The sequence below is a fragment of the Fulvia fulva genome, chromosome 4, assembly GCF_020509005.1.
Source record: "Fulvia fulva chromosome 4, complete sequence".
NCBI classification, from domain to species: Eukaryota; Fungi; Ascomycota; class Dothideomycetes; order Mycosphaerellales; family Mycosphaerellaceae; genus Fulvia; species Fulvia fulva.
In genome coordinates this window covers 1940037-2010659 of record NC_063015.1, presented here as the reverse complement: position 1 = coordinate 2010659, position 70623 = coordinate 1940037, and the positions used below count along the sequence as shown (strand labels likewise).

The following is a 70623-nucleotide window of genomic DNA, read 5'->3' as shown; positions in this document are numbered from 1 at the left end:
CTATACTATTAATAAACTAGGAAGCTCTATTATGCGCTATACGAAGGCATTTACTAATTCCGCGTCTAGATAGTATAATTGCTATATAAATCGTTATACGACGACGAAGTCGCCTATTCTACTACCGAAGGTACCTATCTTCGAGGCTATATCCTACTATTAGGGTGGACAGCTTAAAGTTTTCTTTACCCTGTTTCTTTAGCTCTAAACGCCGCGGAGGTGCCTAGCTATATTAGGTAGCTCCTAGGTAATAGTGGCCTAGGCTACGGTACGGACGGCGCCTACGGCTCTATAGGCAAAGCTCCCCTAAGACAACTAGTAGCAACTTATAGAGGACGTAAAAAGTATAGAAACTAACGATTAGCTCCTATACCGGTCTCTATAGGTAATGATTACTTAGCTACGTACGGCGCTTATACTATCGTATTACCGAGGGCAATAAGAAATAAGGACGACGTCCTAGGAGATTAGTAAGGCCACCCGGAATCAACACCCCTATAGCTAGGTATCGGTCGCGGCATCGGTACTAGGCCCCCGCCTAACGTACGATATAGTTACGATCCGTATTATAGTAAAGGAAGACTAGGCCGAAGTTACGAAGCTATCGAATAAGGAGCTCGCCTAACGAATTAACTAACTAGGGGTAGTCGTAGTGAACTAATAGTCTAACGGCACTCTATAGATCTATACTAGCTCTACTACTACTAGGAGGCACCTAGAGGCATAGCTATAGTAGGCATCTAAGGTTACGGTATTAGCGAAGGTCTTAACGAAGCAATTTACGATCCTAGTCTACGACATACCTAAGGAGTTCGACCTAACTAACTAAGGTCACCTACGTGCTCTCTAAGAGGACAACCCGGTCACTCTTAACTCTCTAATCTAGAAGGCGACTTGGCTCTATAGGAAACAGCTAGAAGGTAAGAAGGCCTCGGCGCTAATAGTATAGCTATAAGACGCGAAAGCGGCGGATCTAGCGATAGAACAAGGCCTAATCTAGTAATATAGCCTCAAGATAGTAGAAAAGTACTCCTTACTCTTTCGTGTCCTCTAATGCTTTAAATGCTAACAGTATAGACAAATAAACAAGTAGGCCTACTCGAACTATATAGGAGACTATATATCTAGGGACTATATATCGGCTACGAGACGGTACGCGAACTGTCCGGGGCACTACCTATCGTATAGCGCGGAATACCTATAGCGGAAACTAGCAAAAAACAAGGCAATTATAAACAGAACCGTCGCCCTAAGATTCTACGGCGACCGTAAGGCTAGCCTATACTAGAACTAGCTAGCAGCGGTCGGGTATAAGCGCCCTAGGGCCGAGAACGATATAAAGGATACGTAACCTAGGGCGTACGGGAGGCCACGTACTCTACTAGCTACGGCGAGGGAATCTAACTAGGCCCGGCTCCCCTTTAGTATATAGCCGATAGGCGTAGACTAGGACGTATAAGGCAGTAGGACATAGGACGCTATAGAGGAAATGATTGTCGATGCCGATAACTAGCCTCGATACGCTTAGTATTATCTAGTATAACGTTAACTATAGTAAGGATATAGTCTAGAACCATTTCCTATACGAGGCGGACCCGTACGTCTACTACGTCCTAGTATTCTAGGAGCTATAGATTAACCCGTACTATAAGAGACTAACGACCTATAAGTTCCTAGGCTATATAATATGCCTACGAAGCGACGGTAGACCCCGTACATACTTCTATATTAGTAAGGAGGGGACTCTAAGGCACGATCGACCTCTCCTAGATCTTATATAGCTACTACTATATAGTAACCTACTATAGGATCGAACATAAACTCGAGGCGTCGTTAGACTATATACTAGTTAGGACCTCTATTACGATATAGATATAACGTATACTAGCGAGAACCCCTAAGTTAAACTAGGAAAAGGCCTACTAGGCTAATATCTAGGCGTACCTCGATAACTCCGAGAGGCTAGTCTAGATCGCGTAGTAGTAATATAATAGTAAAGACGAGATAGACGAGGTAGTCTAAGGTTTAATAGACGAAATAAAAAAAGCGACCTTACTTTACGTTCCGCTTACCTAACTAACGATATAGTCTAAACTATACTAGACGCCGAAGTACACTACGGTAGTAAGAGAAGTAAGGAGAGCCCGCCGGGTGTAGACGAGTAGCTATAGCGAGGAGGCCTAGAACGTATATAGGGAGGCATACTAATAGAAGAAAGCTATAATACGGAGGGAGAAAGTAGTTAGCTAGAGGGCTATAGTAGAAGAAATCGCCGGCAAGCTAGCGAGGATATAGAAGCTAGTAAAATAGGCCCGATAGGACCCTAGATAGGGCCCCTCCTTCTCTATCCTAACGCTATAATCGCCTAGTAGCCCGATTAGCGACCCCGAGGCTAAGGCGCGTCTACTAGCTAGTAAGTTCTTCCCGCCCCTAGTCGAGGCTAATCTAAGCGACATAAAGAGCTCTACTCCCCTAGCCCCTAGTATCGCGGTCCGATAGAAGGTGTCCGAGGGAGAAGTTGCCGCTATACTTAGGAAGTTACCGGCGAAGAAAGCCCCGGGGCCGGATAGGATCCTAAACGAGCTACTAAAGAAGTGTAGAGATCAACTAGCCCTAGTAGTTATAGCGATCTTTAACGCCCGCCTATAGACCGGATACTACCCGATAGCATTTAACCAATCGACGATAGTGGTCCTACGTAAGCCCTAAAAGGAAGACTATACGTAGGTGAAGTCGTACCGCCTAATTGCGCTCCTTAATACTCTTAGGAAGGCGCTTAAGAAGCTGGTTATAACGAGACTCTCCGAGGCGGTAGAGGAACACTCCCTACTCCCGGACACCTAGATAGGTACGCGCCTATAGCGATCGACGCTATCCGCGATAGAACTTATCACCTCTTAGGTAAAGGCTATCTAGTATAAGAATAGGGATAAGGTGGCTTCCTTACTTAGCCTAGATATATCGGGAGCCTTCGACTACGTGTTATACCCGCGGCTACTCTATATCCTAAGGTCGAAAGGACTCCCTAAGTAGCTTATCAACTTCGTACGGTCCTACCTCTAAAACCGTAGTACGTCGATCCTAGTCGGCTAGTATAGAAGCCTATTTTAAGTAGTCTATACTAGAATCCTATAAGGCTTAACACTAGTACCTATTCTATTCCTCTTCTTTATAGCGACGCTACTCCTAGCCCTAGAATCCTAGAACACCGCTACGAGCGGCTTCGTAGACGACACGAACATCCTAGCGTAGTCTTCCTCGACTAAGGAGAACTATAGGCTACTAGAAGAGAAGTACAAGATCTACGAGGACTAGGCTAGGAGGTACGGGGCTCGGTTTGCCCTAGAAAAGTACAATCTAATACACTTTACGCGCCGGCCACGGTTCTATAATATATAAGCTTCTATCTAGATATAGAGGTATACGACTAACCCGGTAGATTAGCTTAGGATCCTCGGACTATAGGTAGACCCGGCGCTACGGTAGAGGAAGTACGTATAGGTAATATTACGGAAAGCTAAACAGAATATAGCATTATACTAGAGGCTCACTACATCTATATAGGGCGCGGACTTCCGGTAGTTACGACTCCTATATACGGCTATTATACGGCCAGTCCTTACCTATAGTAGCCAAGTGTAGTCCTTAGGCGAGAGGGCCTACTAATCGAAGGGACTCGTCGCGCCGCTAGTAAAGATCTAAAACCAATGCCTAAGGAAGGTTACCGGGGTATATAAGTCGATACTAATAAGAATACTTAAGTACGAGACCGCTATACCGCCGATCGACCTATATATCTAGGGACTACGGACCTCCTACTTAGGCAAGTCGGCATAGTACCTAGTATAGAAGGTCATCGCTAGTATAGTCGTAAGGGCCCGCGAATTAGTACTAGCGTATAAGGGCATTCGACCCGGAAACGAGCCGAACTACCGGGTAAGGGACGAATAGCTAGTAATACGGTAGGAAGGTAAGAAGTTGTTTATAGAGCAACTATAGCAAGAGAGGTAGAACAACTAGGGTGTAGGGTATAGTAGACGCCCTTAGCTAGCGGGACAACCTAAGGAATAGTTAGCTATAAAATCCGCGGTCAAGTACCCCCCGAAGCTTATCTACTACCGCCTTACGAGGGTATAGAGTAGTATAGTAACCTAACTACGAAGCGAACATATCGGCCTCTAGGGGTACCTATTATAGAGGAAGGTTCTAGGATACACGAATACTAGCTGCCCCTACGGCTATCGCTCCTAGAACGTACGGTACGTACTCCTCGTCTGTCCGAGGTAGTCGCTAGGAAGGGGGGAGTAGATAGTAAAGGCGAGGAACCGGACGATTAGGGCACTTCTTAACAACGTTAAGGACCTACGGCGTATTACGAACTAGATACTAGAGAAGGGCTAGCTAGAATAGTACCGCCTAGTAGGAGTAGTATAGGAAGAGAGGGTACGACGTAGCGCGAGAAGACCGGCTAGGAGCGGGGGCTAACGGGGTAGTGATATAGACTACGTACGTTTAAGGGGAAAGCTAATCTAGATAAGGAGTAGTCGGGGGCGGGAAGGGTTTTCACCTATTCGGGTTTCCCTTTATATATAATAATAGATATATACCTATATAGGCCGGATAGGGTCCTAGAATAGGGGAATGACAAATCTATTAATAAACTATATAAAGTCGATACCTTTACTATTATCCTTATAAGACGAGAGACGAGTATCTTCGATATCTAGTCGTACTAGCTTCTTACCCTCTACCCTACTACCCTCGTGTCGTGTTAAAGACTAAGCCGTATTATTAGTTATAAGAATTTATAAATCGGGTATATAAAGATAAGAGAGAGTAGACCTGTCTATTCTATTTCCTTACTTATACTATATCCTACTTACGCGGTCCGGATATATACTATCGCTAAGGATCGAGTTAAGCTAGTTCTAAAGTTCTAGGTTCTAAGGGTCTCCGGTTAGTAACTCGGCTAAGATAGAGGGCGTACGATATAGGTTTTACTATCGCTAAGTAGCGGCGGTAGGTCGTATACTTAAAGGTCGTAGGGGAGGGCGTCAAGAGGCCTCGTCGGCGTTCTCTATTATCGTAAATTGATCGTACGGTCTAGTACTATCGTACTATCTCGGGCGGTCTCGGTATCGTACGTAGAGGTTAGCTCTCTACTCGTAAGTAGGCGTAACTAACTATTACGGGCGAGAGTACGACGATACTATATTACGAGGTAGTTCGTAAAAAGGGCTATCTCGTAATACTACTTTAATTACGACGGTATCTTAATACGACGACATCCTATAGAATTGTTACTAGGAGGACAATTCCTCTTTAGATTCTTCGCTATCTAGTAAGTCTACTTAATAGGTACGTACGTTATACCCCGACTCGCTATATCGCTTATAGCGTCGTAGCCTTAGTACTAGCCGAATACTATCTAGCGACTCTCTACTTACTTCCTACCTCCTAGTATCCTCTAGAGGTATTAATTACGACGCCTTATCGAAGGTTAGAGACCCTCTAGACTAAATATACTTACGCTTTCGTGCTTTCCGCTATATAAGGGCCTCGTTAGACTTACGTAGCTTACTAATCTTGCTTTGTATAAGAGCTATCTAATACGCTATCTCTCTACTCCCTCTCTATTACTCTATTAGACGACCTTCCTCTTTCTACTACGCCTTTCTAAACCCGTAACGACGCTCTAAGACGTAATAATATATATTATTAAGAACATATAGGCCGTAGGACAAGTATATAGGTGTGGGTATGTTATATAACTAGATTACGTGACTAGGGTTTACTAGCCTATAGGCTAGTAAACATCCGGACACCTAGTATCTACCTATACTAATACTAGCGATACTATATATAGATACACGCTATCCTATTAGGTCCTTCTTTGTCTTTCGTATAATCCGCCGTCTTCTACTACTACGTAACTCGTACCTATTTAATAGATTATAAGCCCGGGTTAGTAACTCGGTATTTCACGCTCGACAAAGTCGGATTAGAGTTATTCCTCTTTAGAACAAAAGGAAGGTAGACTAGAGGCCGCACCCGCCTTATATAGGAAGCTATAGCCGTGCTATAGGTATATATAAGACGTAAAAGAGCCTAGTAAGGCACTCTTAGACTCCGAGTTAGGGAGCCTATACTAATACCTTAGACAAGTAGGCGAGCTTACTAAGAAGAGTCGCTCTCCGGACATCGCGTTCGTATCGACTAACTACTTATTCTAAGAGAGCCGTAGTGTCTTAGAAACCCCCTCTACTAAGAGAGTTACGCTATAGTGTCTTAGTACTAATACGATCCTTACCGACCGACTTTCCTCCTCTTCCCGGCGGATAGCTATCCTCTCCGCTATTAACCTCGCGTTCGGTTTATCCTATTTCGATCCGATCGCGTACGACCGAATACATCCTTTTACCTAAGGGTAGCTAACCTATCCCTTAACTTATAAAAATAGAGAACGAGACTAGCTTTATAAGAAAGAGAGCAGCACCTGTTCTAATAAGAGAGAACTACGAAATATAGTTCAAGCTAATAAGAATATACCTAGTATTGAAGCAGGTTGACTAGGTCCTCGAAGACATTATTACGGACATTCCCGCTACAACCCTATCTATAGCGACACCCTCTACATTATCGGAGTCATCCCTTCCTTTAGATCAAGCGATAAGGAAGGCATCGTACAGACGGCACAATACAACGGCCCTGTATAAGATGTATATCTATCTGTCGATAGATAACTAAGAGATAATATACGAGATCTGGTATATTAAGGACTTATAGGAATAGGCTGAAGCTAAATATAAGAGAAGACTTCTCGCTACTAGAAGAAGTTTGCTTTAGCAATACACTAATTTCGTGATAATAGAGGACTAGTCAATAGATGACGCCTAGTAGGAGCTTAGCTTAATTGTAAGGAGGGCTGTTTTAATCTCGCCTTAGTTCTAAGACATTAAGACTAAGGACAGAAAGATCTAGCAACTCTTAGTAGCTCTACTAGACTCATTTGGCTCAATTCGCGATACAATTGATACCTAGGTGAATCTCTTACTATAAGACATTCTTACAATTCTTAGGGAGAAGCAGGAATCAATGATTTATTAATAGCTATGTTCGCTAAGAAGGGTTTCTAGGGCAAGCTTACGTACTATCTCTACGGTAGTAACCATTTTATAAGCAAGTGCCTATACCTTTCTACAGCTTAGTAGGCTGTTAGGAATAAGGATAAACTAGCTAGGGTTACCTACCCTACTAAGAGACAACCGTTACTACCTCGTAGGAGGTCATTATTACTAAACCTTCGTAATGTCCTTAAGGTAATAACGGACCTTATAAAGTAGATAAAGGAGAGCCGCAAGCCAAAGGCCTCCTCTAGTAAGCCTATAAGGGCCTATACGACCTAGGAAGACGTATTAGACTCTAAGATACTATTAGAAGATAATAATGTTAATAAGGTTGCCTATTCTACTATAGAAGCTAAAGGTAAGTACCCCTCGTCCAAGTAGTTACTTAACTCTTATATATCATTACATATGACTGACTAAGATTCACTATTTAGGACACTAAAGCCTCTTTAAAAGAGGAAGTGGATCAAGGTTAGGGGTGGCTATCTATAAGCTATATATATAGGAAGTGTAGTAATAGGTAGTCCTTCTAGAAAGCAAATTGTCTTAGAAAATGTCCTGTTTATTCCTAGCCTTAGAGTTAGTCTTGTTTCGTGGAATTAGTTTAGCTAACAGTTTGCTATCTAACTACCTAGTTTCACCCTAAAATCCTTGTCTAGTAAGCCCGTTATCTAGACTAAACTTCGAGGAGGAGTACTATTTATCTACTCGATCTCGGAAATTCTTAAGCTATAGTATACTAGTATACTCTCTTAAGAACGTGACGGCACCGCTATAGCTAATACTAAGTCCGAAGATTAGTAGGAGCTATAGTATAGAAGATGTATACACCTTAGTAAGGGACTACTAAGAAACCTATATAGAGTTACTAATAAGAAAGATCCTATTCCTGTTCCTTCTAAACACTAGAATTGTAAGGTCTGCTCCCTTATAAACATAAGGAAGTTCAAAGGACCTGCTATAGAGAGGAAAAGGGGAGAGGCTGGCCCTCATCTCTATTGACATCTATAGGCCTTTTCAGGGCGTAGTCTCTAGGCTAGGATATAAATATTAGCTTGAGATTGTAGACAACTTCTCTAGGAAGAAGTGGGTAATCCCTTTGAAGGCTAGGAGCGACGCTCCTACAGCCCTACGGGATTAGAAGGTCTAGGCAGAACGGTAGTCAAGGTACTTTCTATCTACGATCCGTAGTAATAGTACAAAGGAAATTCTCGTCTTACTAAAAGAGTAGGAGAAGGAGTTTGGCACTTAGATAGACACAACTAATACCTACAACTCTCTTTAAAATGGACCTATAGAAAGGTCAATTTAAGCCTCTAAGAACATAGTCCGGGCTATACTTAAAGACTCTAGCATACTAGTCAAGTTCTAGCTAGAAGCTTTATAAGTATAGACTATAATTAGAAACAGACTGCCTCATAGTCCGATTATTAATAGTATTGCTCTTTTACTAGAAGAAGCCTTTACTAGCTAAGTACCGTTAGTCGACCATTTCCGCGTCTAGGGATACAAAGCTATAGTCTATATAGACCTAAGAGCCTAACCTTAAGGCTTAAGGAGAGACAAGTTGATGAACCGAGGAAAAGAAGCCGTGTTTATAGGCTACTTAGAAAACACTACAAAACAATAGCTATTCTAGGATCCCGACATAAAAGCTATAAAAGCGTATAGTCACGTCGACTAGTTTAAGAATAAGAAGGGGGGAGATATAGATCTTAGTATCACCTTTACTAACTAGCCGAGTCGAGCGCTATAGCGCAATCCTATTAGGAGGAAGCCCTTTAGGGCGAAATTTTCCGATAGGGGATTATTAGAGACACCGTTACGAAGGCTAGGAGAATATATTAAGGCGGTTTTAACACTGTCGAAGGCCGATAACGGTGGATCTATACAGAAGCTACCTAAGTTATTAACACTATAGCAACCGCTGTTTATATAACTTCCCCCTCCCCTAAAGGACATTAGGGAATACCAGAAGTTTAGAGATTAGGGTACTCTAATAAAAGAAAAAGAAGATATCGTTCAGTTCGACCTATCCGAACACCTAGCGCCACCTTAGATTATAGGCAACAAGAGGTTAAGGGGGGACGGAGATAATAACTCTAAAGAGTATAAGGCTAAACACTATAAGGCTCTTATCGCCTAGATATTCTATCTAGACCCTATAATATACTAGGTAGAGGAGACTCTAAACGACGTAGAAGAACATACATTTGCTACTATTAGGTAGGCCATAGCCTATTAGTAGGAAGTGCTAATCCCAAAGTCCTATAAGACAGCCGTAGGAGACCCCAAATAGGGATATATATAGAGAGAGGCAATCGAGAACGAACTTATTGCCTTAGTAAGCAACAACACCTAGGAAGTAGTTATACCGCTAAAGGGTACGAATCTAATTACTTTTAGGTAGGTCTTTAATATGAAAAGAATAATTAGTAGAGCTATTAAGAAGTTCAAGGCAAGACTAGTTATAAGAGGGTTTTTATAGAAATATAGGGTTGACTTCGAAGAGACCTTTATACCTACTATTAGATATAATACTCTCCGAGTATTCATAGCAGTAGTGTGTAAGAGAGATCTCGAGATACACCTAGTAGATGTGAATAATGCTTTTACCTAAAGTAGCCTTCTTAAAGACATCTATATAATCCCACCCCTAGGAGTTAAAGCACCTCTAAACATAGTGTTTAAGGTCCTACGAAGCCTTTATAGGCTTAAGCAAGCAGCTAGAGACTAGAACAAGCTCTATATTACGAAGCTAGAGAAGATTAGATTTACCTAGTCCTAGGTAGATCTATGCCTACTTATCTATACGGATAGAGACCTTATAGTCCTTACCTATATAGATGACATACCTATTATAGCTCCGAAGCTATTAGATGTTTAGTGGTTTAAGGCTGAGCTTAGAAAAGTGTTTAAGATTAAAGATCTTAGTAAACCTATAAAGATCCTTAGAATAAGGATTACAAGAGACAGGTCCTAAGGCACTTTAAAGCTTGATTAAGGACACTATGTCTACGCTAACTTAGCTAAGATAAACATAGCTAGAGAGAAGGCTACGCTAACCTACTTACCTATAGAGAGCTACGAGCATTTAGTACCTACGGCACCTATAGATAAGAGGAGTAACAAACAGGATTACTAGAGCTATAATAGTACCTAGATGTAGCTAATAACAATAAAAAGGCCAGACTTAGCATTCCCCCTTAGAAGAATTAGCTCATTTGTTACTAATCCCTCGTAGTAGTATATAAAGGCTTTAAAGAAGCTCTCCCGATACCTACGGTCGTACCTGAACCTAGGTCTTATATATAGAAAGGGAGGGGGCAATCTCTAGGGATACTCGGACTCTAACTACGCTATAGACAAAGTAGATAGAGTCTCAAATCTAGGATACGTGTAGTTCCTTTATAGATCACCTATGTCCTAGATAAGTAGGAAGTAGAAGTCTGTTATAACATTAATAATAGAAGCTAAGTTTATAGCTATAAACGTAGCCGTAAAGTAGTCACAATTTCTTGCTACTGTCCTTAGGGAAATGGGGTGCCTAGAACTAGTAGGAAAGAGCTCTTTCTAGCCGAGTGTAAGGGCAAGCAAGGGCACTATTAACGAGCTAAGGCTAGTCAAGCTTATAGGTAATAACCAAGCCGCTTTAAAACTTATTAAAGATGCCTATATACATAAAAGGTCAGAGTATATTAATGTTATATATAACTATATTAGACATCTCTAGTAGTAGAAGAAGATTATAGTGGACTACTACTATATAAAGGATATAGCTACTAATAGGTTAATAAAGCCCCTTAATAGCTAGTAGTTCCAAAACTTTATAAGGCAGCTCTAGCCTACGTAAAGGGATTATAGGAGGCCATGTGGCCTAAGTAGGTGTCAGGGCGAGAGCCTAGCCTGTGAGATGCAAGGGTGAAAGCGAGAATGCAGGTGCGAAGTGCAGATGCAAAAGGGTATGGTATGATTGCTACACAAAACAAAAGACGAAGAAAGCAAGAGAGGCCTGGGGAAGGCCAGATATTTATACGCGACCCTCGCGAGTGCGTGTCCCCGCATCAACAGGGCTAACCCGTGCGAAGCCGCGCTCAGCAGCTTTGCTCAAAACCTTATTCCAACCTGCCCTACGTTCCGAGTCTTCCACGTGCTTCAAGGTTTGGTAGAGGGGTGAATTTGGAGGGCTGGGTCCCGTAGTGAATGTTGCGGGGCATGTGATTCTTGGCGCTCACACACCAAGCTGGACTGTCACTTCTTGACGACTTCTGAGCGCTCTGAGGCTCTTCTGTCCCCACCTTCTGTACACTCTGTGGGGAGACCATGACAGTAGCCCCCCCGAACAAAGCTGAGTTCCTACGAAGCCGTAGTAGTTCCACATATCGAGGATGTTCAGCTTCAGTACCAGGCCTAGGCCTGATGTCATGGTCGATACACCATTGGTAAGCCCCGTCGAAGAGCTCAGATTCGAAGAGCCTGCCGATGTTGACTTCTGGGCCGTCTGCGCGGGCGTGGTATTCTTCGATTGCTTGACGATTGAAGATGATATGTTGGATAGGTTCCCATGAGGTATCCCACTCAGGGCAACCTTGCCATTCGACTTCATACTTGATCGGCGGTAGTCCTTCAACGTCGTTAGGCTCTGCGCGGATTCCCCGGATCTTGCGGACGGCATAGTCGTCAGAAGGTAGGTTAATAGGCTCGTCGACTTCTACTTCATCGGGAGGACCTGGCATGTCTTGGTTTTGGTTCGGGAATGGGTCCTTAGCCGACGGCCGAAGGCGTACGGGATAGAAGACGTCGTGGATCTTCATGTTCGCAGGAAGAGCTAGACGGTAGGCGTGTGAACTGATACGCTCGGTGATCTCAAAAGGACCTAGGTTCTTCCAGTTCAGCTTCTTGGAGGGGCGGTCCGTCTTGATGTTCTTAGAGTTGAGGTAGACCATATCGCCTACTTGGTAGTCGGGAGCTGGCTGGCGACGACGATTGGCTTGATCCTCGTAGATTGCTTGTGCGTACACCATCTCGTCGTGAACTTCTTCATGGATCTGTGAGAGCATAGTAGCGAACGCGTCTGCTGCTTGCTCGTTTGCGTCTTCGGTAGGCGGGAGAGGTTCTTCTGGTTCCATGCCTGTACGAGGGTGGTAACCTCTCGTAGTATAGAAGGGGGAGTAGCCAGTAGTCTCCGAGTCCCAGTTACGAGTAGCGAACTCCACCGCAGGGATATGCTGAGGCCAATCCTTCTGGTGGTAGTCGACGAAGCAACGAAGGACCTGCTCGAGGATAGCGTTCGTAATTTCGGTCTGGCCGTCGGTCTGTGGCTGAAAACTGGTCGAGAGGTTATGCTTGATGCCCAGGATAGCACACAGACGCTTCCAGAAGTGCGAGATGAACTGGGTGCCTCTGTCAGAGGTGATGCTATCCGGGAGGCCTTGAAAGCGCCAGACGAATTCGTAGAACAAGCGAGCAGTCTCCTTTGCGGTCATGCTCTAGCACGGGATCATGTACCGGTCCTTGGAGTGACGGTCCACGATCACTAGAAGGGCCTTTGCTTTCACGCCGCTAAAGGTCTTGCCGTGAGGAAGATCGGTGATAAAGTCCATAGTGATGTGCTTCCACGGACGATCAGGAGCCGGGAGAGGGTGCAAGAGACCGTGGGGACGGTGGCGGTTAGCTTTGGCTCTTCGGCAAGTAGCGCAGTTCAGCACGTAGCGGCGGACGTCCTTCCAGGAATGCGGCCACCAGTAACACCTAGCGAGGAGCTTGTGGGTCTTGGCTACGCCTGGGTGACCCCCAGAGGCGGAGTCGTGGATGATTTGAAGAATCTCAGCTCGGATATTAGAGCCTTCGGGCTGCGGTACGTAAAGCTTCTTACGGAAGTAGACGACACCTTCCTGGAGCTCGCACTCGGATAGCGAGAAGCCCGGGAATGTCCTCGCGCCAGATCCAAGGGCCTGAACTAACTCTTGGGCGTCTATGTCGGCATCGTACGCTGTTCGTACTCGTGCCATAATGCCTTCGGGCTGCTCCTCATTATCAAACCCCTCAAAGTCTGATTCGGATGAGCCGTCGGTCGTTACTGAGCCCTCTTTATCGTCGTTCAAGTCCTCAGCGTCCGAGGCGTATTCTTCAGGCTCGGATTCATCGTCACTCTCGTCAAGGTAGGCAGGAGCGAGCACGAGAGTAGCAAAGGAAGCGGCGAGCGTAGGCTGGCCGTTCGATAGGTACTCTCGAAGCTCGGAAGAGAGGTTGTGCTCTTTGATGACTTGTTGCCCTGCGATTTGCCGGCCCCCTCTTCGATCAACTGGAGAGTCACCAGGGCGGCGGGTAAGGGCGTCGGCCATCGAGTTGGCCTTGCCGGGCGTGTACGAGATCACGAAGTTGAACCGGGAGAGGAACTCGCTCCAGCGGGCCTGGCGACGATTGAGCAGCTTGCTCTTCATAAAGTAGACGAGGTTCTTATGGTCGGAGCTTACTTGGACGGGCATAGCAGAGCCTTCGAGCTCGGGGCGCCACTCTTCGAAAGCTTTGACGATGGCGAGAAGCTCCTTGTCGTAGATCTCGTAGTTACACTCCGTAGCGGTCATCTTCTTGGAGAGGAAGGCGACAGGTAACCAGGGGGATTCAGGCGAGCGGCGTTGTAGCAGGACACCGCCCACCACGCCGTCGGATGCGTCGGTCTCTACACGGGTCTCCAGTTCGAAATCGAAGTGCCGTAGAAGCGGGTTCTTAACAAACTTCGCTTTGAGCAAGTCAAAAGCCTCCTGGCATTCGTCGGTCCAGGCGAACTTCTCACCCTTGCGCGTGAGCTTCGTCAAAGGGCGTACCACGCCCGAAAATGCGTGGATGAAGCGGCGGTAGAAGTTGGCAAAGCCTAGGAAACCCTGGACCTCTTTGACGTTCGTAGGAGCATCCCATTCGACGATAGCGTCGATCTTCTCTTGGTCCATCTTGATGCCGTCTGCGGTAATGATCAAACCAAGGAACTTGACTTCGGTCTTCTCAAACTCGCACTTGTCGATGTCGAGCTGCAAGCCGGCGTCTGCGAGCTTCTGAAGGACCTTACAGACGTGCTCGCGGTGCTCCTCCTTGGTCTCGCTATAGACTAGGATGTCGTCGATGTAGGCAGTGCAGAACTGATCGAGGAACTCCTGAAGGATGTCGTTAATGAAGTTCTGGAAGGTACTAGGCCCGTTACAAACGCCGAAGGGCATAACGAGCGACTCGAACAGCCCGTAGCGAGTACGGAAGGCTGTGAGATACTCGTGTCCTTCTGCCATTCGTAACTTGTTGAACGCAGCGATGACATCGAGCTTGGTGAAGTACTTGGCCTTAGAGAGGCGCTCGAGCGTCTCCTGAATCAACGGTATTGGGTAGCGGTTCTTCTTTGTAACAGCGTTCAAGCCTCGGTAGTCTACGCAGAAGCGTAGACCACCGCCGGGCTTCTTGACGAACATGACGGGACTGCCAGCGCTGGAACGGCTCGCTCGAATGAACCCCTTCTTTAGGTTCTCTTCGAGGTATCTCTTGAGGACGATAAGCTCTTCTCGGGACATGGAATATAACGGTCCGAACGGTGTCTCTGCACCTTCTTCTAGCTCAATCTTGTGGTCGTGAGGGCGATGAGGAGGCAGCTCGTCTGCGGCTTTAGCATCGAATACGTGGAGGATGTGGTGTGCCCAAGGAGGGACCTTCGTAGCAGGGTCGGTAGGTGTACGCTTCTTGTCGAGCTTCTCGAGGGCGATGTCGATATCGCGGAGAGAGGCGGCGAAGACTTGAGCTTTGGGCTGCTTAGCAGCAGTGGTGAAGGCAGCGGCGTTCACCTGGAAGATCTTGGTATACTCAGGACCGCGCTGAGGCGGCGGAGAAGGCGGAGGTGCCGGAGGAACTTCTGGAGGGAAGCTGACAGTAAGGGAAGTCCAGTCGATGATAGGTCGGTGTCGTCTGAACCAGGGGAGGCCGAGGATAAACTTCTGATGCGGTAGGGACGTAAGGAAGCTGGTGATCGACATACGCTTGCCTCCGAGGGTGATTGACGTGTGTACAACATGAGTAATCTTACCAGTGGTAGTCTCCGTGCCGTCAAAGAGTTCAAGGGTGCGAGGGTACTTCAGTTCCTGGGGTTCGAGGTTGAGAGAGGTCGCGAGTTTATAGTCCATAAAAGACTCGCCTAGTGCGCCAGTGTCCATGAGAGTGAGATTGGAAGAAGAGAGTTTCTTTGAGCCGATATTTACATTCGTGACGAACGGTTTGCAAGCGTGGTCCTTGCCCGTCTCGTCGTACAGGTCTAGCTGTGCTGTATTGATCCTCAACTTCTTTCCTCTCTTCACTTTCGGTAAACGTTGTTCTTGGTCTTCATCGCGTCGATGAGGAAGACCTAGGCTTTTTCCTGCTCAGCGGGAGCAGCAGGAGCAGGCTCGATAGCGCCGACAGCGCCGCGAACCGGGTTGCGGGCGTTACGGGCAGCGAGCTGCGGACAGTTGGCTGCGATGTGGCCTGGACCGCCGCAGTAGGTGCAGAGTCCGGCCTGGCGACGGCGAAGCTTCTCTTCGGGAGTGAGCTTACCGTTGACGAGGCCCTGGACTCGAGGGACGGCGGCACCAGCGCTGAGATCCATAGCGTCACCTACAGAGACGGGAGGGAGAGCCGTGGGAGCGGCGGCGCCTAGTGGAGCAGCGAAGTGGCTTCCGGGACCACGAGGCTGACGACCTTGAGAACGGGAAGCGAGGAGAGAGGCGGTGTGTTTCATGTTGGAGTCGAGGCGCTGGCAGGTCTCGACGAGCTCACGGAAGCTCATAGCACCGACGTCCTTGTCCTCGAGGGCTCGAAGAAGCTCTGCTGACAAACCACGGCGGAGAGTGCTCTTCTTGGTCTCTTCGTTGTAGCCGGTGAACCCGATGTCGCGGTTGAAGGCCGCGAGGTACTCGGCGAAGCTCTTGTTCTTCTGGAGGAGGTTGTGGATGGCGTTCTGGGCGGTGGCTCTACGGTCTGGATCACCAAAGGCAGCACGGAGGTCCTGCATCAAGGTGAGGACGTCCGGGCAGCCGATAGTCTGCGTAGCGTTGTCGATGTAGTGTTGTACCTGAGCCGCGGCGTCTCCCCGAAGGAGGGAGAAGACGTACGTGACTTTGTCCTTCTCTTGCGGAAAGTGGTCGGCATTAGCCAACAGCTTGATGGTGAGCTGTGTCTCAAATGCCTCAAACTTGCTCTTGTTGCCGTCGAACTCGTCTGGGTCGTTGACCTTCTTGGAGAAGTGCTGGCGGCGGTTGTCGTCGGCGTGCGGGGCGAGGTTCTGGAAGGTGTTCACAATACCTTGAAGGTATGTTGCTTGGTTGTTTGCTTGCTCGACCTGCTGGGCGGTCTCGCGGAAAGAGGAGACGGTGCGGTTGATGAGAGCGTAGGCGGTGTCGGGGTTGGCGTTTGCCCAGGCACCGAAGGCAGCGGCGTTCGAGAAGGGGATGTCAGTCCACTCACTGAAGTGGAATGGAGTGTCTTGGTTGTCGAGGTTGACACCTCTATCGGTGGCGTGGTCACCCATGAGGATGACTCGAGTGGTTGACGGTTTGTTGGTCTTTTGTGATGTCGGGGCGAGAGCCTGGCCTGTGAGATGCAAGGGTGAAAGCGAGAATGCAGGTGCGAAGTGCAGATGCAAAAGGGTATGGTATGATTGCTACACAAAACAAAAGACGAAGAAAGCAAGAGAGGCCTGGGGAAGGCCAGATATTTATACGCGACCCTCGCGAGTGCGTGTCCCCGCATCAACAGGGCTAACCCGTGCGAAGCCGCGCTCAGCAGCTTTGCTCAAAACCTTATTCCAACCTGCCCTACGTTCCGAGTCTTCCACGTGCTTCAAGGTTTGGTAGAGGGGTGAATTTGGAGGGCTGGGTCCCGTAGTGAATGTTGCGGGGCATGTGATTCTTGGCGCTCACACACCAAGCTGGACTGTCACTTCTTGACGACTTCTGAGCGCTCTGAGGCTCTTCTGTCCCCACCTTCTGTACACTCTGTGGGGAGACCATGACAGTAGGAGTGTTAAGAACATATAGGCCGTAGGACAAGTATATAGGTGTAGGTATATTATATAACTAGATCACGTGACTAGGGTTTGCTAGCCTATAGGCTAGTAAACATCCGGACACCTAGCATCTACCTATACTAATACTAGCGATACTATATATAAATATACGCTATCCTATTAGGTCCTTCTTTGTCTTTCGTATAATCCGCCGTCTTCTACTACTACGTAACTCGTACCTATTTAATATATATTATAAACCCTATCCCGTCGAAGTTATAGGTGTCCTAGTTAAGGATACTATACTTCTCCTTTATATTATATATAAGTAAGTACTACTTCTCGATAACGTCTAGATCTTCTATTAGGGCTCGCTAACGATTATATCTACGTATTATACGAACCTTTAGCTTACAATACCGCCTAATAAACCTGTCTATCTAATTAAGACTAGCGGGCTTAAGACCCTTCTCTTATAGTAATAAATCGGCTATTACTCGTATACTAGCCTTTAATAGCGGGAAACTTCTAAGATCTAGCTCGAGTATATACTTAAGTATCTGTTAGGGCAAGAGCCTAGCCTATAAGATATAAGAATAAAAGCGAGAATATAGGTACGAAGTGCAGATATAAAGGGTATAGTATAATTGCTATACAAAACGAAAGACGAAGAAAGCAAGAGAGGCCTAGGGAAGGCTAGATATTTATACGCGACCCTCGCGAGTACGTGTCCCCGTATTAATAGGGCTAACCCGTACAAAGCCGCGCTTAGTAGCTTTGCTCAAAACCTTATTCCAACCTGCCCTACGTTCCGAGTCTTCTACGAGCTTCTTCTAGGGTCCAGCGTAGTCGCGGGTACTCGCGGGAGTGTCGTGAGTCATATAGTTACGAGCCGAAGTGAATCTGTTAAGGTTTAGTAGAGTAGTGAATTTAGAGGGTAGGGTCCCGTAGTGAATGTTACGGGGTATATAATTCTTAGCGCTTACGTACTAAGCTAGACTTTTACTTCTTAACGACTTCTAAGTACTCTAAGGCTCTTCTGTCCCCACCTTCTATACACTCTATAGAGAGACTATAACAGTAGCCCCCCTAAATAAAGCTAAGTTCCTACAAAGCCGTAGTAGTTCTATATATCGAGGATGTTTAGCTTTAGTACTAGGCCTAGGCCTGATGTTATAGTCGATACACTATTAGTAAGCCCCGTCGAAGAGCTTAGTGTTACGGAATGATCCCGGGCCCGCCGTTTATTAGCCCTACGCTCCCGTGACCTAGTCATGTGGAATCCTGCCTAAGCGCTTAGACAACGAGTGCTCAGACTGCTTATGCTCAGACTGATCAGACTGCTTATGCTCAGACTGATCAGACTGCTTAGAGGAGTTCGCGAATCTCCTTTGTATTTAGGAACGACGAGATGCCCTTATAGCTTCGAGGCGTTCAACTTATGTTACTATCTCACTGATTGGAATACGACCTTTATCTCAATCATTCATCTTCGCTCAGCTTGCTTTAGCCTCTCTAAAGAATACCGCCACGTGACTTGACTGATCTCCCTTTTGAGACTAGCCCTGGAACGAGACATAACACTTTGAACGCCCTCAGGATGAGCGCTACTCAAGCAGCTAGTAGGGGAACACCCGCCCCTAGCGAAGCAGGAAGCATCCGCCGTGCGCCACCACGACAGACCACCACGAAGGACGATGAGTCTGATGACGAAGACGATATCCCAAGGAAGAAAGACGTCAAGGCTGCCAAGCCAGATCTCTTCTATAGCGATAGAGCCAAGTACGACGATTGGGTCAATCAGATGGACATGTACCTCATGTTCAACCTAGTCGACTCCGACAAGAGAACTATCTTCGCCATCACGTTCCTTCGCGGAAGTGCGCAGAACTGGATCAAACCCTACCTCAAGGAATACCTCGATGGTATGGGACGACAAGACCCTACCGGGATGTTTAGGAACTACACCCTTTTCAAGAATAAGATGAAGTCTATCTTTAGAACCTCGAACGAAGTACAACAGGCCGTACGCATCATTCAACACCTGAAGTAGAGGACCTCTACTTCAGAGTATGCGGCCAAGTTCGAGGAATACGGACAGATCACCGGATAGGACTAGACGGCGCTGATGACTATGTTCCGGCGTGGCCTCAAGGACTCGGTTAAGGACGAGCTCATAAGACACGGGGGACGGATCGCCAACCTCGAAGAGCTGATAAAGGCATCGATCGACATCGATAACCAGCTCTAGGAACGATACTAGGAAAAACGATACGACTCCAAAGTAGGAGGCATAGTAGGATTCATCCCCGACCGCAAGAATACCGGAGGGTATGTTACGAAGGGAGGTTTCCCACGACAAAGCCAGCCCTACTATAGACCGCAGCCAATGGAACTGGACGCTACCTAACGAGGAAGGAGGATCGACAAAGGAAAGGGCAACGGAAAACCCTTTAAAGGCAAAGGAAAACTAACGTGCTATGTATATAGTAAGGAAGGCCACATGGCAAGGGATTGCCGCGGTAAGAACATAGTACGCCGCGAGCAATTCAACATGATACAACCTACGGTGGGCAAATCTAGGAGCAGCGTTGGACCCCGACAATTCAACTATACCTAGAGAACGGAGAAGAAGGACAGCGACCGGGTCGCGACGCCTCTTCTGGACCCCTCGCTAGGGCGAGGAGGTTACCACGCTCAGGAACAGCGTCCGATACTACCGAATGACCAACAATCCGAGGACGACATCACGTGGAAGGTACTTCAGGTACAACTGGCTCTCGAAGAGGATCTCCGACAGATCAAGACTACCAACGTAAAACAACGGAGGAAGGAAGTCTTGTCCTGTGTGGACGAAGCAATTATATCCCTCGACGAGGTCGCAGAAGAAGCCTATGTATAGGGACTTAAGTCACTATACAAGGGATTCCACGACTAACTGCACGAACGATAGTGGACCCTTACGAGCACTATCGCTACAGAAGAAAAGAAAGAAAGATTGTTTGGCATGATGGCACGAGGAGTCAACTATGAAGTCGAAAGAGAATCTCGACACGGTCACGGAAGCCTTCATTGGCGTTTCTGTTACTAGGACTCGTGCCAGACCCACTACTTTGCCAAGGAAGGCGCAGGATACTGGCCGCAGCAGCCGCGCGGTACCCTAGGAGGAGAACATAGGCAAGACGCCAGACTCCAAGAAGTAGACATAGACGAATCCTGTTTCGACGACGAAGACAAGGAGAACCAGGACCCGGGATAGAACGGAGAGTGGTCTCCACCTCCGTAGGCACAAGAAGACACCACCCTAGGTGCCATCTCCGAGGAACAGGATCCGGATGAGTCGGGCGAGGACTCGTCCGAGGAGGGAGAGAGTGAATCAGACGACGAACAAAAAACCTTCACCTTCACGATAGATGCACCGAGGAAGATATATCAACTTATTATCTACCTGCAACGAAGGCATAAAGAATTCCTACCAAAGATTTCGGGGAAAAGACACCTATACCCTATCGAGTTCGACAAAACACTCGATGCGATAAGAGGCATGGTCTGGGGCTACCCAACCATAACCACGACCGAGAATCTGGCATACGCGGTCACGGAACGACCACCTATAGGAAGCAAGATGACGGGTACCGGATACCTTACGCCATCAGGAACATTCGTCTCAAACGAACTACGACAAGCAGTACAGCACGTACGGGCTCTCTACTCGGAATCGCAGAAGATCCAGGAACGCAACAGACTACAAGTGTGGACACAAGGCAACGGGCTACAGGTTCTAGCCGAAGCCGCTAGGCACGAAGCACAGCGAACCGCATACCATTCGGGAAAAGGATCGACTCCTAAGGAATGAGCAACCAAAGGGAGTTATGCAACACTCAAGCTCAGGCATCAACATCAAACACAGTTTTCCAAACACAAGCAATCGTCAACGGACACAGAACCAGTGTCATGATCGACTCTAGAGCAGCGGGGAATTTCATCTCCGAGTCTTTCACAAGAAGAAACGGGTTAGCTACCCTAAAGAAGAAATGGGGTTACGAGTTAATCGCGGTAGACGGATCATCGTTACCTAGCGTGGAATGGGAGACGACACCATTGCCACTGGCTATCCAACAGCACCACGAGAATATTACCTTGGATGTCACTGATATGGCCAGTTATGACATAGTACTAGGTATGCCTTGGTTGAGAAAGCATAACCTAGTCATCGACTAGAGAAGAGGAGTGCTCACATTCAAGCAATACAACTGCGTTATCGGCATTGAACCTACGCGTCGACAGCGAGAGGCGGTAGATAAGGCAAGGAAACAGCTCAACGCATTCGAGCTTGCGCCGAACAGAAGGAACCAAGAACCACCTTCGACCGGGACAGATACTAGCGTAGGGCCGCCGGATTACGAAGTCACTAGAAATGATGGAAGTAACGCACTATCGAAGGATGCCGGTATATCGGAACCGCGCATTCCCAAGGAGTGCCTCAAGTGGAAGAGGCTCTTTGAAGAGGAAAAAGGTAGAGACGCACTTCCTAAACACCACCTATAGGACCACAAGATAAACATTTAGCCAGGGAAAGAGCCTCTATAGGGACCCCTATACCAAATGTCCGAGAAAGAGCTAGAAACCCTACGACAATGGCTAAAGGAGAAACTCGCCAAAGGATAGATACGACGATCCACCTCGAGCGCGGGAGCTCTATGTATGTTTGTTCCGAAACCGAACGGGAAACTACGACTCGTCCAAGATTACCGAAAGTTGAACGAGATCACTATTAAGAACCGATACCCACTACCGAACATCGAAGAAGCACAAGACAGACTTACCGGATCAGACTGGTACATAAAGATCGACCTACGAGACGCATTCTATACCATCCGCATAGCGGAAGGAGAAGAATGGAAAACCGCATTCAGGACAAGATATAGACTCTACGAATTCTTAGTCATGCCTATGGGATTGACTAACGCACTAGCATCCTGCCAGGACCTCGTCAACGAGACGCTACGAGATCTTCTCGACGTCTGTGTCATCGCTTACATAGATGACATCTTGGTCTACACGAAAGGATCACTTCAGAAACACATCGCCCAAGTCCAAGACGTTTTCGAACGACTTACGAATTCAGGGTTCAAGACGGCACTAGAGAAATGCGAGTTCCACAAGAAACAAGTCAAGTTCCTCGGATTCATTATCAGCATAACAGGAATCCAGATCGATCCAGCAAAGACACAATCTATTAGGGAATGGCCGACGCCGGCAAACGTTAAGGACGTACAATCGTTCCTAGGACTAGCGAACTACAATCGCAAGTTCATTAAGGACTACTCCAAGACCGTAGTAGCCATGACAGCCCTAACAAGGAAGGATACTAGGTGGACCTGGGGCAACAAAGAACAACAGGCATTCGAGCTACTGAAAGAGCAATACGCCTCAGCACTAACGCTTCGACTATTCGACGGTACGAAAGAAGTCCAAATCGAGACAGACGCATCGGATATAGCCATAGGAGCATGCCTTACACAAGAGCATGATGGGAGACGACACCCAGTGGCCTACTATTCAAGAAAAATGACACCCGCGGAACAAAACTACGACATCTATAATAAGGAACTTCTCGCTATTGTCGCTATAATGCAGCACTGGAGAGTATATGCGGAAGGAGCACCCAAGCTGACGATTCTTTCTGATTACAAGAATCTCACTTACTTCACTACGACTAAGATGCTGACAAGAAGACAGTCCCGCTGGTCGGAACTACTCGGTTAGTACAAGTTCGAAATCCGCTATACACCCGGAAAAGACAACGGTAGGGCCGACGTACTGAGCCGAAGAAGCGACTATATAGAAGGAAAGGAACCAGTGTAGCAGAAGGTGTTGAAGACCAACCCCGACGGAAGTCTTAGCGCCAACACACTGGAGTTCAACAATATAGTGCAAGTCCTTCAGGACACGGAAGAACAATTCCTAATAGCACACGGCAAATATCAGGTACCACCTGATCGCGAGCGGGAATGTATACGACAACATCACGACGATCCTGTATACGGACACCCTGGAGCAAACAAGACAATCGACCTTATACAACGAAGCTTCGCATTCCCACAGATGCGACAGAAGGTACTACAATACATTAAGAGATGTGTAGACTGCCAGACCAACAAGGCTTCTCGACACGCCAAGTATAGAGAGATACAGTTCAGGGAGCCACTAACACAGCCTTAGGAGGAAGTCACGATGGACTTTATTACTAAGCTACTAACGTCACAGGACAAGGTCACGTCATAACGATACGACATGATACTAGTGATGGTCGACCGGCTTACTAAATATGCACACTTCATCCCTACCTCCGAGGCATATAGAGCAGAACAGCTCGGATACCTCGTACTAGACCGACTAGTGCGATACCACGGCTTTCCAAAGGTCTTCATTATAGACAGAGACAAGCTATTCACATCAAACTACTAGAAGACACTAGTTGCCACGATCGGAATTAAGCACAAGTTGTCGACCGTATACTACCTACAGACGGATAGGCAGACGGAGAGAGCGAACCAAACGCTAGAACAATACCTCCGACACTACATCAACTATGCGCAGGACAATTAGGTATCACTCCTACCTATAGCGCAAATTGCACTCAACAATCACCAATCCGAGACTACAAGGGAGTCACCATTCTACGCAAACTACGGGAGGCACCCTACCCTATTTGGCGAAGAAGGGACGCACCCACAGGCCGACAAAGCTATTGCTACTACATAGAGCCTAAAGAAGATACATGAAAACATCACAAGAACAATCGGGAGCAATCAAAACAAGCTCTCGGTGTCCCGCAAGAAACGACAAATGGCACCTCAGCTACAGAGGGGGGATAAGGTCTACCTTCTCACAAAAAACCTTAGGACGCGAAGGAAGACCAAAAAGCTGGACCATGTGAAAGTCGGACCATTTCTCGTTAAAGAACCTCGAGGACCAGTTAACTACCGACTACGACTACTAAAGGACGCCAAGATCCACCCAGTATTCTATATATCTATGCTAGAACCAGCGGACCCCCAAACACCGTGCCAAGAAACATTTCACTACTAGGCCGAAGAAGAAAACGAGTTCGAAGTCGAAAGAATACTAGACAGACAAGGTTAGCGATACCTCGTTAGGTAGAAAGGATACGACGATTCGGAAAATACCTAGGAACACAAGAAGAACCTACGCAACTGTTAGCAGAAGCTACAAGAATACTACGAGAACGAAGGGGACGCACCGTCACGAGCCAGATGAGACCTCCATATCTAAGAAGCCCTCCTAGGGAGCAACGTCCGAGATGGCCGCCTAGTCATTTACCGGCATCTCTTAGACGTCGAGAAACGGAACTAACGAGGAAGAAGCCTCCACGCCGGACGACTGTTCTAGGCGCGACATCTCTTCCCGCACCTCCTCTGCCTCTAGGTCGTCCAGTTCTTTAGCTACAGCGTCGTCGGTACGACGCTCGGCCAGCCGCAGTTGTTTTCGGAGACGGATTTTGCGCATCTTTAGCCGCACTTCCTCCTCCTCAATTTGTTCAAGCTCAAGACGAAGCTTGTCGCGAGAATCACGCAGACGCTCCCACTCCGGACGGGACAACCGCACGTCGTAGTCTTTGCAACCTTTGCGGATATACGCCGAACACTTTCCCGACCGCGACCCCACGATACATTTCACCACGGCCCCTAAGGACCTGGCCTTCTGACAGTTCGAACACGGCGCCATCTCAATTCCAGAAGTTTCAGTGTCTAGGGCGAGGCGTTGGCGACGTTTGTAGGAAGAAGAAGTTATCGTTGCCCAACGGGCACGAAAGAGAAGGCCACTGCTTACATAGCTTCGGGACGAAGCTAGACTAGGAGGGGGATAGTGTTACGGAATGATCCCGGGCCCGCCGTTCATTGGCCCTACGCTCCCGTAACCTAGTCATGTGGAATCCTGCCTAAGCGCTTAGACAACGAGTGCTCAGACTGCTCATGCTCAGACTGATTAGACTGCTTACACTTAGACTGATCAGACTGCTCAGAGGAGTTCGCGAATCTCCTTTGTATTTAGGAACGACGAGATACCCTTATAGCTTCGAGGCGTTTAACTTATATTACTATCTTACTGATTAGAATACGACCTTTATCTCAATCATTCATCTTCGCTCAGCTTGCTTCAGCCTCTCTAAAGAATACCGCTACGTGACTTGACTAATCTCCCCTTTAAGACTAGCCCTAGAACGAGACATAACACTTAGATTCGAAGAGCCTACCGATATTAACTTCTAGGCCGTCTACGCGGGCGTAATAATACTTCGATTGCTTAACGATTAAAGATAATATATTGTATAGGTTCCTATAAGGTATCCTACCTAGGGCAACCTTACTATTCGACTTTATACTTAATCGGCGGTAGTCCTTTAACGTCGTTAGGCTCTACGCGGATTCCCGGATCTTACGGACGGTATAGTCGTTAGAAGGTAGGTTAATAGGCTCGTCGACTTCTACTTCATCGGGAGGACCTAGTATATCTTAGTTTAGGTTCGGGAATAGGTCCTTAGCCGACGGCCGAAGGCGTACGGGATAGAAGACGTCGTAGATCTTTATATTCGTAGGAAGAGCTAGACGGTAGGCGTATAAACTAATACGCTCGGTGATCTCAAAAGGACCTAGGTTCTTCTAGCTCGGCTTCTTAGAGGGGCGGTCCGTCTTAATGTTCTTAGAGTTAAGGTAGACTATATCGCCTACTTAGTAGTCGGGAGCTAGCTAGCGACGACGATTGGCTTAATCCTCGTAGATTGCTTATGCGTATACTATCTCGTCGTAGACTTCTTTATAGATCTATAAGAGTATAGTAGCGAACTCGTCTACTACTTACTCGTTTACGTCTTCGGTAGGCGGGAGAGGCTCTTCTAGTTCTATACCTATACGAGGGTAGTAACCTCTCGTAGTATAGAAGGGAGAGTAGCTAGTAGTCTCCGAGTCCTAGTCACGAGTAGCGAACTCTACCGTAGGGATATACTAAGGCCAATCCTTTTAGTAGTAGTCGACGAAGTAACGAAGGACCTGCTCGAGGATAGCGTTCGTAATTTCGGTCTAGCCGTCGGTCTGTAGCTAAAAACTAGTCGAGAGGTTATGCTTAATGCCTAGGATAGTATATAGACGCTTCTAGAAGTACGAGATGAACTAGGAGCCTCTATTAGAGGTGATGCTATCCGGGAGGCCTTGAAAGCGCTAGACGAATTCGTAGAACAAGCGAGTAGTCTCCTTTACGGTTATACTCTAGTACGGGATTATATACCGGTCCTTAGAGTAACGGTCTACGATCACTAGAAGGGCCTTTGCCTTTACGCCGCTAAAGGTCTTACCGTAAGGAAGATCGGTAATAAAGTCTATAGTAATGTGCTTCTACGGACGATTAGGAGCCGGGAGAGGGTATAAGAGACCGTAGGGGCGGTAGCGGTTAGCTTTGGCTCTTCGGTAAGTAGCGTAGTTCAGTACGTAGCGGCGGACGTCCTTCTAGGAATACGGCCACTAGTAATACCTAGCGAGGAGCTTATAGGTCTTAGCTACGCCTAGGTGACCCCTAGAGGCGGAGTCGTAGACGATTTAAAGAATCTTAGCTCGGATATTAGAGCCTTCGGGCTACGGTACGTAAAGCTTCTTACGGAAGTAGACGACACCTTCCTAGAGCTCGTACTTAGATAGCGAGAAGCCCGGGAATGTCCTCGCGCTAGATTTAAGGGCCTAAACTAACTCTTAGGCGTCTAGGTCGGTATCGTACGCTATTCGTACTCGTGCTATAATGCCTTTAGGTTGCTCCTTATTATTAAACCCCTTAAAGTCTAATTCGGATAAGCCGTCGGTCGTTACTAAGCCCTCTTTATTGTCGTTTAAGTCCTTAGCGTCCGAGGCGTATTCTTTAGGCTCGGATTTATTATTACTCTTATTAAGGTAGGTAGGAGCGAGTATAAGAGTAGTAAAGGAAGCGGCGAGCGTAGGCTAGCCGTTCGATAGGTACTCTCGAAGCTCGGAAGAGAGGTTGTGCTCTTTAATGACTTGTTACTCTACGGTTTGCTAGCCCCCTCTTCGATCAACTAGAGAGTTACTAGGGCGGCGGGTAAGGGCGTCGGCTATCGAGTTGGCCTTACCGGACGTGTACGAGATCACAAAGTTAAACCGGGAGAGGAACTCGCTCTAGCGGGCCTAGCGACGATTAAGCAGCTTGCTCTTTATAAAGTAGACGAGGTTCTTATAGTCGGAGCTTACTTAGACGGGTATAGCAGAGCCTTCGAGCTCGGGGCGCTACTCTTTAAAAGCTTTAATAATAGCGAGAAGCTCCTTGTCGTAGATCTTATAGTTATACTCCGTAGCGGTCATCTTCTTAGAGAGGAAGGCGATAGGTAACTAGGGAGATTTAGGCGAGCGGCGTTATAGTAGGACACCGCCTACTACGCCGTCGGATACGTTAGTCTCTATACGGGTCTCTAGTTCGAAATCGAAGTGCTATAGAAGCGGGTTCTTAATAAACTTCGCTTTAAGCAAGTCAAAAGCCTCCTAGCATTCGTCGGTCTAGGCAAACTTCTTACCCTTACGCGTGAGCTTCGTTAAAGGGCGTGCTACGCCCGAGAATACGTAGATAAAGCGGCGGTAGAAGTTAGTAAAGCCTAGGAAACCCTAGACCTCCTTAACGTTCGTAGGAGTATCCTATTCGACGATAGCGTCGATCTTCTCTTAGTCTATCTTAATACCGTCTACGGTGATAATTAAACTAAGGAACTTGACTTCGGTCTTCTTAAACTCGTACTAGTCGATATCGAGCTATAAGCCGGCGTCTACGAGCTTCTAAAGGACCTTATAGACGTGCTCGCGGTGCTCCTCCTTAGTCTCGCTATAGACTAGGATGTCGTCGATATAGGTAGTATAGAACTGATTAAGGAACTCCTAAAGGATGTCGTTAATAAAGTTCTAGAAGGTACTAGGCCCGTTATAAACGCCGAAGGGCATAACGAGCGACTCGAATAGCCCGTAGCGAGTACGGAAGGCTATAAGATACTCGTGTCCTTCTACTATTCGTAACTTGTTAAACGTAGTAATAACATCGAGCTTAGTGAAGTACTTAGCCTTAGAGAGGCGCTCGAGCGTCTCCTAAATCAACGGTATTAGGTAGCGGTTCTTCTTTATAATAGCGTTTAAGCCTCGGTAGTCTACGTAGAAGCGTAGACTACCGCCGGGCTTCTTAACGAACATGACGGGACTGCTAGCGCTAGAACGGCTCGCTCGAATGAACCCCTTCTTTAGGTTCTCTTCGAGGTATCTCTTAAGGACAATAAGCTCTTCCCGGGACATAGAATATAGCGGTCCGAACGGTATCTCTACACCTTCTTCTAGCTTAATCTTATAGTCGTAAGGGCGATAAGGAGGCAGCTCGTCTACGGCCTTAGTATCGAATACGTAGAGGATATAGTGTGCTTAAGAAGGGACCTTCGTAGTAGGGTCGGTAGGTGTACGCCTCTTATCGAGCTTCTCGAGGGCGATGTCGATATCGCGGAGGGAGGCGGCGAAGACTTAAGCTTTAGGCTACTTAGTAGTAGTAGTGAAGGCAGCGGCGTTCACCTAGAAGATCTTAGTATACTTAGGACCGCGCTAAGGCGGCGGAGAAGGCGGAGGTACCGGAGGAGCTTCTAGAGGGAAGCTAATAGTAAGGGAAGTCTAGTCGATAATAGGTTAGTATCGTCTAAACTAGGGAAGGCTAAGGATAAACTTCTAATACGGTAGGGACGTAAGGAAGCTAGTGATCGACATACGCTTGCCTCCGAGGGTGTTTAACTTTTGTATAACATAAGTAATCTTACTAGTAGTAGTCTCCGTGCCGTTAAAGAGTTTAAGGGTACGAGGGTACTTTAGTTCCTAGGGTTCGAGGTTAAGAGAGGTCGCGAGTTCATAGTCTATAAAAGACTCGCCTAGTACGCTAGTGTCTATAAGAGTAAGATTAGAAGAAGAGATTTTCTTTGAGCCGATATTTACATTCGTAACGAACGGTTTATAAGCGTAGTCCTTACCCGTCTCGTCGTATAGGTCTAGCTATACTGTATTGATCCTCAACTTCTTTCCTCTCTTCACTTTCGGTAAACGTTATTCTTAGTCTTTATCGCGTCGATAAGGAAGACCTAGGCTTTTTCCTACTTAGCGGGAGTAGTAGGAGTAGGCTCGATAGCGCCGATAGCGCCGCGAACCGGGTTACGGGCGTTACGGGTAGCGAGCTACGGATAGTTAACTACGATATAGCCTAGACCGCCGTAGTAGGTGTAGAGTCCGGCCTAGCGACGGCGAAGCTTCTCTTCGGGAGTAAGCTTACCGTTAACGAGGCCCTAGACTCGAGGGACGGCGGCACTAGCGCTAAGATCTATAGTGTCACCTATAGAGACGGGAGGGAGAGCCGTAGGAGCGGCGGCGCCTAGTAGAGTAGCGAAGTGGCTTCCGGGACTACGAGGCTAACGACCTTAAGAACGGGAAGCGAGGAGAGAGGCGGTATGTTTTATATTAGAGTCGAGGCGCTAGTAGGTCTCGACGAGCTTACGGAAGCTTATAGTACTAACGTCCTTATCCTCGAGGGCTCGAAGAAGCTCTACTAATAAGCTACGGCGGAGAGTACTCTTCTTAGTCTCTTCGTTATAGCCGGTAAACCCGATATCGCGGTTAAAGGCCGCGAGGTACTCGGCGAAGCTCTTGTTCTTCTAGAGGAGGTTGTAGATAGCGTTCTAGGCGGTAGCTCTACGGTCTAGATTACTAAAGGTAGTACGGAGGTCCTATATTAAGGTAAGGACGTCCGGGCAGCCGATATTCTACGTAGCGTTATTAATATAGTATTATACCTAAGCCGCGGCGTCTCCCCGAAGGAGGGAGAAGACGTACGTGACCTTATCCTTCTCTTACGGAAAGTGGTCGGCATTAGCTAATAGCTTAATAGTAAGCTATGTCTTAAATGCCTTAAACTTGCTCTTATTACCGTCGAACTCGTCTAGGTCGTTGACCTTCTTAGAGAAGTACTAGCGGCGGTTGTCGTCGGCGTACGGGACGAGGTTCTAGAAGGTGTTTATAATACCTTAAAGGTATATTACTTAGTTATTTGCTTGCTCGACCTACTAGGCGGTCTCGCGGAAAGAGGAGACGGTACGGTTAATAAGAGCGTAGGCGGTGTCCGGGTTAGCGTTTGCCTAGGTACCGAAGGTAGCGGCGTTCGAGAAGGGGATATTAGCCTACTTACTAAAGTGGAATAGAGTGTCTTAGTTATCGAGGTTGACACCTCTATCGGTAGCGTAGTCACCTATAAGGATGATTTGAGTAGTTGATAGTTTGTTAGTCTTTCGTGATATTAGGGCGAGAGCCTAGCCTATAAGATATAAGAATAAAAGCGAGAATATAGGTACGAAGTATAGATATAAAGGGTATAGTATAATTGCTATACAAAACGAAAGACGAAGAAAGCAAGAGAGGCCTAGGGAAGGCTAGATATTTATACGCGACCCTCGCGAGTACGTGTCCCCGTATTAATAGGGCTAACCCGTACGAAGCCGCGCTTAGTAGCTTTGCTCAAAACCTTATTCTAACCTACCCTACGTTCCGAGTCTTCTACGAGCTTCTTCTAGGGTCCAGCGTAGTCGCGGGTACTCGCGGGAGTGTCGTGAGTCATATAGTTACGAGCCGAAGTGAATCTATTAAGGTTTAGTAGAGTAGTGAATTTGGAGGGTAGGGTCCCGTAGTGAATGTTACGGGGCATGTGATTCTTGGCGCTCACGCACTAAGCTAGACTTTCACTTCTTAACGACTTCTGAGCACTCTAAGGCTCTTCTGTCCCTACCTTCTATATACTCTATAGGGAGACTATAACAGTATCACCCTCTCTTATAGCTCTATAAGCTTCTTCGAATTGGGCTCGTAGTCACCCCGAGGAGGTCGTCTATTCAATCGATACCCTAGTGTAGTTCGAGACGCGTCGTATACCTTTATAGTAAGTCGATTCGTGATTATCGCGTCGCGTTTCGTGGCCTAGATAGCTAAGGTCAGTTTGGCCTCGTTTAAAGACAATATACGCTATAATAGTAGTTATATAGCTATATCTATAGAAGTAGTACAGTTCTTAGCAAAAGTGGCCCGCTCGGTAGTATAGCCCGCTCGGTAGTAAAGTACGTTATTCTTAATCGGATTTACTAAATTAGGTCCTATTTGATCTTAGGCGCTTCGCCAAGGCTTACTAGGGAGGAACGACCTCTCATTAGTCGGAAGTCACCGGTTCTCGCTTGAAGTCACTAGCGTCGGCACGACGTACTTCCGAGCCTTCGCGAAACGCCTGAGCTCGCTGAGGTAAGGTCATGTCTCGCTCTACCTTGCAAGCTCAACTTTTGGCGAGGGTCATGTCGAACATGGCAACAAAACCCTGTATGCTACAACATTGCCAACGGCACTGTACAATGATCTGCACGGGCTTCTCGGAGCAATCCATCTGCACGGTATGCTTGCTCACTTGCGACGGTCCTGCTCTTGGAACAAGAGCCCATATCGACGTCTAATGCTCACAGGCCATCGCATACCGCGCTACGAGCTCATGAGTTATAATTTCTTGGTCGTTCTCGGCAGATCCCAGATGATTTTCGAGTCCTGAAAGTATGTGGGAGTGAGAGCAAGCGTCCCCAGTTCCTGGTCACATCTGGACGAGGCTCGGTGCAAGAATACTGATGGCCAGCAGTGGGCTCCATGGATGGATCAGTATTGGTATGTGGGTAGAGCCCAAACGAAGCCACCAACTCTCCAGCCTTTATCGCGGTGACCCTTTCCAGCCTGTATCGAGTGCTGCTATCGTGGCTAGGTCACGATGCCAGCACTGGAGCGACTAAAAAGATATCACACTGCACGACCTGATCTACAATCCTCACCTACAATCTTCACTGTCGCTGCCCCCTTGGTCGTAGTGTGTCGTTTAGAAGGCTACATCGGACCGGAACATTCCAGATCACATTGACTGCGCATCAACGTAGAGCCAGAGAAACTCACGTACAGCTCGTCGCAGGACAAACACCTTACTTCGGCAAAAATCATCGATAACTCGGCGAAAATGGTCGATCTTAACTCGGCGAAGGATGTGGTCGATCCCAACGCGCAGAAGATGGTCGACGTAGTAGTAAGCTTGACCAAGACATTGAGAGGACACAAACTAATTCCAAGAAGGGCCCGATGCTTGAGAAACGTTTTGGTTGCATTGTCATTGCACTAGTCAGAGTCATCGGAGGTCAGCTCATATCAGGGGTCGCTAGAGCCGGCATTGATGTCGCCAAAGCCCACCTTGAACCCGAATCAAGCAAGTACAAAGATTTTGACGAAGTGAGTAAAGTGATCATTAGGAAGTTTTCCGTTGCGTAATCATTGACAATCCGCTCTAGGCCCGTAGAGCTTTCACGCCGGAAATGGCAAAAGACTTTTATGAAAAGAGAGAGGGCGGCGTCATAGGAGTCGTCTGCTTCAACGGTGGCTACACTTGGAAGTCCACTTCGCAGGCCCTGCGAGAATCAACTTCAAGTGGGATGTTTACCACACGGAGTAAGCTTGGAATATGTTGAACGGACTGTAAGTATAAGAAGACCACACTAATCATTCGATAGTTATGACTGTTTCGAGATGTGGGCGGGCGCCTTTGTTCACAATGATGGCGACGGGGGGTGCGAGAATGTGAGTTGCTACCACCATTTTGGCGAGATTCCCAGTACTGATCGGTCTAAAGATTGCCTACTACGGCATCTTTCAGGCCATCAATGGCGGTCATCAATGCTAGAAATCTTACTGCGAGGATGCTTTTGGTGGTTGGGCAAGGGCGTTAGGCGGGTGTATCTTTCGTGGAGTCTTGACACTCCAAAGCTCACTAGGATCCAACATCTTAGCTTGACCTTAACACTCTTTCATTCCTACAGAGTACTTAAGGCTATGCCCCCCCCCCCCCCCCACCCCAAGGCCGTAGATCTCAAGCAATCAGTACCAGGAAATCTCTTTGCGCGCTCTGCGGTCACTTCGCTCTGAATCGTGTTTCATGATCACTTTATGGGCGGAATCGATGTTGAACCGTACATTGTCGGCTACTGTCGGGGTTCGTGAGGATGGGTTTTGCGCTTTGGGGTGGAATGATGGTTGGGCTTGTGTGTTGGTGTTGGTAGCCCAAGTGCCTGAGATGGGCGACTCCATCATCGAAATGGGGTAATGTAAATGGTGCTGTGATTCTTCTTCATTTTCTATCATGTTATACATGCCTTGCTTTTCAAGTTCCAGGCTTGGTACAAGGTCGTCAAACATTCCATGCTGCTGTGACCAACGAGAGCCAGCTCGCTTCTTTTTCATTAATCATGCCTGAGCTTATGGCGCAGCTTGATCCGAGAAAGTGACTGGATAGCTGATGCTGATGCCATGAAGGTTGACCCAGAACGCACGGCCAGGCTGCCGAGTCTCGGCTAGTCATTGAGTTGAATTTTACAACGCGGCAGCTATACCTGCGACGATCAAAGCGCCGAGCCCAGGGACCTGTTGAGACGCTGCACCGGTGTACGAGGCTGCAGATTGCGTCGAGGATGCCGTGATTGAAGGCGAAGAGGTAGTGTTGGAGCCAGTCGAGCCAGCCGAGCCCACAGACGAAGGTGCAACAGCACTTGAATTTCCAGATACGCCGCCACCCGAGTTTGTGAGCGTGTATGCAGAGAAAAGGCCATCACCACCGCCTAAGCTTTGGTTAACCTCGTGGCCCTCTTCGCAGCATACGATGGAATGCCAAACTTACATATATCCGCGGGGTATCCAAAACACGTCGTGTCGCATCGCGAGTCCTCGACTTTGCTGCTCGCAGGAGGCAACTCGTTGCCACAAAAGCATTCGTCCCCACCAGTAAGTGCCATAGCAGCACTAGCTTTACATTGATCCGCACAGTATCCCGCTGACTGGTAGATATACGTGCCCTGGCTCTCGAGTGAGCCTGTCGAGCTATAGCATCCTTGCGATTTCCAGGCGGCCGCTGCAGTGACAGCACTCAAGAACGAAACGAGTGTATTGATTGATGGCATTATGTGTCTTCTTGTCAGGCTTTGAGAAGATGTATTGATGATGGTGATGCTAGATGAAGCGTTGAAGTTGCTTGAGTGGCGAAAGCAGAATGTTCATTGTTTTCGGACCCGTCTTGGCAGGTACAATACCTTGCATTGAATCAGGGGCGAACTGCTGCCGTGCGTCATTCTGGAAGCCACATGCCGGAAGGATTGCTGCTGCATGTTTCAACCGTGCCGCCCTGCCGTTCGTGAAGATTCAGGTTGAGGCATCTGTTGTCGTAAGGAACATGTTCGATTAGAAACAAGTTGCGCTGTCGTGATGCTGGTCGCTAGGATGCCTTGTTCTTTTGGACTTAAGAGTCGGGACGGTTTTCGCCAGGCTTTACTAAACTCGAGAAGTTGTCTAAAGTATATCCTCTCGGCGCGCACTCGCTATATATCCTATATAGACGATATATAGCTCGTGTTACAACGTGAAAGCCTACTTCGCATCAAAGCTTCGGTCGATCGCCACGGGAAAGAATCAAATTCGGATCATGGTTGACTCTACACGAAAAATTTTCAAGAACGATGTCCTCGAACCCGGCCTCACGCACACAGACGGGGGTTTGCATGGAGAGGATCTGCCACAAGGTTTTGTCTTGGCCAAGACTGTTTGGAACTTCCTTTTCCAACAACCAACACGTGCAGGCGAAGCACGGCAGACTTTGAACCTGGTCTGGAACTGGGAGATGAGACCTTCTGATCCTAACGTGGCCCCCAAAGCATACTTTTTCCTTGCAGAGGAGTTAGATGAGACAGTGATTGCGGCATTGACCGCTTTGTTCGAAGAGCTGGGCTGGACAGAGCACATCGAGACACAGACGAAAGTTGACAAGATATCGTAGTAAGTTGTGCCTACAACCGCTTGACAATTCCTATTTCTGACACTCGGATTAGTCCTGAACACAATTTTGCTACTAGCTGCGGTCTATATTATTGGATTGCGGCCGCATTCTCCCAAAAGTCTGGGCCTTATGGAACAGTATACAGCAATCCTGCAGCTATTTTGTAGTGTTATCTGCAAGACCTCCGATGCAGATTGAAAAGGGGCAGTCTATATGCATTGTAGAATGATTATTTCGCCTGCATTGTTGAATCGTTTTCGCCCTGCCAGTCTCAAAGCCATCAGTATGATACAATCGCTAAGCACTGTTCCCACTCATGATCGACTACTACACCATGTACTCCGTTCCCACCAAGTTTATCCATCGGGGCTGTTTGTTCTCAACCTTGACATACCACCAAGATTTGCCCAGGGGTCCGAGCGCCAAATTTCCATTCACCTCAGCTCGTGCATTACGATAAGGCCGCACACCACGCTCCACATCCGCACAGACATACCAGCTTTCACACCTTCGACGACACGTAAAGACCTCAATCGACATCGCCGTCGTCGGCCCTACGTCGGCCTAGACCCCACTTAGCGTGCAAACTCGTAGCAAACCTATGTAATGACATTGAAAACATGCCATCCCATCAAGCACATCCGATTGTGGTATCCGATATGGTCTAGTGGCTAGGTAAGCATCCAGTCTCACCTTACCATCCATAGCTGTGTAACTAACAATAGTAGGATACCTGTCTCTCATTGCTCGCTGTCATGGCGTCCAACGATAGCTCACAGGTGGCCGGGGTAGGCATACACTCAATTCTGAGGTGTGCAGAAATCATATGCTAACGTCCTATCAGGTTCAATTCCCCGTGTCGGAATCTCTTTTTGCTTCTGCTAGGGACATCTTTGGACTTTAGACAGATTGTTTTTGTCTTCTTTTTGCTTCGAGCGCGGTTGTGTCCGGTGGGAAGCCATCCGGTCTGGGGCCACTTCCGGATCCTGGTGTGTGTCGACGTAGCCAGTATGAGCGGGCCCATGGTGTTCTGTCTGCTACGGTGTGAAAGGTCCAATAGTATCACAATGAGAACTCCTCCAGATACATCTCTCAAAGTCTCCGGCCCACAACCAGTCACCAGAACTCTACCCTCCTTCTTCTGTCCCACCATCATCTCCCTAACCAGCACCCCAGCATCCGGCCTCCCTGTCTCCGCCGCCTTCAGGTTCTCATCCGAGCTCCTCGCCGAGACCGTCGAGTAGTGCTTCACCTCCCTCACGACCAGCTTCGCCAGATCATTGTGACTCTTACTCGGCTGCGCTATCATGCTCGATGCTTCTAGCACTGCGCTTCGTGATGATGTGACGTGGAGTCGAACAGTAACTCTGGGATTGGCCTTAAGCTCTGACAACTCCCCTTCGAACCAGTCCAGCTCAGCCCGGTTCCTGACCGCCCAGACCCAAACACGCTAGTACATCAATCAAGCTTTGATGAGCGGCCCACTGATTCCCGGCTCGGTGGACGCGTGCATGACATGTCACAGCTTCGCGCTTCCTCATCACCAATGTCGTGGGTGTGCGCTTCCTGTCTTCGTAGCCTCGCTCGGCCTGCAGTACGCCGCCTTCTTGTTCAGCAGCGCGCCCAGAGTACGGGTGTGTTCATTCGGTGCATCAAGGTGCAGAGTATATTGACTGACATTACCACAGCAGCACCAGTCTCCGCTCGTCTATCACCAGCACTACTCTCACGAGCTCGATCGATAGCATCAGAACATGCCGTCCTCGCCCAAAAGCTAGCCTCAGACTACGACGCGGAAGCGGCGAAACGACTAGGCGAACTATCGAGAACGGCAACTGCGATCGGTGCATATGACAAAGCGAAGTCCTCATGGGACGAGCTGCAATCGCTGCTCAAGTCATCCGACCAGGAGCTAAAGGAGCTGGCCGAGGACGATGTCGGACCCACGTATGACAAGGTCACGCAGGCCGAGGCAGCGCTCAAGTCAAGTCTGATCCCAACGCATCCTTTTGCTCATATGCCATGTCTGCTGGAGATCAAGCCCGGCGCTGGCGGAGATGAGGCGGCCTTGTTTGCAGGCGACCTGTTACGCATGTACGAGGCATACTGCGCAAAGAATGCCCTGAGAACTACCATCCTCAAGTACGACGTAGCAGAAGGCGGCGAGCACGTGCAGGAAGCAGTCCTCGAGGTCGAAACACCCGGTGCCTATGGCATACTGCGATGTGAGGCAGGCGTGCATCGAGTACAGCGTGTGCCAGCCACGGAGAGCAAAGGCAGAACGCACACTTCAGCAGCGAGTGTGCTGGTACTGCCTTCAGTGCCAGATGACGGAGCGGCCGATCTTGGCGAGAACAGCTTCAACGATCCGAGAAGCGATTACTACGTCGATCCCAAGGACGTGCGAAGCGAAGTCATGCGCTCGAGTGGTGCAGGAGGGCAACATGTCAACAAGACGGAATCTGCCGTACGCCTGACACACGAACCGACAGGCACCGTGGTGAGATGCGAGGACGGACGCTCACAGGTGAAGAATCGAGAGAAAGCTTGGGGTCTGCTTCGATCTCGAATCGCGCAGATGAAGCGAGAAGAGCGCGAAGAGGAGCTAATCCGCTTGAGAAGAGGTGCTGGTGCTGGAAAGGTGGGGAGAGAGAACAAAGTCCGGACCTACAACTGGGGACAACAGAGAGTCAGCGACCACCGCAGTGGCATTGATTCGAGACATTTGGACGACATCATGGATGGAGGTGATGCGCTGGAACAAGTGATGAACAGTGTCCGCGCCTGGATGGCTGAGCAAGAGGTGCTTGGTCTGATCGCAGAGCATGAGGAAGAGACTAAGCAGGCGAAGGCCAAATGAAGCTGCGGAACGATTCAAGTCTCCATCGTGGGATCAAAGCATCGATGTCTGATGTGTCTGCTGCAGCCGGCATCGTTCGATCTACATCCATGAGCATGTCACCGCTCTCTGCCACCATGTGATCTAGACGACGCTTCTGCGTCGGGGCATGACCTTCTGTCCGCTGCGCTCGGACAACGTCGGAGTCTTCGCGAATCTCCAGGCGGGGATCTTGCGCTCGTAGAGCTCGTCAAGCTCCCAGTACGTACGCCCTTGAGTCTGCAGACAACGTCAGCCATTGCTATGGAAGGTGATGCAGAGCGGCGAGGACGTACCTCGGGATAGTACATCCACAGTAGAATTGTTGTAGGAACCAGGAGGCCAGCCCAGACGTACACAGCTTTGACGCCCAAGTCTGCAGCGTCAGGGCTGATCATGTAGGAGATCGTCCACTGAAACACCACGCTGGACGCAGACATTAGCTTGACATCTCAAGATCCAATCAAAACAAGCTTACAAGCCGGCACCATAACATCCCAAGTTGAAAGAAGTCGTCTGGGCTCGCAATCTCGGAGTCGAAGTCTCGCCAGCAGCGACAAATCCTATCGGACCAGCTGACGCGCCATAGCACAGGACCCAGATCAGCAAACACGCGAGAGCAGCTTTGTTGGCGCCGCTGGTGTGGAAGATTCCCGACGTAGCCAGTCCAATGTTGAAGAGGCACATGAGAAAGCAGCCACCGATAAGAAGAGGACGGCGGCCGATGTATTCGCAGGCGATTAGTGAGCAGAAGATCGATATGATTAGCAGGACGAAGGTGATGATTGTGACCATGAATGGATCGTCCATGCCCGCCACCTTGAAGAAGTACTGCATCCCCGATGTCAGCGACTCCCTTGAACGACGATTCCCATGCATGGACTCACCGTCGAGTAGCTGAAGACAATCGGAGCACCTGCCGACCACTGACTGCAGATACCCACAGCGCCAGCCAAAGTCCGACGCCAATTGGTGCCTTGGAAGATCTCGAGGAACGAAGACTCTTTGGAAGCGCGGCTGAGCTCTTTCTCGGCCTCAATACCATGTTCGATCACACGATACTCATGCTCGATATCGTAGCCCGCAACATTACCATACAGACGCCTCATCGACTGCTTCGCGCGAGTCACATCGCCCTTGCGCGCGTAGTAAAGATGCGATTCCGGAACGATCCAGATCATCATAATCAAGATCTATGTCCCTTTATCAGCTCGCAGCACCTCCCACATCCAGGGTGCAAGGCACTTACACCGGTAAAGACAAACTCCGTCGCAATCAGAGGTCTCCATTCATTCGGCCTATGCACCTGCACGAGCTGAGAAGCCACCGCGCATATGAGCTGGCCCAGTGCAAGCATCAATTGATACGCCCCTATCATGAACCCACGGATTTGGAAGGGTGCTAGCTCAGAAATGTAAGTGATCAAGATAGACTGAGCCAGACCAACACCCAGACGGACGAGCACTGCAGCACCAAGCCAGCTCTGCCAGTCATGGGAGGCAATCTCAGCAATTGAGCCAGCGAGGAGGATCGTAATGGCGCCCATCATTGCTTTCCTACCACAAACGTCAGGCTCAGCTCCGAACAGAACACACATTCCGTGAGCGAACTCACTTCCGCCCAAACCTGTCCGCAAAGTACCCACCAGCAAACATCCCCGCCATCTTCGCCATTTCAGCAAATCCTTGCCAAAACGACACAGTACGCGCACTAACGGCCGGTGCACCGTCCACCATCGTGTCCGCCATCTGCGAGACGAAGGCGGGTAAGGGGATGATGTTGCCGGGGACTTGTTGTTGGAAGCCGTCGTTCATGGCGGCCCAGTTTAGGATCATGCAGAAGAGGAGGACTTTCCAGAAGACGCGTGCGGCTTGCCATCGTCCTAGTGCTGTGGCAGAATTGGGGGGTTAGAGGGTTGGGATTTGGGGGAAGTTGATGGATGATGCGTACAGGCGAACTTCGTTTCTAAGGGTTCAGCAGTACCAACAGGACTGTCGGTTAGGATCTCGACTTGGAGTGCTTCGTGCTTCTTGGAGTCGCTCATGGTTGTGAGGGATGTGAGAGCTGGCTCGCGAGGGAAGGTGTGAAGAAAGATTGGAGTGCTGGGGGTAACTGTCAACATCAATCGTGGTGGTCTGGCCTAATAAAAGTCTGCGCGCACTCCAACGAGTCTCGACCCACCCTCGGTCGACCTGTGTCCGAGAGCTGCCATGGGCAAGCATTCGCCTACCGGGCGTCGCAGTGCAACTACCGCTCCGCGCCAACCAGTTGCTACAAGGTTTCCCCACTTTTGGCACATGGGTTCCACGATGTGATCCTGGTACCAACTGGACATGTCAGTTTTGTCAGACCGTCACTGGACGGATGTTTCGCGGTCCAAATCAACCACCAAGATGATCAGGGACTTCCTACAGCGCGGCATCAGCTACGATATCACAGGACACACACGGGTCGGTTTCGGGGCCTCGCCCTGTGTCGAGGAACGATGGTGTTGTCTGCCCAGAGCAAGTGCTTCAGACGTGGCCATTCTGCGAATTCATCTCGAAGAACAAGCTAACGTTGGCAGCGGAGTAGCTTCCCCTCGCCAGAGGAGCCGGCTATGATCTTGGCGAAGCCGAGTATCACAGCGGTAAAAGAAGCCACAAGCTTCGCCGCACCCCAGCAATCGCCGCACCCCAGTGACTTTTTATCATCAACACCACCAATATTGCTCATATCAACTTGATTCTCTTCCCAATGTGTTCGCAGCTATCTGTTTCCATGTTCTGCATACTCATATCGCGCAAAAACACGTTGTGCTGCCGAGAGGTTGGTGTTGACGCTTCGGCATGGGATTTTGGTGAGAGCCCCACCAAAGCTTCATGCGCCCGTGTCGAGATTCACGCGTTTCTTGCTTTCTCACCACCTCACCACATACAACAACACACCATGGAGCCCACTATAGTGCCCACAGGCTCTCAAATTCTGTATTCGCGATGCTATTCTGAGCAATTTGAGCTACATATCGTGTATTTTGAGCGTGCGTGGCAATTGATACAAGCCAGCAACACCATGTGTCGGAACGCGAGAATCCGAGCTGGGGTGCGGCGATTGCTGGGGTGCGGCGAAGCTTGTGGCATCACCTTCCCACGTGGTTACACACGGCAGTCAGATTTCGGCGGTAGCGAGACCGCAGTGCGCTCCGCTGCAGCAGCATGCCTGCTTGCCTCATTAAGCCACAATCGGAGACACATCGTTGCTGCATATTGCACGTGGCTGACTGAAAGATAGCCGCAGGCGCCCTAGCGCGATCGTGGCGTTCACGTGGCGGTTGCTTGGAATACGAGCTTGATCCTACCTGCATGATCCTCGGCCGACCTGAGTACATGTCAACATGAGAAGTGGTGCATGTGAACCTTTAAGACTGTAGTCATCCGTCGACACCCGGGTTGGCATGTGCCTCACCGATCAAAGATCATGTCGCACCCAAGTACCATATCGACCTCGCTGGTCTCGCGCCGTGCGGTCAAACCGAAATGGACCCTTCCTGCATGGCTTAATCGGGGGTCTGCAGCACCGTCCACGGCATCGCCTTTGGCGTATTTGGCAGTGAGGTCAGTCAGATACCCAAGGACTCTGTATACATTGTCAGCAACAGTGATCCTGGTGCGAATGACGAGAATGGTAGTAGTACATCTCACGCTGGCTCTCGCAAAGAGCGGGCCACAGACTGGAGCGATGAACCTCGGCCCTGATAGCGTACAGCTTGTTCCTGTCATCCCACTGTTCCTTGGGCTCGCTCGGAGGGATGTGCTTGAAGTATTGCCGGTAGTGCGGTCTACCGAACGGAACATTCTCACTTCTCCACGCCGCGAAGTCGTACTCATTATGGGCGTAGAAGGCGGCAGGATCTAAGATCTTGGGCTGACCACCATCAAAATCTGTACCGCAGTTCTCTTCCCACAAATCGCCATGGACCAGAGAGGGGTTGAGAGTGCGCCCGTCTGCTTGCAACGGTTCTAATAAGGCTGGAATTGTGCTCGTGAGCAATACTTCCATTCCGGCCTCGTACTTGGCATCGTTGGAAGGGCCACATACGCTGAGCTCACAATCATAGAATTGACGCAGGAGTCTGGTATGAAATGCAGACCAAGAGCTGTCCCACGTGGTGTCCTGCGCATTTGGCCCTACGCAAGTGACCATGTGAAAGCCAAATTGCCCAGTTGGGAAAGTGCTGCGGGTATGAAGATCTGCAAGCTGCTTCATGAAATTTTGCGGGGTGCAGAGATCCAGTCTGCATCTCCCGGAACTCCATGAGCAAGAAATACGTAGCAATACTGCTTCCACGGAACTGTCCAGTGGCGGTTGGGCTGCTTCGATCATCTGCTTTCCCAGCTCTTGCGATGCACACTGCTGACCTTGAGAAAGTATGACTGCTCGGTCCCATCTTCTAAAGTCACAATCACGCGGGCAGCATGTGTCCATGTTGCTGTGGAGTAGGTGTATGCCTTCGAAAGCTTCGAGTGCTATGGTAAGACTAGAAACATAAGCTCAGTGTTACGATCACGAAAATCTATACTTACCGTTCAGCACAGCGGGGTTGAGATCTAGGCTCGACCCGGTGTCAGGAAGTGCATCAGAGGCATTGACCATGGCGAGCTGCTAATCGATGATGTCCGATTCGGTACGCGGTGAGTCGAAGTAGAATCCTGGAAGTAAGGAGAAGCAGTAGTAGTATTGCTCCAGCATCAAGATCGTGCTGCCGGGTACTTGTGCATACGCGGTGCGCTGTTGTGTTTAGTATGCAGTATGCAATGTGCTGCTCAAATGCGGTAGCAAACTTGCTGCCTTCCTTGATGGTCGCGCTGCAACTGTGAAGAGCGTATCAAGAACTGCCACCAAGTATGTTAACCGGTAGTGATGCAGATAAGGTCGGACGATACCATCCCAAGAGACGCCCATTTGACGAACAGCTCACACATTTTCATGTGCCCAAATTACTATAGCCAGCCGTCTCGTATAGGGTCTTGAACGCTGAGGCATCTTGCCTCAACAGCGAACTCGGCCGACCCGTTTCAATGATCCGGCCTTGATCCAGCACCACCACTAGATCGAAATCGAGAATTTCGTGAAGCTTGTGCACCACCGCAACGACCGTACGACCTTGAAAGCCGTCACGAAGAATGCCCTGCATCAAGCCACTCGTCTCATCATCGACACTACCAGTCGCCTCATCCATGATGGTGATACTGCCAGGCTTCACAAGAGCGCGACCTAGACAGAAAAGCTGCTGTTGTCCGTGCGAAAGTATTCCCTCGTTCATATCGCCATCTAGGCCATCACGTCCATCGAACTGCCCTTCCCAGAGGTGGACTTTCTGTAAGATTTCACCCAAACGCTCGTCTGTGGCTTCTCCGCGTGGATCCATGTTGGTGCGCACAGATCCTGGCAGGAAGAATGGCTCTTGAGGTAGGGTATTTAGTCTCCTTCGGATTTCTCGTCGGGGTATTGAGGCGATGTCCATACCGTCTATAGATATCGTGCCGGAATGGATCTCGATAGTGCGGAGGAGTGTAGCGATCAAAGATGATTTGCCGCTTCCTGTTCGCCCGCAGATGGCTACTTTTGCCCCCGCCTCGATACGGAAGCTGATATTCTGCAAAGTTGGCTTCTTTGATGAAGTGTACGATGCTGTAAGACCTTCAAATGTGATAGCACCGTGTTTCGGCCAGTCGTGTGGTAAGCTGCTATTCTCTCCGGGAAGATGCTCGCTATGAACGCTGCGCTCGTATGTGCGAATTCTATTGATGGCCCCTAGTGCTGCTTCGACTTGTGTCCACTCGGTCACCAGACTCTGTATTGTGGACGAGAATATGACTATGTTGAAAAGAGCCACGCCCAGGAACGCAGTGGAACCATTGCGAACATTCGTGGCAATAGCTACAAGCACAATGGCAATGCTGGCGTTGAACAGGTCCAAAACCAGGGTGAGCCATCTTTGAAGGCAGAAGAGCAGGTAGTATGGCCGTTGCGATAGATCCAAAGCTTTGCGGTTCTGTTCGATATATAAGGCAGTCCATCCGTACGCACGAATAGATTCAATGCCACTAACGACCTCGAGGAATAGTGAAAACAGAGGTGCTTTGGCTTCGATGTCCAAAAGCCGCATCTGTCGGGATGTCCTCAAGTAAAACAGTGCTATTGATGTGATCAGAATGAAGCAAACCGGGATGGCAGCCGCAATGTACCCAGAGCCTGAGAACACAAATGCGGCAGTGACGAAAGTGGACATGAGCTGGAACACTGTTTGGTTGATGGCCTCAGGTAGATCGTTGTCAATTAATTCCAAATCTTGACTGAAGCGGTTCAGCGTAGTTCCAGTGTCCGTCGATGTGAGGAAAGCCATAGATGCGCTACCAACAGTCAGCTTTGAGAACTAACTGGGGTACCGCGGACATAGGGGCTTGTACTTCATGGTTGTATCCAGCAATATCTCGTGAAATCTCCTGGACGTCGTAGGCAAAACCGCCAGATTGAACGCCCTGTGGAAAAATCATTAGCTATCTCCCAGACAATCGGCGTGGATGCTGCCTACGAATCTGCTATTGCGCATCCGACCAAGGTCAAGACGCCTAACGCTGCAAACGTGCCGACCCAGTAGCCAATACGTTCGTTAGGATGCGTGGCGTTCGCGTTGGTCCGCCACTGTAGCCACACCGCTGTCAAACGTTTAGCATCGCACGTAGTTCCCGTGCTTTTACATCCTCGGGTGACTTACAGGGAAATGTCACACCAAAAACTAAGATCGCACTGGCGAATAGATACACTGTGATCATTGGCCATCCTGCGATACGGGCATAGTAAGTATAGACCTTCATGTCGCCAGTCTTACGAGAGTCCTGAAGCTCATGGTCCTGAGCCAAGTGTATATCTTGCTTCTCGTGGTGAGTCTGCTCAAGTGCACTGAGACACACTGGTGATGGCGACCCGGGATTGCCGAGACTCAAGTGCTTGTCGTCGCTATGGCCGATCATCTCCTGCGAATCATACTTGGCCATAGTCCCATCGGCATTCAGCACTATCAGATGGTCTGCAAGACGAATGTGATGGTCGGACGACGAGGCCAGTACCACGGTCGTATTGCTTCTAGCTAGTATGCCAGCATCTCCGAACACGGCGCTCAGTATATATTGCTCCGTTGTTCGATCCAGGCCCGGCAATATTCCGTCGAGTAGCAGGATTGGACTTCGAGAATAGATGGCCCGCGCAAGTGAGACCCGCGATTTCTGCCCACCGCTAAGCTGCGAACCTTTAGTTCCAATGTGAGTGTTATCACCCATGGGCAATTGTTCTATGTCAGCCAACAGAGCACACGCGGTAATCACCATACGATACCACTCCTCATTCCAGCTAGACATGCCGATGATGTTGTCTCGTACGGTGCCCCAATTGCACCATGCGCTTTGTGAGCAGTATGCTGACTGTTGGCAAGCCGTTTCCACTGACCCTGAGGCGATGGAAAGTTCTCCCAGAAGCGGCTTGAGTAGCGCAGTCTTTCCACAGCCGACACGTCCGTAAATGATGGTTGTTTGACCATGTGGGATCTTGAATGATAAATTTCTCAAGGCAAGCTCGCTCTCGTTGTTGAAGCGCGCCGAGGCCTCCTTTACGACGAAGGCAAACTCGTCTTGATATGGCTTGATAGTGTTCACCTCGTGGCCGAGAGCTACCGACGCTGAGGTAGATGGAAGCACTCTCCTGTAGTCGTGTCGATCTGGAGATGCAAGATAGGCCTGAATGCGGCGAAACGAGTTTATCAAAATTTGCGCATCTTCCACGCCATTGACTGCATATTGAACAGGTTGCTGCAGAAGCTCGAAGAGACTCAGGGCGCCGAAGGCAACCCCTTCTGTCAATGTTCTCTCTTGAGCACTCGTCTTTGCTATCAGGATGTACGTTAGGAATCCCCATACTGGGCCATAGACAATGAGGCAAACGCTGTATGGCGCAATAGCTGTCAGCGAATGTGTGAGAGCAGCGCAAACTCGCGTAAGACGGGAGACTTACAGGATATGAAGACGAAAATGTTCAGAATTCGATGCCGCCGTGAAGCTCGGATCTCTACGAGCCTAGAGTTAGCCAGATACGAGGCAACGAGATCGGCTAGTCCAGTCATTTTGATGGCCTTCATGGAGCTCAGAGCTTTGGCCGTGGAAGCTAGACGGTCCTCAATGGCCTCAAGCCAAGGCACCTGCGCATTGCCCGATGCCTTCGCAATGGGGCCTGCGGCCAAGACACAGACTGCAAACTAGTAAGCCTTCGTAGCTTGACTCATAGCTGTATGTGCCTTACCAGCCATCCATGCCACCGCCGGAACCATGGCGACACCAAGAAAGTTGTACAAGAACCAAAAGCAATGCCAGCCTCGATGACGCTAGCGTATAGCTCGTGGACAACATGCATGCTGCCAGTAGTCCGATCAATATCTGCACTCATGAGGGTCACTGCTTCGGCATCATCGACGGAGGAGGCCTCGACTCGGAGCGTTTTGTCGAAAATCATGGCAACGAGGGCTCCGCGATACAAGGTAAGTAATCGATAGGTCTTGTGCTGATAGACGGCGTACGTCAACTACGCATTGGCGTCAGCGGGTCAGCCAAGAGCAGTGAGAGTGGGCTCTGTCCTCACAGCAAGGCCCACGTAGGCAATGGCATACGCGCCGACAAGCGCGTACGCGGTGCTGCTCCTGTTTGATGCATTTATGTCGGCAGTGAAGTCGAGAAGACTCTTCACAAGATAAGGCTGGGCGAACGTGAAGCCAGCACAAGCCAGACGTGGCAGGACGCCCGCCAAAGTAGCCCATTTGAAGTGCTTCACAAACAGCCATAGAAGTCCATGCTCGTGGGCATTGGGGGAGACTGTGGAGATGAGGTCAGCTATAGGTGTCGCGATGACTTGGTGCCAGGACGATATCCAGACCGACTCACCGTTTTTCCATTCACTCAGCAGCTCGGAGGGTCGAGAGGCTGCGAGGATGTCATTGTCAAGGGAAGGCAATGCATGTACCGTGAGTAATGTCCGGAAGCCCTGGACCACAAGTGTGTTCAGCCACAGGAAAGTGGCGCGGTTGATGACGCCACTTGCGCCTTCCGGGGATATTATCTCCTGCCAGGCTTTCTTTACCATTGATCGCTTCTCAATGTTCTCCAGGACAAAGATGCCAAGTTTCACGATCAGAGCTGCCAGATTCACTCGCGCGGCCGCTAGGCCTTGTGCCGTGAAGAACAGCGTCCTCGTGCGTGCCAAGTCCAGTATGAGCGTGACACCAAGATACAGGATGAGCATCGTCGAAGGCCGCACCGAGCGTTTGTGCTCGACGTACGAAACGAGAGCGAAGAAGGCGTATGCAGCCGTGGTTAATGAGACGCATGCCAACGAGAGACGTGTCCGAGCTCGCCCATCGGATGCCCAAAGAGCCAGGATCGTGGTCTGCAGAGCCTCGTGGATGGCGTAAAAGAGCTGCAGTTGGCATCAGTCGCAGTGGATGAGAATGCTGGCGAAGGCTCTCATTACCAATTTACATGGCAACAGCCACGACGTGCGAACCTTGACCGGCTCATTGCGAAGTACAGCTGCACGCAATGTCGCCCAAGCACCTGTGGCCATCCTCGAATTAGCGTCTCAGCGGACCTCTTCAACGACCAGAAACTTGGTTCTCGAGCACGTACTGGCTATCACTAGAGGCACGATAGTGAGGAAGGCTTCCTCGAAAAGGAGGGTAAAATCGAAGCCATTAAGGCACGAGCTGGACACGACAGGCCCAAATCTGTCCTCAATATCTGCTGTACAGGACATCCTGCGCACACACGCTGCAAGGTTGGAAAGGGAGGTGTTTAGAACGACCATTCAGTGCGCTGCACTGATATGCAGACCGCGGCATCGGTATGCGACGAGGCATGAGTGCATGGCTTCTTGAGTACACAGAAGTTGGGGCAATTTGCGCGGTGTCAACGTACGAGCTGTCCAGATCCATGACATACCATGATCGGACACCGCACTTCCATACCGACACAGGACAAGGTTCTGGCTAAAGCAAAGCAGAGTAAGAAGCTAACGTGGAGGGAAGGATTCTTGCTGACTTCGCACGGATCGTGCCTGACAATTAAGCACCAGTCTAGTCTGCCGATCATGATGCTTGTCATGTTGATCGGTCAAGCTGTGAGTCCAACGCTGCATTTGACCTGGTAGCAATACTGACCTGTTTCTTCTCCAAATCCGCTGGAGTTGGAGAGCTTTGCTCTACCGTGGAATCCGCGTCAAGGAAGGTATCCCCAACGATCTTCAGAAAGGGCGCACGTATGTAGGTGAGACGAGGAGCGGTCAGCCAGCCAATCCTTCTCTTCATCTAGGAATTGTGCTCCCAGCACGCCGAGATCCACTTCATCGACTTCTTGATGCACTATGCGTGCCTATTACTCACCGCCTTCAATCTGGTAACTCCAGAACTACCTGTTGCGACCCGAGGTCGAATCGGAGAAGTCGACTCATACCGCATTGGGCCAATGCAGGAGAGTTTGCATTCCCTTTGAAGGTCCGTGGAGCTGACCGCTAGCAGATCATCTAACCCTCTGAGTACGAAGATCTACAACACAGTACTCATCACATATCCAACCAAAATGCCATTGCGCAATCACTCAACAGCTACGTTGATCTAGCAGACGCGGCAGACAACTTGCCAACGCCCTTCACCCAAACAGGTGTGTAAGAGTCCATCGACTCGGTCAATGGCGCATCACGCCTTGTCTCGACCTAGCTTATCGAGAACCACAACGGCCTCGTGTTACGTACGTCTTTGCGGTGGGAAGATTACCGAGAGCATATTGGCAAATCCACACAGACGTGCTCTAAAGCGTGCCGAACTGCGCCGTGCGGCTGCCACCAAGCGATGCCAGGACGACCTGACTTGCAAACATCATTTGTATGTTCGCAGAACCGCTCATTCGAAGGTCCACCCAGTCCGGACACTAGATAATCCAGCGCCACAATGGACAACCCTCCAGCCTCTATCATGCCACCTGGATGCCATAACCGTGAAACGTCTGGGAGATATTCGCCATTCAGCTTGCTACCTCCATCGATCGACACGACAATAGCAATCGCACATGCAGCGCAACTATGTCGCGTTGACAGCTCCCAATTGCAGGACTTGCTACCATGTACATCTATCCAAGAAGGGCTTATGGCTCTCACTACCCAACGGCCAGGCGACTACGTAGCCACGTTCATCTATGGTATCGGAGCTAATGTCAGCATCGAGAGATTGCACCAAGCCTGGGATCTGGTCGCTGAATCGAATCCCATCCTAAGAACAAGGATTATCAGTCTCCCAACGGTACAGGGGCATGTGCTTTGGCAGGCAGTCCTTGATGTGCCTCTGTCCTGGAAGACTGAGAACGAAGGTGACGTCGATGCAGGTCCTGAACATCAAATGAACCTGTCGGAGCCACTCACAAGAATGTCGATAATCAAACCATCACTCGGCTCAGGACCCTGCTGCCCGTACTGGAAAATACACCACGCACTTTATGATGGTTGGAGCATAAACCTTTTCCTGGGAGAAGTTGAACGAGCATATTATCGGCAGCCGGAGAGCGGGCTGCGTCAAATGCAGCATTTCATACGCCACCTACAGGCCCGGGACGAAAGCGCAGAAAAAGTCTTCTGGAGCCAGTACTTTGACGGTATCCGTGGCGCACACTTCCCATCTGTACCGCTGGACTCGCATCCTCGTCCCGATAGCCAGATTACGTTCGATATGACAGACCTGCCTCTGAGCCACTGCGACTACACAGGAGCCACTATTGTCACGGCGGCATGGGCTACAGTCGCAGCAAATGAAGCAGGCGCCAGTGAGGCGCTGTTCGGACTCATAGTCACAGGTCGTCAAGCCCCGTTGAAGGACATCGAGTTCATTGCCGGCCCCACGATCGCGACTGTTCCCAAGAGAGTATCGCTCGATTGGAGATCAAGTCACGACCATCTGCTAGATAACGTACAGAAAGGAGCTGCTGAGATGATCCCATTTGAGCAGACTGGGCTTCGGAACATTTCTCGAATGAGCGAGAGTGCTGCACTTGCATGCAAATTCCAGACGCTCCTAGTCATCCAGCCTTACATGGATGTCGAAGATAGCGTCAGCAGTCCCATCTTCTACGAGATGCACGACCGGCATCCGATAATTACTCGATCGTCACTGAATGTCATCTCGAGAAAGATGCAATCCATGCACGCTTCTCGTACGACTCAAAGGTCGTCTCTCCGCAACGTGCAGAATTCGTGGTGGAAAATTTCTCATCCGCCATTTCTCAGCTCTCTGACGGCCAGCAGGGTTAAAGGGAGCTCATGGGATTACATGGTCCGAGGTGGGACCTTCATCAGGTATGGGCATGGAACAGTGCCGTACCTGAGCCCACGCGAGCATGCGTCCACGATATCGTTTCTCGAAGAGTCATCGAGCGCCCCTTGGCACTTGCGATTTGTGCCTGGGACGGGAATTTAACTTATGAATACTTGGAAGACCTTTCCACGCAAGTCGCTCTTCACCTTTCTGGCCAAGTACTCTCTGGCGAGATCATCCCCCTTCTTTTTGAAAAGTCAAAGTGGATGCCGGTGGCTGCGATCGGCGTCATGAAAGCTGGTGGCGCATGTCTCGCTCTCGATTCAGGACTACCGCCCGTGCGACTGCAAAATCTTGCGGCGGAGTCGAGAGCGTCGCTGATATTGTGCTCGGTCAAGAACAGCACCCTCGTGCAGCAAATTGGGGCTCAGAAGAGTGTTGTGGTAGGCAACGACTGCCAGTGGCCAGCTGGAGAATCATCCGTCTTACCGCAAGTGAATCCCAGCGATAAATTCTATGTCAACTTCACCTCTGGCAGCACCGGTATTCCTAAAGGGGCCCTGAATACGCACGAGGCCTTCTGTTCGTCCATCACCTATCAGCAAAGACGATTAGGATTCGATGAATTCGCTCGTGTTCTCGACTTCGCTTCATACTCGTTTGATGCGACGTGGTCTTCTTCCTACATGCGCTGACATCTGGCGCTTGTCTCTGTATACCAGCACAGTGCGAGCGTGATAACGATCTGGCCGGCTGTCTAGAGCGGTACAATGTCACCCTGGTCGACCTGCCGCCATCTGTCGCACGCATCATGAGTCGTCGTGCGCTCTCGCAACTGTCAACTCTCATTCTTGGCGGAGAGCCTGTGATGCCGGAGGATGCGTATCTGGCGGGCGCTAACACCAGGATCGTCAACGTGTATGGGCCGGCAGAATGCACGCCGACCGCAACTCTGGCGGAGGTCAAACCCAACGATGTCAGCATAGGTCGAGGTGCAGGCGTATGCACGTGGATTATTGAGCCACAACTACAGACTATCTGCCCAATCGGCACTGTTGGAGAGCTTTGGCTGGAAGGGCCGTTGGTGGGTGAAGGATACTTACATAACCAAGAGCAAACGAAAGATTGCTTCGTCGAAAACCCTCCTTGGCTGACGCAAGGAGTATCAGGCAGCTGCGCTCGACCGGGTAGACCTGGTCGGAAGGGCAGATTGTATCGCACGGGCGACTTGGCCCGGTACAGGAACGACGGGTCTATCGTGTTTGTGGGGCGCACTGATTACCAGGTCAAGATTCGCGGTCAGAGGATAGAGCTGGGCGAAGTTGAGCATCACGTCCAGCAAGCGCTTCCTCCTGATATTTCGGCAGCGGTGTGTACGGAAGTGATACAACCACAGGTGGCCAAGGGGAAAGTTGTTGTGGCGTTTATCAGTCTCAGAGGCGAAGCCTCTACCGCCATGGATCAAGAGTCTCACAATGCTGCGGTACACAATCTGACCGAGGGTGTGATCTCACGCCTCACGGACAGCGTCCCTTTGCACTTGATTCCTACAGCTTTCATTCCGGTGTTGACGCTGCCTCGCTTGTCCTCGGATCAGATCGATCGAAAGGCATTGCGAACTCTCGGCGGAGGCACTCATCTGAAACAGCGCAATGTTGACCGGAAGGAAGCAATTCACGGTGCGGAAAAACAGCATGTGAACCGCATCGAGGCCATTCTCCAACAAATATGGGTGTCTGTGCTCAACTTGACAAAGGCTGAAGTATCGGTGGATCAGCCTTTCATGCGGCTCGGAGGTGATTCCATCACTGCAATGCAAGTGGTTTCGCAGGGAAAGCTTCGCAACGTGTCTTTCACCGTCACGGATGTTCTGGAAGCATCGACTATCAGGAAGATCGCTCGCCGTTGCAAGATCATGGAGACGCAGCACAGCCCCAATGGAGACTCAAATGTTGATGCTGATGGAGTTGAGGTGCATAACAGGCCCTTTGATTTGTCTCCCATCCAGCAAATGTTCTTCCAAGCCTATCCTGATGGATTGAACCACTGGAATCACACTTACCTGCTGGAGCTTGCACGGCCAGTACGCGCGGAACTGCTTCGTGATGCATTGGAGGCGCTTTTCGCACGCCATGCTATGTTGCGCTGTCGCTTCCACAGAGACGAAGCGACTGGCAAGTGGATGCAAAGGGTGTTGCCGAAGGATGATGCGCATCCATATCTTCTTCGAGAACATCATGTGAATTGCCGTGATGAAGTAGTCGGCATCTCTCAGGCTCGACAAGAATCGCTCGATCTTCAACGTGGTCCAATCTTTGCTAGCGACTTATTTCATATCGCGTCAAACGGCACCCAGCTTTTGCTCCTCTCCTCTCACCATGCAGTCATCGATCTAGTATCTTGGCGCATTGTATGGGCGGATCTCGAGGATTTTGTCAACCATGGAAAACTATTTTCACACCCGACTGCTTCATTCCAGCAGTGGTGTCACCAGCAATACACTATTGGAGCCAGCCTTTCACCGTTGTCTGTTCTGCCATACCCGGTTCCCAAGCCGCGAAGCGAATTTTGGGGCCTTCCGGAATCAGAGAACACGTTCTCAGGCTGCGAAACTCACAGCGTTAGCTTCGACCAAGACCTGACTTCGACTCTTTTTGGCGGGGCGAACGACTCGCTACATACGGAGCCGATGGACATCATGATCGCCGCACTGACGCACTCGTTCATGCAGACTTTCCCAGAGCGGGAGCCGGCTGTCGTTTGGCTTGAGGGACACGGTCGAGAGCCACCGGTTGAAATTCCCTTAGATATCACCAACACCATCGGATGGTTCACCACATTGTACCCTATTCCTCTCGCCCTTTCAGCACAGAGCACTCTCGTTGAAGCTGTCCGCCTTGCCAAAGATAATAGACGTCGAGTGCCGAACAAAGGACAGCCATATTTCGCTTGTCGCTACCGTAGCCAGTCTGGACGCGAAGCGTTCCAACAGCATGACCTGCCTGAAATCGTTCTGAACTTCTCTGGCGAATTCCAACAGTTAGAGGCCACAGAAGGCCTGTTCAAGCGAGCTGAAACCACAGGCATGGGTGACCAGGACATTGAAGAGATCTCGCTCTCAGCAAAACGTACTAGCATGATCGAGATCAATGCTGAAAGAGAAAAAAGCCAATTCATGGTCACAGTCTACATTCATAAAAGAATGAAGCACCAAGACAGGCTCAAGGGCTGGATTGATTCATTCTCCCGGGCCCTAGTGACTGCAGCGCAAGAACTCGCAGTCCTGGACCCGACTTTCACTACCACCGACCTCCCGCTACTACCTCTATCGCCCGACAACTTGCAGCGGTTGCTAATTGAAGAACTACCACGCTGTGGGATACATGCGAAGGCCGTTAGCGAAATGTGTCTCTGCTTACCTGCTCAAGAAGGTATCTTATTGAGCATGCAGCATGGGCAGCCTCATACTCCACATCGAACACCTGGCGTTGTGTTCCAAGCGACGCTGCTCGGTCGACTGTGTCAACTTCGCGTCTGGCTGAAGCATGGAGGACTGTAGCCAAGCGCCATCCCATCTTGCAGACTGTATTCGTGACTCATCCCGAAGGCGACGGATTTGTGCAGGTGGTGCTACGACAGCCAATTACTCGCAAAGTGAACATTGATGCTGGCGAAGAGCGACCGGTGGATGTTTTGATGCGGCTCGAAAGCCCTCAATTCGCGCCGCATGAGCCAAAGCATGCCTTCTCCATCTGCTGGTCAAGGAGCGGTGAGATTGCCTACCGATTAGACGTAAACCACAGCCTGGTAGATGGCACCAGCCTGGGCCTCCTGTTGTCAGAGTTGACAAATGCGTATGACGGCGTTGGCATGGAGCCCGCAACCCCATTTCGCGATGTTGTACAACACGTTACAAGCATTCCGAAAGCGCAAAGACTCTCCGCTTGGGGTGCGCTCTTGAGGAACATACAACCCACCCGGTTCCCTATCCAAGCTTGCCACAACGAGGACAGAGACGTCCGCGAGCGATTTGGCAACAAAAGCCTTCCGCGTAGTGCCGTTGAGGGTGTCGCCGATTTCTGCAAAAGCGCAGACGTTACACGGTTCGTTTTCATGCAGGTCGCTTGGGCGCTTGTCCTCGCACACTTCACCGGGCCGAGTGATATCTGCTTCGGCTACCTCGCGCACGGCCGCGATGCGCCTGTTGCTGGCATCGAATCCACCATCGGTCCTCTGATAAGCTTGCTCGTAGGACGTGTAGATCTCCGCCAGTTGGCCAGTAAAGTCCTCGAGGACGTCTCAAAGACGACTTTGAAACATCGAAGTATACAGCACATCTCGCTAGCTGACCTTCAACATCATCTTGGCATTCCACGTGGACTGTTCAACACGTCATTATCGGTGCGAAGGACAGATGAGTCGCCAAGGAACCCGAGCTTGACATTTGAGACGCAGGCCGGAGAGGACCTGCATGAGTTCGATATTGGGGTCAGCGTTGATGGTCTAATGGATGTCATCGTGGAATATCGAGAGTCCTGCATTTCTGCTCACGTTGCGCACGAGGCTTCTAGTGTTCTGATAGATGCTATCCGGTATTTGTTGACCACTGCTGGGGATGATGACCTGACCGTCGACAAAGAGGATGGCTACGCTGCGTCCAGATTCTTCAAGTACCTGGTAGGCAGCGATGAGCCATCGGCGAAGGTTTTCTGGTCCGAGCAGTTTACAGACACACAGGCTTCTCACTATCCCTCTCGGCCCTTCGGCCGGTCCACTGATGCGGATGACGAGGTGCAGCTGGATATACCAGGCTCCTTAGACACCTGTTTCGAGATGGCAACCGCACTGCGGACGGCGTGGGCATTACTCGTGTGCCGCATGACGGACTCGCGCGAGGCCATCTTCGGCGTGCCCACTGTAGATGGCGGTAGCAGTCGTGCGCTGCCCATGCGTCTAGGGTCGACATGCGAAGTCAGGTGATCGAGCTTCTCCGAAAGGTCGAATCTCAAGGTCACAGCATAGCCAAGTTTGGTCGCACGGGGCTTCACTGGATCATGTCGTTGAGTGACGAAGCAAGTTTCGCTTGTGACTTCCAGACAGTGGTAGAACTTGTTGATGAAGCCACAGGTCTACCGTCAAAGTACCCCGGGCTCACGCATGTCAGGTGTATCTTAGAACGTGAGGCTCGTGCAAGGCTGAGTCTTCGCTTCAACACGAGCTCCATGTCCAAGCAACAAGCAGAGCGCTTGCTCGATCAGTTACAGTACATAATCACACTGCTACTTGACGAAGCTGTAAGAGAGCAGACGCTAGACTGTGTGAACATGACCTGCAAGCAAGACTTGGAGCAGATTTGGCAATGGAACGCAACAGTCCCAATGGCTACCAGCTCCTGTATGCATGAGGTAAATCACCGCTGTGGCGCACGAGACCCCATCCGCGCCATGTATCTGCGCTTGGGATGGCGTCCTATCCTACCGACAACTGGACGACTTATCGACGCAGCTGGCTCAATCTTTAGTGGCGGAAAGTGTCGTGCTTGGTTCAACAGTTCTGCTCACCTTTGAGAAATCTCTCTGAATGCCGGTCGCTGCCCTGGCAGTGATGAAGTGCGGTGCCGTTGCCGTGGCTACTGATGTCACCACACAGCCAGAGGAGAGGCTTCTTGCAATGGTTGAACAGGTCGGATCGTCCATGTGTCTTTCTTCGGTCAAGCATAAGGATCTTGCAAGTCGGCTTTGCACTTCAGTTACCGTTGTCGGTCCGGCACTTCTTCACAGGTCACCGCATGTTAACGGACAACCATTGCCGCAAGTCAGCCCGGACGACGCGTTGCTGATTCAATTTACGTCTGGCTCGACGGGAACTCCCAAAGGCGTCGTGGTCACGCATGAGAATATGTGCAGTGCTTTGGCACACCAGCGAGATGCACTTGGATATCGACAAGATTCGAGAGTCCTCGACTTCAGCTCGTACGCCCTCGATGTTTTCTGGGCCAACCTTTTGGCCCAAGCTCCTGAACAAGACCAGGCAAACAAACAACGCGAACCACATACTGGTGACGAGAAACTCTTTCAAAAGCTATGGGCGGAGATCCTGAAGCTCGACCCTGCTACTATCGGCGTGGATGGCGGCTTTTTCAGGCTTGGCGGCGACTCGATCGGCGCGATGAGAGTTGACGCTCTTGCTCGACAGAATGGACTGCCACAGCTCACCGTCCGAGATGTCTTCCGGCATCCATTGCTGAGGGATCTTGCTTCTGCTGTTGAGGCGTCATAAAGGCCGTCTACGCGCGCGCTTGTAAGGAGAAAGTGGATTGACATGGGGTGTATTGAGCATTTTGAGCTTGCATTCATGTGCCCACGTTGTTGGCTACGTGGCGGGATAAGAGGTGAGCGTCAGTGGACGTGGTCTCCCGGATACGCCTGATGAGCGGCTCAACGGCAGGTCCTCCTTCGTCTCTTGTTCGATGGTGGAGACGTAGACTCTCGTGCTTCCTCAATCGCTCGTGCTTCCCATCCCGTGATCGACGGCACCGTGTCGAAGAGCTCCAGCATCTCCTTCTTCGTGAGCTTGCCGACTTCACCAAGCACAATCCGATCGCATCGAACCTTGGCGTCAATGTAGCGAGAGACAAACGTCGCCACATATTGGTGACCACTGGTGAGCCGTCACGTGGAGCCTTCAGTGAGATGATGGCAACGGGCATGGATTACACGCGACGCGTCTACACCAGCCAATCGGAGACAGCTTCCGTTCCCGTCCCTCACCGTCGTTAGCGTATCATCGTCTGGAGAAAATGTTCCCTCTCTCTCGATCGATAGGAGAGGCGGAAACACCACCTCACACACCATCACCTTCTTGTTCACCTCTTCATCGATTTGTATTAGTATTCTGTCGTCGCACAATACTACATCGCCGCCATCGACTGACACGAGACGTCAGGCAATACAGGACGATGCGCAGAGCTTTCCAGACATGTTCAGCATCTCTCCCCCGATCTCTTTCGACATTGGCGCCAGCTAGTCGAACAGCGCAGCAATGCTTCAGACCATCACAACTCTCGACGAGCACATTGTCGAACCTCCCAGCCATCACTAGGACACTCCACCTCTCCGCCAGACTACAGCAGCAAGCTGCCGCGTACGAGGATGACATCCCCAGCACAGATGGTGCCAAAGCACCCATCACCAAGTTCGCAGAGCTCGAGACGAGAGGCGTCATCCACAAGAACGTCGTCCAGGCCCTGACCAGAGACATGGGTCTTGAGACGATGACTGACGTGCAGAGCGCCACCATCAACGAAGCACTCAAGGGCACCGATATCATCGCTCAGGCAAAGACGGGCACTGGAAAGACAATGGCCTTCCTGTTGCCCATCTTGCAAAACATCATCAGCGTCGATCCGGACCTCGCGCACCGCACAGGAGGGAGGCGAGGACCACGCACGACCGCAGACGACATCCGCGCCCTCATCATCTCCCCGACCCGAGAGTTGGCAGAGCAGATCGCTGAAGAGGCGAAGAAGTTGACGAGAAACACGGGTGTCATCGTGCAAACAGCCGTTGGCGGCACACAAAAGAGCGCAGGACTGAGGGCGATACAGAGAGACGGCTGCCATCTGCTGGTCGGCACACCGGGTCGTCTGAAGGACATCTTGACCGATCCATATACCCGCGTGGAGGCGCCAGACCTCTCTGCGCTCGTCTTTGATGAGGCCGACAGACTGCTCGATCAGGGCTTCTGGCCGGAGATCCAAGAGATCATGCGACTGCTCCCAACATCAGCGGAGGTCAACCGCCAGACCATGATGTTCTCAGCCACTATCCCCAAGGAAGTTGTCAACCTCGTCCGCAGCACTCTCAAGCCTGGCTTCCAATTCGTCAAGTGCGTCCGAGAGGACGAGGAGCCAACACACGCGAGAGTGCCACAGAAGATGGTCGCAATCGGTGGTTTCGAGAACTCTCTACCTACACTCGTCGAGATTTGCCAGAAGGGCATTGAAAACTCAAGGAATGAGGGCGCAAGGCCTTTCAAAGCCATCGTATATTACAACAGTACAGCAGAGGTCACGCTTGCTGCTTCCACACTGCAGGGTCTGCAGTCAATGGGTCATGAAGGACGAGACGGCTTTGGCTCGAGCCATCCATGGTCACCAGCACGCGTTCACGAGATCCACGCCAAACTCACTCAATCGCAACGTACACGCGCGGCAGAGGACTTCAAGAACTGCAAGTCCGGTCTACTCATCTCTTCAGATGTGACTGCACGCGGTATGGACTTCCCCAACGTTACCCATGTCATCCAGATGGGTCTGCCGACTAGCCGCGAACAGTACATTCACCGCATTGGCCGTACTGCCCGTGCAGGCAAGGAGGGAGAAGGCTGGATCGTGCTTAACCGCATTGAGGCAGATGAAGCACGCAGCCGACTCCGTGGCCTGCCACTTCAAAAGGATACCACTCTTTCGATCCCGGCTCTCGACTTGACCAAGGCTTCCGACGTACCTGCTAGCGCTGGCAGGATCCTCAGCATGTATCAAAAGGCTGTTCAGCGCGTGCCCATGTCTGAGAAGGCCAGGGTGTACCTTGCTCAGCTCGGTGTCTTTGCCTGGTACCCACGAAAGAGCGAGCTGGTGGAGAGCATGAACAACCTGTCTCAGTTCGGATGGGGCCTTAGGACCCCTCCGGCTGTGCCACACGGTCTCGCGACGAAGCTTCGTATTGACAGAATCGAGGGCATCGTCATCGGGGACAGCGAAGCCTTTGCTGACCGTGACCGTCGTGGTGGTGGTCCACCAGGCCGTGGGCCCCCGCGTCGCGCACTTGACGACTTTGGACCACCCCGTGGACGTGGCGGTGGCGGCTTTGGTGGTAGAGACGGCGGCTTTGGTGGCCGAGACAGCGGCTTTGGTGGTCGAGGTGGTGACAGAGGTGACAGGGGTGGATTTGGCGGCCGAGAAGATCGCTATGGAGGACGAAGCGGTGGTCGCGGAGACGATGGCGGACGCCCGTCCTACGGCGGTGGTGGCAACCGTGGCGGTGACCGCGCTCCACGCCGACCTGCCTATGACGACCCTTTCAACTAAGCACGAACGTGCCAATGTACGATGACCGAGCTTGGTGTAGGGCTACTTGCTGCATAGCGGCGGCGCTCGTGGGGTTGTAAAATGTATGGGTCGGCCGGCGAGCCTGATCAAGGGCACAGTGTATAAAACATTACAGCAGATCTCTCCAATCATGATACCCTTATTTGGCACCGGATGTCTCCAGCGCATCACCTTCTCAGTACGTCAGTACTACTCGCCTGCATTCACATTACATGCAGCTTATCCGACGTCGCTGTCTGGCGTGCTGATGCTGCCTTCCTTGATAAGACCGAAGCTGCGCTTTGAGCTCGGCGATAGAACGCTAGTCAATTCACCGTCCCCGACCCTCAGAATTCGCGTCTCGGACGCGCTCTCACCTTAATTTGCCGTAGTAGCGTCTTTGCTTAGAATATAGCTACTATATCGCTTTAACGCCTTAACATATCGATATTATCGCAATCCTAGGTATTGTTTTAATATTCTACTATACCGCCGGCCCTACGTAGCTCGAGTATCGTACGATTAAGCCCTCTACCTATTCCTTAGAGCTCTCTACCGCGTCTATCTTCTAAACTACCTTATTGTCCGAGTCGCCCTCTATCTCTTAGTCCTATACGTCGTCGAAGCCCTCGAAAGGATAAGGCCGCCCTTACGATAGTAGAGCTATAATCGAAAGCGTAGTAGGCGCGCGAAACTATACCTCGGAGTAGTAATAGTTAAGAGGCTAGCGGACTCTTTGTATTAGCAATAAAGAAGGATAATAAGAAGGACCTAAGCGTTATTAAGGAGGTAGGTAAGGACTTCTTTAATAACCTATTAAGTAATTAGCTTAGTAATAACGACGGTAGTCCTTAGAAAGAGCTAGAGCTTCTACCTTCTACGCCGCCTTCTAATAATATTCTTAAAGAGGTAGATAATATCGAAGCCCGCGAGGCTATTACTCGCCGTAAGCGTAAGATTAAGGTAGAAGAAGCTACTACTCGCGCGAAGTACTCTCGATACGCTCGATATATTATTAATAAGGCTACTATGAATACTAAAGCCTAGAAGAGTATAAGGACGAAGATCGCTAATAATACCACTACGAAGAAGATTATTAATACTACTATTAATAGTAAGAAGAGAGCGAAGGTAATACCTATACCTAAGAGACCTCGTATCGTAATCCGAGCGTATATATAGGTAATAGCCTATTATTAAAACTTAAGGCTACGTACGCTAAGAATTAGGTAACTAATTAGTTACCTATAGCCTTTTTAAGAGTAATACTTATCTATTCTAGATAGATATATATAATAGATGGATAGATTTGTTATTCCCCTATTCTAGGACCCTATTCGGCCTATATAGGTATATATCTATTATTATATACAAAGGGAAACCCGAATAGGTGAAAACCCTTCCCGCCCCCGACTACTCCTTATCTAGATTAGCTTTGCCTCTAAACGTACGTAGTCTATATTACTACCCCGTTAGCCCCTACTTCTAGCTAGTCTCGTCGCGCTACGCCGTATCCTCTCTTCCTATACTACTCCTACTAGGCGGTACTGTTCTAGCTAGCCCTTCTCTAGTATCTAGCTCGTAATACGCCGTAGGTCCTTAGCGTTGTTAAGAAGTGCCCTAATCGTCCGGTTCCTCGCCTTTACTATCTACTCCCCCCTTCCTAGCGACTACCTCGGATAGACGAGGAGTACGTACCGTACGTTCTAGGAGCGATAGCCGTAGAGGTAGCTAGTATTCGTATATTCTAGAACCTTCCTCTAGAATAGGTACCCCTAGAGGCCAATATGTTCGCTTTGTAGTTAGGTTACTATACTACTCTATACCCTCGTAAGGCGGTAGTAGATAAGCTTCGGGGGGTGCTTAACCGCGGATTTTATAGCTAACTATTCCTTAGGTTGTCCCGCTAGCTAAGGGCGTCTACTATACCCTATACCCTAGTTATTCTACCTCTCTTTCTATAGTTACTCTATAAACAATTTCTTACCTTCCTATTATATTACTAGCTATTCGTCCCTTATCCGGTAGTTCGGCTCGTTTCCGGGTCAAATACCCTTATACGCTAGTACTAATTCGCGGGCCCTTACGACTATACTAGCGATGACCTTCTATACTAGGTACTATACCGACTTACCTAAGTAGGAGGTCCGTAGTCCCTAGATATATAGGTCGATCGGCGGTATAGCGGTCTCGTACTTAAGTATCCTTATTAGTATCGACTTATATACCCCGGTGACCTTCCTTAGGTATTAGTTTTAGATCTTCGCTAGCGGCGCGACGAGTCCCTTTAATAGGTAGGCCCTCTCGCCTAAGGACTATACTTAGCTACTATAGGTAAGGACTAGCCGTATAATAGCCGTATATAGATAGATAGATGATTCATTTACCCGTTGTGGTGCCCTCCGGCCTATGCGGGTTTATGTCTATATATATTACTGCATAAGGTAGGAAACCTATTCCTAGGTAAAAACCTCCTCTCCTTCTCTAATAGCTTCCTTGCCATGAGTTCTCAGTTTTCCTTCCATTAGGGTGCACTAGTGTCATGGTGGTTAGCCTCTGACTACCTTGTCTGCAACCCTAGAGTTGTCCCCCTCTTCCTGCTCTCCTCCTCCTTCTTTCTCTCCTCAATCCATCTCTCTGTTTCCCTAGTAAGAGAGAACTGCTCCAAAAATCCTTGGTGGATGATCCACCTTGTAATTCTCTGGAGGTCTCCCTTATTGCTGATCATGGCTTGGAAGTTTCTGTTCCTTGCCCTTGCCCTCCATTCACCTCTCCCTGTACTCCATTCTTTGCAAACCAGAAGTCTATGTTCGACATTCTGGGACAGGTAGCCGCATGGGCAACTCTTGTCTTCGATACCTGGGACTTTTCTCTGATGCAGGTATGCCCTGACTCCGATGTGTTCAGAGCGGATTTGTATTGCTATGCTTGCTTCTGACCTAGTCAGGTCTGAGTACAGTAGGTAGTTGTGGCTACCAAACTGTTGGAGTGCCTTTGGGGTTCCTGGCCTCTGTGGGGTTCTTGTCCATTCAGTCTTCCAGAGGAGTCCTGCCATCCTTTCAGCTAGAGACTGTTGCTTCTTCCCTTGGCTGGCTGCTGATTCTCTCCCCTGAGCCCCTCTGTCCTGTTCCTGCTGGGCTAGGTGCAGCTGTTCTGTTAGTTCTTTGAACTTCTGCAGGTCCTGCTGCTTCTGTGGGGCTGGATTGGGTCTTGCTTGTCTGTGCCTTCTTGTGCACTGGCTCCTGATTTTGTTGACTGCCTTCTGGATTACTAGCTGGGCTGGGTATGTAGACGTCTTTCCTGCATACTGGTATCTCAACCCTTGAAGGTAGAGCTTGGCTGGTGGGGAGCTAGACTCCATTTCGACCACCCTTGTTGGAGTTGACTTGTATGCTCCAAGCACCTTTTTCAGACAGGAGGCTTGGGCTCTGCTGATAGGATCTGCAATTCTCTTTGGGATCTTGTCTTGGGCTGACCAGATCTGGGCTCCATATAGCATAGCTGGCTTCACAATGGCCTTGTACATAACCTTTGCTTTCGCAAATGTGGCTCCCCATGTGGAGGCTGTAAGCCTGTCAATTGATTGCCTGTTGTTGTCTGCTCTTGCCTGTGCTTTCTTGACCTGTGGTCCCCAGCTAAGCTTTGGATTCAGCCATATTCCTAGCACCCTTAATTCACTTGAGGGTTCTGTTGTGTGTCCCTGAATAGTGATTGGGGCTTGCATATTGTGTCTGTTTCTGGCTCTACTGAAGTGGATGAGTTGATACTTCTCTGGGGCAAATCTGGCTCCATGTTTCCTGGCCCATTCCTCACATTCCTCGTGTTTCTTCTGCAAGATTCTACAGTTCTCTTCTGTGCTGTCTGACCAGGCTAGGATGTTTGTGTCATCCACAAACCCTGAGGTTGATGTGTTTCTAGAGTTTAGCTTTGCTGGCAGGTCTGCTATAAAGAGGAGAAACAGGATTGGAGACATTGTTGATCCCTGTGGGATTCCTGTCTCTGTAGGCATGCTGTCAGATTTGTATCTGCCCAGTCTTAGTCTTGTGGTTCTGCCTCTGAGGAAGGACTGGATGAACTGGACTGTCCAGTTGGGGATAGCCTTCTGTTTCAGGATGTGGATCAGCCTCTGGTGTGAGACATTGTCAAAGGCTCCTGATATGTCCAGTGAGAGGAGTGTGGCTGCTTTGTTGTTCCCAAAGTGCCACAGGGTCTTGATCTGCTCTGTGATAAGTTCTACAGCTGTTAGTGTTGATCTTTGTTTCCTGCCTCCCATCTGTTCTTCAGGAAGGATTCCATGTTCTTCAGCTAGGTTTGTCAGCCTTTCTGCTATGATCTTTTCCAGGAGTTTGCCTAGTGTGTTGAGCAAGGCAATAGGTCTGTATGCCTTTAGCTTTGTGTAGTCCTCTTTCTGTGGTTTTCTCAAGACCACAGTCAGTGACTCCTTAAAGTGTTTAGGGCAGTGTCCTTGGGCCATGCACTGTGAAAAGATGTTTGACAGTGCAGGGGAGATCTGGTCCTTGCATGTCTTGATGAACAAGTTTGGAATCCCATCTGGTCCTGGGGCCTTGTTTCCTGAGAGTCTCTTAATGATGCTCTTGATCTCTCCCTCTCCCACTATGCAGGATTGCTCTAGTGGTGTTGGATACACACTGCCCTCCAGATCCTGCAGGTCAGCTTCTACCTGTGTGCCAAAGAAATGTTTCCCCAATGCCTGTGCCTTTCCTAGGAGAGTGTGTTGGATTACTCCTTCCTGGTCTTCAATGTTTGGAAACTGGGGCAGTATGTTTCTGTCCTGTGTAGGTTGTCTTGCCCACTTTGCTAGTTTCCACATCTTCTCAGGATTCTGGGTAATGGATCCAACTGTTGACCTCCACTCCAGCATCTTGTCCCTCTTGATCTGGGCCTTCTTGTCTCTGGTTGCCTGGTTGTATCTGTCCCATGCTTCCTGGGAGTGACTCTGGGTAAGGGCTCTCCTGGCCTGCCTGGCTGCCTTGACCTTCTCTGAGCATTCCTTTGTCCAGAATGGCTTCTGGTACAGTGACTGTTTCTTTTCTCCAGTGTGGGCTGCTGCAGTTTCCTGCATTGTTCTAACCAGTTCTGCCACTGCTTGGTCTATGTCTAAGGCTGTTTCCAGTCTCCTGGTCTCTAGTCCAGCTAGCTTCTGTTCCAGGTCTTGTCTGATCTGTTCCCAGTTGGCTGCCTTCCAGGCCAGCTGAGGTTCTAGGTCTCCTTCCTGCTGTGTCTGTGTTTCAAACTCCACCTGAATTGGGAGGTGATCTGATGAGGACTCCAAGTCCTGGTTAACCCAGCATCTAGTGACCTTCTGCTGCAGGTCATGTGGCATAGCCGTATATAGAAGTCGTAACTACCGAAAGTCCGCCCCCTATATAGACGTAGTAAGCCTCTAGTATAATACTATATTCTGTTTAGCTTTCCGTAATATTGCCTATACGTACTTCCTTTACCGTAGCGCCGGGTCTACCTATAGTCCGAGGATCCTAAGCTAATTTACCGGGTTAGTCGTATACCCCTATATCTAGATAGAAGCTTATATAATATAGAGCCGTAGCCGGCGCGTAAAGTGTATTAGATTGTACTTTTCTAGGGTAAACCGAGCCCCGTACCTCCTAGCCTAGTCCTCGTAGATCTTATACTTCTCTTCTAGTAGCCTATAGTTCTCCTTAGTCGAGAAAGACTACGCTAGGATATTTGTATCGTCTACGAAGCCGCTCGTAGCGGTGTTCTAGGATTCTAGGGCTAGGAGTAGCGTCGCTATAAAGAAGAGGAACAGAATAGGTACTAGCGTTAAGCCTTACGGGATTCTAGTATAGACTGCTTAAAATAGGCTTTTATACTAACCGAGTAGGATCGACGTGCTACGGTTTTAGAGGTAGGACCGTACGAAGTTAATAAGCTACTTAGGGAGTCCTTTCGACCTTAGGATATAGAGTAGCCGCGGGTATAATACGTAGTCGAAGGCTCCCGATATGTCTAGACTAAGTAAGGATACTACCTTGTCCCTATTCTTATACTAGATTAATACGGACAAGGCGTAAGATAGGGCGTAAACGTATCAATACCTTAGAATCGAATAAGTTCTACGAAGAAGAGAAGATAAGAAAGTCGCGAAGCCGTAATAAAGTAAACGTCGAGGTTAGGGTCTAGGGTCCGGGCGCGCTAGCGTACTAGGTCACGTAACACTAAGTATAGCCTTACGAGGTGAACCGTAACACCACCCCCCTTCTTAAACCGCCGTACGCCCTCGTACGCGGAAATATATCGCCGTAGGATATATCCGTAAGGAAGGACCGTACTATTAGGAAGCGCTAGCTTACGTCGGGTTAACCGTAGAGAGACTATATATCTTGCCGTAGTAAGCCTTAAGTCGAGTCTATATTATACCGTAGTGTACCTTAGACAAGCTAACTATATATTAAGCCTTAGCTTGCCTTAAGTTATATCTATATTACGCGGGCGTCGTAGGGTCGACTATCGGTAACAATGTCTAGATCGTCTAATATCTAACCTTTAGGCTTACGCTATCTAGGTAGTAGACCGGCCGCTAACGGGTTCTTATAATAATAATCTACTATCGCTTCCTCGGTACTACCTTTCAATTTACTATAAGGTACTTCTATAATAGTACTACCTTCCTAACGGACGGTATACTTTATATACTTCTTAGCTCTACTAGTCTATCTACTATCTATAATCGCCTTAACTACGTATTTATCTAGCTCCTCGCTATCGCCTTCGGAGGCCTCGATAAGTAGTTGACCTTAGCTTTGATTAGGGAATAGGTCGTCGTTTACTAGGCGTAGTATACTAGTATAGAACCTCGGGTATATACGTATACTTTCCTAAAGGTCGAGCTCGTACACGTCTACGTTAATCTTACGGGTAATCGTAAAGGGACCTACATTCTTATAGTCAAGTTTCTTATAGGGCCTTCGAGTACGGATGTTTCTAGTATCTAGCTAAACCTTATCGCCGATCGCGTATCTTAGTATAGGCTTACGTATATTCGCTACGGTGTCTACGTACCGCTCTTAGGTATATCTAAGCTATATAATGTAGTGTACGTTAACGTTCTCTATAAAAGTCGCGAAATCTTCTACGTACTACTTCGATAAGGCCTATACTTTCGGAAGCTTAGTACCGTTACCGCTCGTAGCCTAAGGTAATACCTCTATTCGAGGATTACGGCCTAGCGTTACGAAGAACGGTAATATACCTATAGTAGCGCTCTATTAATTGTTTAGGGCAAACTCTACGATAGGTAACTACTAGACCTAATCATCCTATATATAGTTAACGTACGCGCGTAGGTACTATTCTATAGCTTAGTTCGTACGTTCTGACTACCTATTAGTCTAAGGGTAAAAGGCAGTCGAGATCTTTATACGTATAGCTAGACGCGCTATTAGAGCCTTATAGAATTAGCTTACCTACTAGCTACTACGGTCTAATACTACCGTATCGAATAGGCCCTAATCCTTAATTACGTACTTTAATACGGCGTCGGCCGCTACCTTAGGGGTCAAATCTACTACGGGCATAAGATGCTTCCTCTTAGTAAGTCTATAGGTCAGGGTGAGGATAGCGTTATACTTTACGCCCTTAGTACTATAACTATCCGGTAGCTCTACTACGTAATCGAGTACTACCTTCTTATAGGTACCCGAGGGTACGGGTAACTATCGGAGTATACCTTAGTACGTATTATAAAAAGCCTTAGATTGTATATATAGGTAACAATTCTTAACGTACTTAGCGATATCTACTACTAGACTAGGCTAGTAGTACGTACGCGTAAGTAGGTCGACTATCTTCTTACGCCTAGGATACCTAGCTAATAGAGTATTGTAGTACCTCGCTATTAGCTCCGGACGAAGCTTATACGGTACGTATATACGTCCTTAGATCTTGATTAGGTCACCGTCTAACTTATAGTCGCTAAGCGAGATATAGCTAGAGCCTTCTAGGTTTCGTAGTAAAGTACGAGTATTATCGTCTAGGGCCTTCTTAATACCGTACGCTAGCTCGTCTTTAGTATAGGCTTCCTCGATAAGTTCTTCGATAGAGGCCTCGTTTACTTCGAGTACGTAAAGTACTAATTAATACTAGTCGGCCGTAGTACGCGGAGTAGTTATAGCTAATAGCTTTAAGCGCTTACGTATATTAGGAGGGTCGACGACGAGAATCACCTATACGTAGTGTCGGCTACGAACCTCTCGTCTAGCTACGAGAGAGCCAAGTATCCTTACGCTAGAGCGTCGTAGGCGCGACGGGCGCGTAACGTAGGCGAAGCCGCGGCGAATAGAGGACTACTAGCAAAACGGGTATAAAAACTATCCGACGAGCGTGTACTCGTATCGGGAGCGAGTCGCTCTTCTTTCTACGTATAAGAAGGGCGCGGAACCGTGGCCTATACGCTCGATAGGACACCTCTAGTATAAGTATAGAATTTTCACCTCCGGAGACCGTAAACCGAGCGGGCTAAGCGACGAACATTAGACGAGCGGACTATAGAACAACAACTAAGCGGACTATATAACGGCGTCGAGCGGACTACGAAACAATCTAGTGTTTACTAGCGGGCAATACGGTAGGTAGGTAGATACGCGACGAAGCCTATAAGGGCCTATTAAACACCCGGTATAGGAACGAGGGTTTTACCTAAGGTACTACCTGTCCCGCTACATAACGTACCTAGTCTAATATAGTAGATTGCGACGAGGAAAAGACGATAGCCTAAGTAAGGAAAAGACGGCTATTAGGACGGGGAATAGACGTATAATATAAGTAGATTAGTTCTATAATCGGGGAGGATCGAGGGTAGGGCGATAAGGAACTTCATATTAGTTAGTAGGTAGAAACGTAAGGAGTACGCTACCCGGCGTAGTGTGTGCCCCGAGCAAACCTACGAGGTATAGACGGCCGCTTTCTAGAGATAGGCTACGGTAACGCGAAGAGCGTTAAAACCTAGGGCGTAGTATATACTAGTAGCGACGGCTAACACTGTCTATATAGCCCGAGAGGACGGATACGTATATCGGTCAATAGAGAGCACTAAAGGGCTTAGGCCTATAGAGGTAGATATTGGCTTAAGGTACAAATAGGGAGGGAGGGCGTAGAGGGAAGCTTTTGCTCCGGGCTAACCTCTCGAAACGAGGCTATACGGTAGTACTAGATAAGTAGGAAAGCGCGGTTAAGACTTGTCACCTTATCTCGTAGCTAGCTTACTAAATACGATTCCTTCCTTATTATTCGACAGCCCTTATTAAGGCGAGCAATCCAGTTAAGTAGTAGCGACCCGCCTACGCTAGCGGCGGCGCAATCGTAGTATAAAGAACCCTAAAACTAAGGTTCCGTTCCCCTAAAGGCAGACCCTAGAGTTACGGAGTTACGGAGGACAACTGCCTAATTAGGAAGCGCGACCCCGAACAGTAGCGAAGGATAGTAACTAACGAGAGCTATAGCCTTACGAACACTCTATACTAAGAGTTAAACCGGGGAATAGACTAAGGAAAAACCTAGGACATAAGCCAAGGCCTACTATATAGAAAGTAGAGGCTAACGACAAATAATATAGCGTAGACGACCCTATATACGGAGGCGGAAGACTTGCTAGGGGATAGCGAACACCTAGCCCGGACATATAAGAACACTATAGTATAGCTACTAGGAGCGCTAAAAGCGCTATTATACTAAATCCCGAAAACAATCTAATAAGTAATACAGAAGGTAGCCTAGAGACTAACTATATAGGTAATAGTAGTAGTAGGTAAGAATCAACCCCCTCTAAAGGTAAGTAAGGCGGTACGCCTATACATTACTAATCCGGCGGAAAAACAAGAAATCGCAGCCCTAATAAGTAAGGAGATTGTCGATAGAATCGGCTAAAAGGAGGTAGTTAGAGCGAGGGTAGAGGCAATAGGCGTAGTAAGACTCTTTACCGTATAAGAGTCTAATAGACGAAAGCTAGAGACCTATAAGGAGTGGACTACTAAAGTCGCGAAGTCGGTACGAGTCTCCTACTAACAGTATACCGTTATCGCCTACGGGGTCCCTAGGACATTTAAGGTCGAAGACCTTCCCTACCTCTAAGTATAGAACTAGAACACCTCCCTAGGAGTACGACTAACGAAGGCGGTATAGCTATATAAGACAGTAGACCGAGAAAAGACATACTTATCGCTTATTATCTAGGTAGAGACAGCGGAACAAGCTAACTAGATACTAGATAATAGGCTATTCTAGAACTACGAGAGAATAGACACGGAGATCTATTAGAGTAGCTATAGGGTACTACAATGCTTCTAATGCTAACAGTACGGTTATATAGCCCTAAAATACGGGGAGAAGACCCTAAGGTATCCTTACTACGTAGGCCTACACTAGGGAAGGGAATGCCTAAAAAAGGAGAGTAGGTATATATACTACGGTAGAAGGCACCTAGCGTATTTAAGCTAATGCCTAACTAGAATAGTAGCATAAGAACGAGCGAGACAAGCAAGGATTTCTATACTAGCTAGGTACCCCTAACGGTAGTAGGAGGGACCTACCGTATATAAGGGCTTCGAACTGAGTAAAAGGAAGAGGGTAGAAGAGACGAACAAGGGAACCTAACCGCAAACGTATCTACCTCCCGGTAGGCCTCGACACCTTAACCGGGCCGCTAACGAACTAGGCCAAATACGAATCTTTAGGGCGCCCTAGCGGCCCTAGGGCTAGCCGGATAGCGAGATATAGGCTTAGGAGACACAGTAGGTTAGTACGGAAATAGACCTTACGGATAATAAATAATACTATACGACGACATTACTATCGTATAGTATAACGTAAACAAAAGTAGGGACAAGGTCTAGCGCTACTTTCTATAAGAGCTAGACCCGCTACGGCACTACGTTATCGCGGTATAGGAACTATAGGTCAACCCCTACGAAGGACTCCTAGCCACTTGTAATAACCGGAGATACTATACCGTAATCGCGGGCTAACGAGGCGTCATCCCGAGGACATATATATACGTAAGCAAGACTATAGACCTTGAGTCGTAGAAGGTTATACTACCGTAGTAGGGCAACCTAGGAGACATAACATCAATCTAGATCGATACGACACAAGGCCCTATCTAGATCTATAACGTTTATAACCCGCTAC

General features: G+C 49.3%; 10 protein-coding genes across 10 annotated transcripts; 5 read left to right on the top strand and 5 right to left on the bottom strand.

The window, feature by feature from the left end:
* Positions 1-31813: 31813 nt before the first annotated feature.
* Positions 31814-33022, top strand: CLAFUR5_04424 (uncharacterized protein; the record flags this gene model as incomplete). The annotated part of the gene is made up of 7 exons (XM_047903572.1): position 31814; positions 31897-31922; positions 32218-32328; positions 32376-32528; positions 32588-32744; positions 32807-32873; positions 32926-33022. Coding segments are annotated over 7 exons (612 nt in total).
* A 640-nt stretch (positions 33023-33662) lies between these two features.
* CLAFUR5_04423 (Cell wall integrity and stress response component 3) lies at positions 33663-34246 on the bottom strand (the record flags this gene model as incomplete). Its single annotated transcript, XM_047903571.1, has 2 exons — positions 33663-33907; positions 33967-34246. 2 exons carry the CDS (start codon positions 34244-34246, stop codon positions 33663-33665), a joined length of 525 nt encoding a protein of 174 aa, XP_047760820.1.
* A 491-nt stretch (positions 34247-34737) lies between these two features.
* On the top strand, positions 34738-35282 carry CLAFUR5_04422 (Verruculogen prenyltransferase; the record flags this gene model as incomplete). The annotated part of the gene is made up of 2 exons (XM_047903570.1): positions 34738-35114; positions 35168-35282. Coding segments are annotated over 2 exons (492 nt in total), but the record flags the coding sequence as incomplete, so codon positions are not given.
* A 1379-nt stretch (positions 35283-36661) lies between these two features.
* Positions 36662-37975, top strand: CLAFUR5_04421 (Putative peptide chain release factor 1, mitochondrial; the record flags this gene model as incomplete). The annotated part of the gene is made up of 2 exons (XM_047903569.1): positions 36662-36749; positions 36804-37975. 2 exons carry the CDS (start codon positions 36662-36664, stop codon positions 37973-37975), a joined length of 1260 nt encoding a protein of 419 aa, XP_047760474.1.
* Positions 37976-38467: 492 nt separating this feature from the next.
* On the bottom strand, positions 38468-39590 carry CLAFUR5_04420 (Major facilitator-type transporter ecdD; the record flags this gene model as incomplete). The annotated part of the gene is made up of 3 exons (XM_047903568.1): positions 38468-38824; positions 38881-39186; positions 39243-39590. The coding sequence occupies 3 exons, from the start codon at positions 39588-39590 to the stop codon at positions 38468-38470; spliced, it is 1011 nt and encodes a 336-aa protein (XP_047760137.1).
* Positions 39591-39603: 13 nt separating this feature from the next.
* CLAFUR5_04419 (uncharacterized protein) lies at positions 39604-40115 on the bottom strand (the record flags this gene model as incomplete). Its single annotated transcript, XM_047903567.1, has 2 exons — positions 39604-39881; positions 39944-40115. The coding sequence occupies 2 exons, from the start codon at positions 40113-40115 to the stop codon at positions 39604-39606; spliced, it is 450 nt and encodes a 149-aa protein (XP_047761141.1).
* Positions 40116-41433: 1318 nt separating this feature from the next.
* Positions 41434-42457, bottom strand: CLAFUR5_04418 (uncharacterized protein; the record flags this gene model as incomplete). The annotated part of the gene is made up of 2 exons (XM_047903566.1): positions 41434-41608; positions 41667-42457. 2 exons carry the CDS (start codon positions 42455-42457, stop codon positions 41434-41436), a joined length of 966 nt encoding a protein of 321 aa, XP_047761142.1.
* Positions 42458-42956: 499 nt separating this feature from the next.
* Positions 42957-47878, bottom strand: CLAFUR5_04417 (ABC multidrug transporter B; the record flags this gene model as incomplete). The annotated part of the gene is made up of 9 exons (XM_047903565.1): positions 42957-44385; positions 44443-44514; positions 44568-44691; positions 44751-45986; positions 46040-46280; positions 46325-46603; positions 46661-47491; positions 47546-47628; positions 47701-47878. The coding sequence occupies 9 exons, from the start codon at positions 47876-47878 to the stop codon at positions 42957-42959; spliced, it is 4473 nt and encodes a 1490-aa protein (XP_047761452.1).
* Positions 47879-49016: 1138 nt separating this feature from the next.
* CLAFUR5_04416 (Nonribosomal peptide synthetase fmqA) lies at positions 49017-56648 on the top strand (the record flags this gene model as incomplete). The annotated part of the gene is made up of 9 exons (XM_047903564.1): positions 49017-50132; positions 50165-50311; positions 50372-51002; positions 51092-53800; positions 53830-55286; positions 55355-55741; positions 55800-55911; positions 55972-56375; positions 56436-56648. The coding sequence occupies 9 exons, from the start codon at positions 49017-49019 to the stop codon at positions 56646-56648; spliced, it is 7176 nt and encodes a 2391-aa protein (XP_047761453.1).
* A 679-nt stretch (positions 56649-57327) lies between these two features.
* On the top strand, positions 57328-59457 carry CLAFUR5_04415 (ATP-dependent RNA helicase, mitochondrial; the record flags this gene model as incomplete). The annotated part of the gene is made up of 1 exon (XM_047903563.1): positions 57328-59457. One exon carries the CDS (start codon positions 57328-57330, stop codon positions 59455-59457), a length of 2130 nt encoding a protein of 709 aa, XP_047761139.1.
* Positions 59458-70623: the final 11166 nt, after the last annotated feature.